General features: G+C 41.0%; 2 protein-coding genes across 3 annotated transcripts; one reads left to right on the top strand and one right to left on the bottom strand.

Annotated features, from left to right (window-relative positions):
• Positions 1-2,988: 2,988 nt before the first annotated feature.
• LOC100358539 (guanylate-binding protein 1) lies at positions 2,989-16,933 on the bottom strand. Of its 2 annotated transcripts, XM_002715873.5 has the most exons (11): positions 16,748-16,933; positions 14,143-14,350; positions 11,375-11,502; positions 10,431-10,540; positions 9,031-9,227; positions 8,210-8,452; positions 7,194-7,474; positions 6,343-6,555; positions 5,449-5,551; positions 5,054-5,247; positions 2,989-3,994 (listed from the first exon to the last, which is right to left on the bottom strand). In XM_002715873.5, exons 2-11 carry the CDS (start codon positions 14,330-14,332, stop codon positions 3,878-3,880), a joined length of 1,776 nt encoding a protein of 591 aa, XP_002715919.1. In that variant the 5' UTR covers positions 14,333-14,350; positions 16,748-16,933; the 3' UTR covers positions 2,989-3,877. The 2 variants fall into 2 exon arrangements, with proteins under 2 accessions (XP_002715919.1, XP_069934227.1); XM_070078126.1 differs by lacking the exon at positions 11,375-11,502 and having other exon boundaries at positions 16,748-16,924.
• Positions 16,934-30,063: 13,130 nt separating this feature from the next.
• LOC100349257 (guanylate-binding protein 5) lies at positions 30,064-51,350 on the top strand. The gene is made up of 11 exons (XM_002715513.5): positions 30,064-30,326; positions 31,373-31,581; positions 32,091-32,218; positions 35,412-35,521; positions 35,745-35,941; positions 36,288-36,530; positions 37,566-37,846; positions 39,440-39,652; positions 46,232-46,334; positions 46,622-46,803; positions 50,122-51,350. Exons 2-11 carry the CDS (start codon positions 31,392-31,394, stop codon positions 50,236-50,238), a joined length of 1,764 nt encoding a protein of 587 aa, XP_002715559.3. The 5' UTR covers positions 30,064-30,326; positions 31,373-31,391; the 3' UTR covers positions 50,239-51,350.
• The last annotated feature ends 9,598 nt before the right edge of the window (positions 51,351-60,948 follow it).

Here is a 60,948-nt window from a genome sequence, read left to right as displayed (position 1 = left end):
CAATGGCTTCCCCCCCCATAACTTCCCTCCCACCCGCAACCATCCCCTTTCCCACTCCCTCTCCCCTTCCATTCACATCAAGATTCATTTTCAATTCTCTTTATATAAAGAAGATCAGTTTAGCATACATTAAGTAAAGATTTCAACAGTTTGCTTCCACACAAAAACATAAAGTGTAAAATACTGTTTGAGTACTAGTTATAGCATTAAATCTCAATGTACAGCACACTAAGGACAAAGATCCTACATGAGGAGTAAGTGCACAGTGGGCTTAGTCGGTTCTTGAGCCTGGACATTTGAAAGGCAGATTTCTCTGGAGGACTTATGGGCTTCGGTCACGATTTCACTGTTTGGTGAGTTTCCTTTCCCTAAATAAGGGGAAACTGTATTTCCTGTTGCTAAACCCATAGGTTAAAGCATAAGTAGTTATCACTTACCAACAGAAGACTAGTGTTCTAAACTCATGACTTCTTTTAAAAAAAGATTTATTTATTTATTTGAAAGGCAGAGTAAGAGAGAGAGAGGGAGAGACAAAAGAGAGATCTTCCATCTATTGGTTCACTCCCAAAATAAACACAACAGCCAGGGTTGGGCCAGGCTGAAGTCAGGAGCCTGAGATTCAACAAGCTCTTGAGGCCCACTCTGCTGCTTTCCCAGGCACATTAGCAGGGAGCTGGATTGGAAGTGAAGCAGCTGGGACTGAAACTGGTGTCCATATGGGATGCCAGCGCTGCAGGCCATGGCTTTAACCTGTTGAGCCACAATACCAGAATCTCAAATGATTTTTGAAAAAGGAACACCATCAGGGTCATGAAACATAGGTCTCAACCTGTGGTAGCATTGGCATATTGAGTATGTGTCATCCTTCTCTTTTTATTGTTGCAACCAATGAAGTACACCAACTCATAGTCAGAGGCAGGGAGGGGTCAGGGAGTCTTTCTATTTAATGAGTTGCTTTTAACATGCAGCAGGACTGAGGAGCACTGGTGACAGCAATAGGCATCTATGGAGAGTGAGCTTATTGTTGCTGTTCCTGGAAATACTGTTTAAAAAAAAATCATGAAACCAATAGTCACATGACTTGGAATCTGTACTGGACTTTGATGTTACCAAGCTAGAGAAGAAGTAGCAGTTTCGCTGAGTCTCAATTTTCTTATTTGTATGTGGTTAATAAAGAAACCATTATACAGTTTTTTTTAAATTTTTTAAATTTATTTATTTTTGACAGGCAGAGTGGATAGTGAGAGAGAGAGAGACAGAGAGAAAGGTCTTCCTTTTTGCCATTGGTTCACCCTCTAATGGCCGCCACGGCTGGTGCACTGCAGCCGGCACATCATGCTGATCCGAAGGCAGGAGCCAGGTGCTTCTCCTGGTCTCCCTTGAAGGTGCAGGGCCCAAGCACTTGGGGGTCCTCAACTGCACTCCTGGGCCATAGCAGAGAGCTGGCCTGGAAGAGGGGCAACCGGGACAGAATCCGGCGCCCCGACTGGGACTAGAACCCGGTGTGCCAGTGCTGCAGGCGGAGGATTAGCCTATTGAGCCATGGCATTGGCCTATACAGTTTATTTTTTAAAAAATTCATTTTATTTGAAAGGGGGTCACACACAGAGAAATTTATATTCCATCTGCTTGTTCATTCCTCAAATGCCCCACAAACCAGGGTAGGTAGGGCCAAGCTGAAAACAAGAACCTGGAACTCCATCCAGGTCCTCCACGTGGGTGGTAGAGACCCAAGTACTATAGCCATCACTTGCTGTTTATTAGCATATTAGCTGGAAACTGGACTGGAAGCAGCTTAGTGAAGACTCAACCAGGCTTTCTGATATGGGACATGGGTGTTGTAAATGGCCACTAATGACACTGCACCAAACATCTGCTCCCCATTATTTTTAGTTTGAAGACAGTTTATTTTTATTCTATCCCTGAGTTTCTTCAACTAATAAAATATATTTCCTATATTTCTCTGTAGCATCTAGCTTAAAAAAGAAAACAAAGTATATCTACATAAACATTCCATCTAATATGCTGTCTTATCGGGTCTCTTGTGAAATTTCAGTTCAAGGGAGCAAATACTGTTTGCCAGTCTCAGACCCAACTGTGCAAGGAGGAATTTGCCATCTGATGGGCACAGGAGAGGTTCAAAGTGATAAAATGAGAAAAAGGAGGGTTGTTCATGTGGAGTTAACGGCAGTTGCTGCTTCCCTGACCTTTTCTGAGCAGGTAACATTTTCAAGATGCTAACATATACAATCTAATCCATGTGATTCTTTTAAGTAACACAGGCAGGGGTATAAAACTTTAATCAGTGCTTCTAGAAAGCAGAATTCTGCAAACGGTGGCTTGTGAGTGCTTCCTGTTTTTGATAAAAAGGTTTTACTGGAATGTAGCCAGGCTCATTCATTTCTATATTGTCTCTACAGCTGCATTTTCTCTATGTGCATGGTTGGGTAGTTGAGACAGGGGCTAAATGATCTGCAAAGCCATAAATTGTTGCTATCTAGTATTTTGCAGAAAAGTTGGCCAATCATTGCTAGGAAGACTAAAACCTTATTGTTTTGTAAGAAACTGTAAAGAACACTCAATTAGGGATAAGGCTAGTGAAATATGTTTTATTTTCAGCTTGAAAATAATTACTAATAACTTTAAGAAAAGACAATTGTTCACCTAAACTTTTTTTTTTTTTTCATTTTTCTCTCTTCTTGAGAGGGAGAGTTACATACAGAAAGAGGGATAGACAGAGAGAGAAGCTGGGATCCAAGAGTCTCCTCCAAGTCACCCATGTGGGTGCAGGGGCCCAAGCACCCAGGCCATCTTCCATTGCTTTCCCAATCCATTAGCAGAGAGCTGAATTGGAAGAGGGGTAGCTGGGACACAAACCGGCACCCATATGGGATGCTGGAGCCACAGGCAGAGGCTTAACCCACCACACCACAGTGCCAGCCCACCTAGACTTTTGGCAATTGGATATAGTCTACAAATACCAGGTAATAACAAGAGCAACACTTTATTGGTGAAAAATATAGAAAACATTTCAAATACATGCTCTTTGAAGAAAATCACAAGGATGTCAATTGTTAAGATGAACCACTAGGAAAACACTAGGCTAAACTTTAGTATTGTAAGTCATCAAGTCATTAATACTTTTGTTTTCTCACATGCTACCCATAATCATTTAAATTCAGCCTTTGAAAATTATGCATTCCTAAATACTTCATGTATAAGTGCCATCATGTTACTGAGCTTAATCCAGTGTCATTTATCCTAAATTCTAAAGGGTTCCATTAAAGTTATAATCTGGGTGAACCGAGAAAGAAAGGGAAGCTTCTTGCCTTAGCTCATGTGACCCAACTCTCCATGTTGATGATTTCTTCCATCTTCCTGTGGAAATTATTCAGACATTCTAGAGCTTATATAAAGTAGTTTACTTTGGCTTGGAATCCATTAGTGAAGATTATCCACTGCCCCTACCCTATATTATTGCTCATAGACTATAGCTTTAACATAACGCAGAACTTCATATTATCTTCAGAAAAAATTAAGATGGCTATCCCTGCTTCTGTGACCATGGTAGAGTTTTCTAAACTGATGTCCAACTACGTCCCAAGTCTTTTATCCATGACTTAGCTCAGAATATATTTGTCAACCGGAAGAATAGACATCTCCTGAATGATTCCTCTGTGGTATCTCCTGTATTGGTAGTGAGGCAAAATCATTCTTTGCTACAGAATTTACAATCTTTTTTGGAAGAACATGATTTCAACTGTTATACTTCTATGTCTTTGGTGTTGTGATGCAAGGCCTAAGGATTTGCAAGTGAGGTAACACATGACACTATGCCTTGGGTTAGGGAGACAGGAAAGACCCATCCCTAAGGTCCTTAGCTTATAACACATCTTCTCCTTGGTGGTCTCATCTGCCTGCGGAGACTCTCTATCTCATTAGTAAGTCGTTTGCTCTCATTTGCAAATCCCTCATTCATTAGTCGAGCTTGTTCCTAAAAAGTGAAAATGAAACAGAATACAGTTAGTTTTAAGCAAACCCCTCTGTGTAATTTCTGCACTCATTGAGTTTTTAGTTCTTAATTTCTCTTTGAAACTTTCCCTACCCTACCCCTAGTAATCAGTGCACTTTTTCTTGGGCATCTGAACTCTGTGATTATTTCTCCTGGGTCCATTGACTAAGAGAGAGTTTCAGCTACCACACCTCCTGACCCACTCATGAACCTCATTACCAGTTTTGCTTTCCCTCCTATTCATCGTACATGATGTTAGTTGGAAACCTCAGTCATGCATTTGGCTTCAAATCTCATCTCTGCATTACTGAACTCTGTTACTCATCCTCCTACATACATGTTTATATCTCTACACCTAACCCTGAAATAAAGTATTCTCAAAATCTGATGAAGCACCTGATGTGTATCAGGATGTTAGCCCTCTAAAATGTGGTGGCAGGGTTGGCAGGAGATAGGCAAGAAACTCAGAGTCCTAGAGTGGCCACATTGAATTTCTGCATGTGATTTTCTGCACAACATAGACTCAGAGCAAGAGGGCATTGCAGACTCACCCAGGTGCGAGAACTAAGGAGTCTTGCTCAGAAAATTCTCATGGAGTGACAGTCACATCAGATGCAACATAAAAAAAAATTACTGTGGACTCCACTAAGTGGTGGATGTTTTACTAACTCTATGATATTAGGAAAGTTATTTAGTCTTTTCTGAACCTCTGTGTGCTTTCCTGAATATAGGGATCTAGTCATTGCTTGCATACGATTCAGTAAGAGACACAGATTAAGACAATTTTGTGATACATCACAGATAAGGGCAACTGTTAACTGAAGGACTCACCAGTAAAGCATGGATATGGCACAAACACTGATGTGTTAGTTATCAGATAGGGGCACAGACAGGCCAGTAGGCAGGCAGGGATTGAAGAGTGCAAATGAGCAAGCAAGGTCTGTCTTTGGGCTTTGTGTTCCCCTTCTGCACAGTTTTTGTGGTCAAGAAGAAGGAGAGAAAGCAGAAAAGCAGAAACCTGAAGGTGATGCCATGGAATACCTGAAGTTTAAGGGCCAGAGTCCTCTCCTGCTCTTGTAGCATCTGGACCCGGTCTCTCTCCATCTTGTCAGTCAACTGTTTCACATGCTCCTGATAACTCTTCTCTTTCTGCTCCATCATCTGCTGATTCTTTTTCTGTAATTCCTCCAACATTTTTACGTTAGCCTCTGCAGCCTCAGCCTTCACACGTTCCACTGCAAAGGAAAAGGAAGAAAGAAAATGTTCATGGGGTTATCATTGCTGCTGGCTAGATAGCCCCTCCTCAGATGTGACTTCCACTTGTAAGACACATCTCTGCTCTTCTTTCTCCAGTTTAAAGACATCAGGTTCATGCAGTCAAATTATATAAATTGTAAGAGATTATGTGAGTATCTACACTCTTTTGAGTCACTCACCTTCAATATCCTTTTCTTTCTCTGTGAGGGTCTGGTCTGTCTGCAGAATTGCATCAATGGCCGATTCCTTGGATTTCAAGTATTTCTGCAGAGTCTCTTCAGCCTTAGAACCCAGAGGATAGAGTTGGCATAGGAAATGACTGGAAGCATTTCTCCCCGTCTCTCAGCTCTTTTTCTATAAGAATTGCTGCTCTTGGCCCCAGTGAACCCAGTGTTCAAGATTCCATTTCACGATGCAGACTCAAACTCTAGGTTGGCTAATCAATCACAACCCCACCTCCCTAATCAGTTCCTAAAAGGGAGCCGATACAGATACTGGGGAAAAGTGACTCTGTGGTTTTAGATTGCGGGCTTTAAGTATGGAGCTGTTGGTGCTGTGGTCCCATAGGAGTGAGTTTGCTGGAGAATGAAGCTATCCAGGAGAAGGCAGATCAGAGTAGGAGGTGGAGGATGTGGGGAGGGAGGGAGGCACATGTGGAGGTGTGGGAAAGCAATGGGCAGAAAGACAGATGATGACATAGTTGAAAATCTTGGATCCAGTTGGCCTTCATTGCCAGTTTGAACCTCAGACTGATGAATGGTCATTTTTGTTTAAGGAATTGTTTTTGAGTTTCTCTCCCTTGCAAACCACAATCCAGCTGTAATAATGGACGATAACAGCAGTTTCATTGTTAATCTCATGAGTCAGTTTATAAATCTATTGCTAATTGCATGTACTTTAATGAGTACCAGGTACATATCTGGTGTAACTGAACTCTTGTATATGTCATTGAATAAAAAGATGAATGCTAGGCAGACAGTAATGTATGTCTCTTTGCAATTATACTTGGTCATATTGATGTTTCAAGGAGGCATATTAACAGTTTCCCATAATCAAAGAAAACTCATGGTTACCTGTATCCCTTTCCCAGGTGCCTGATAGTATTGTTCTTTCAGTTCTTGCATCCTCTGAATCAAGAGGCGATAGCCCTTCGGTTTAGAAAAGACCCCTTGCTTCATACTTTCTTCTAGAGGTTGGAAAATGTCCTGAAGTAAAGCTGAGCAACGCTCTGATGATGCTTCCATATTCTGATTTACAAAGTCATTCTGCTTTTTTTCTAGCTGGGCCTTTCATGGAAAAATAGGAAGCAAAAAGAAGAGCATGGAAGAGAGGTTAGCCTGAGCTCAGAATTTTGAAAATACTTCTTTGAAAAAGGTCTATTTCCCCTAGAAAATTATAGGTACTGTCTCAAGACTCGATTCTTCCTCCTGATCCCAATTCTGTACTAAAGTGTCTTTCTCGTGGGAGGTGAAGTTCACAGTAGAGATTGCTAGCTTCATGCCACATCTTAGGAAGTAAAGGTCAACTTTTTTTCAGATTGGACAAATGACTGCATGTAGAATAAATGTAGTGCAACATAAGCCTTCTCAAGAAACTAACAATAAAATTTTCTTTGGCCTTGGCTAGACTTTCAAATCAGTCTGATACCAGTGGGTATGTAATCTGATTATAGGTTTTGATTATTACTTATATGCACTGAATCCAACTAAGGGGAGGAGTATTAGCTTATTCGTGAAAGACACATGTTTCAAAGCCTTATGTCTGTATAAATAAAATTCTCATCTGATTATTATTATTATCAAAAGATAGCTCTCACCATTTTAAAATCTATTGATAATCACCTCTTTCAATATAAGAACCCATTTCACTTCCTAGTAGTACTTTGCTTTCATCTATATCTACATGAACTTAGGAGAAAAGTTACCGCTAATTCCTTTTGAAATGAATGGTCAACATCTTTGAAGGAATTCTTGATGAAGACTTCAATGGCTTCTCTCTCACTGGTCCTATGCAGATCCAGCAGCTCCTGGAGGGTTTCTGTGGGCAGCTGCACCTTCTGGCTCATCTGCTGGTCATAGTGAGCAATGGCTTTTCGCACTGCAGCTGAGTTCTCTATCTCGGCCAAGGCCAGCACTGCGTTCTCCATGCAGGGCAGATCCCCACTGCTGATGGCACTGACATAGGTCAACACCAGGTTCTCCAGACCTACAAATGAAGCACAAATGGTGATGTTTGTTGCAGGTTGAGTGAAGACAATGCTGCCATTCTGTGTAATTCTGAGCATTTCATTTCCCATCCATTTGCCTCACTGCATCAGTGTCCACAGGGTCACCTGGAAACTCGCTAGAAATGCAGAATCTTTGCTTCTGCTCAGATTTCCTTAATCAGACCCTTCTGTTTAGCAAGATCCCCAGATGATAGGTATTGTAAGCACAGCAAGCATAGGGAATCTGGTTTCTAGATTACATAGGCCTGTGGTTATTGCATATTTGCATCCATTTTAACCTCAAGCATGGTTGTGTTGGGAGGCATACCACTTTCATTTCACCATCAGCCTTGTCCATAGTAAGCCTGTTTTGATCACTATTCATGGAATAATTGATGCTATGCTGTATAACAGAGTAGTCACAAGCCACATCTAGCTAAGAAATGTAACCATGTGACCTGAATTTTTACTTTGCTTTCATTTTAATTTATCTACATTTAAATTTAAATAGGCACACTAGTCTAATGACTCTCAGATTGGATAGTGCATGTCCAGGTTACTTGGAAAGTTTTGAGCAATACAGCTTTTCATTGGTCCTTTCTGCCTTTCTCACCAGGGAATTCTACCAACAAAATCCATTAGAAATGCAGGTGACATCTGAAATTTAACACAAGAATGGTGGTAGATTTGCATTTTTTAAAGCTGAAGCTGGAGGGACCAGAAAGGGGACTTACGAGGGCCATCAATCCTGATGCCTCCTGAAAGAGTTTTAGTCTTGGAATTGCTGAAGATGTAGGAACAGAATTCGGCCACTTGTCGCACAAATTCTGGATCTAGTTCATCATCGTGCATTGTCTCGAGCTGGCCAAGCTTCTTCCGGTGCGTAGGTCTATCGAAGATAAAGCATTTCTTCTTTGGGAAGAACATCCGGATACAGAGTCTTGGCAGATTAAAATTTTTAATTTTTTCACCGGTGCCTAGGGAACATAAAAGGATTTGCCTAAAATAAGTGTTTACAAACTTTCTGTGAAGAGCCAAATATACATAGTTTAGGTTTTTCTGGTCAGATGGGCTTTCTTTATGTACTCCATTCGAGTATTATAACATGAAAGCAGCCATAGACACTACATAAATGAATGGGCATAGCATTTTGCAATGAACCTTATTTAAGAAAAAATGGCATCACTGTATTGATAATATTACTTGTGTGGTGTCATTGATCAGTACTTGGACAAATATTCTCTTCATGCTTTAGTTGATTTTCTTCAAATATATGGATTCATTTTACTCTGTATTCTTTAGATAAATACAGAATCACAGACCCTAAGCAAGGAGACAACATTTACCAAGTCATAACAAAGTGAGATGTGAGATAAAAAGAAAGTTGCTTTTAGAACAAGGGAGAAAATAATTTAAAATCAAATTGATATTAAACAAGCATTATTTTCTTGGAATTACTAGCTGGAAGAAATAAAAAGCTGTAAATATAAGAAAACTCAAAAATTGTAATGTCTGGTGTTCTGTCATCCCCATTTACTGGCCACACATCCATTACCATGCTTTAGCTTGAGTGAATTCTCCAGATACTGGTCTGCTGAGATGGCTTGTCCATCTACTTCCAAGTCCAGGGAAAAATCTCTCAGTGTCCACACAAAGTCTGGGAAGAAGCTCACAAAGTCAGATGAATCCTCCACCTCATTTGCATCAGGTGAGGATTTTGCTCTTATGCGATCTGTCAGTTCAGTCACATAGCTGAGTGTTAACTAAGGAAAACTGGTGAAAATAACCATATCCCAATTCTGTATTAGTTCCACATCTTCCCAAACATTCATTGTGCCTTTGTTCTCACCTAGGTATCAATTCTTCACTAAATACTTGGCTTCTTTCCCTTGATTTGAATTGTTTTCTTAAATGATTTATTTATTTAGGTAAAAGAGTGACAAAAAGAGATGCAGGGTAGGAGGGAGGGAAGGAGAGAAAAAGAGAGAGGGAGATATATCTTCTATCCACTGGTTCAATCCCCAAATGGCTGAAACAGCCAGCACCAGTCCAGGCTAAAGCCAGGGACCAGGGATTCCTTTCAGATCTCCTATACAGATGGCAGGGACTCAAGTACTTGAGACAAAACTTGCTGTTTCTGACATGGGATAGACAGGTAGTTAGATCTGCAAGGCTGGAAGCCATAAGCCTTCCCCAACTCCCAACCCCTTGACAATCAAACCACCCCCTTCCTGGGATGAATCTCCTTCACCTGGGACCTGGGAGGTAGACACCATGTAAATAGTCACTCTGCCCTACAGCCTCATAAAAGAGGTTCACATCTGGACATCTCTTTCTCTCTCTCTCTCTCACCTCCCCCTCTTTTACCCCCTTTCTCTTCTGGTCCCACTTCCAATTCATGATGGGTATCTCTAGGTGTGGGGCATTCCATGTTCACATGTGTTTATGTTCACTTTCTCATCTTCTGATTAAAATTTATCTTATATATGCCAGCATTAAGAATCCCATTATGCTTGGCAAGAGCCTGTAATAAAAATTAAACCCTATTTTGTCTAAAACATAATGGTGTCTGTCTGCCAGGTCCCAGGTGAAGGAGATACATCTTGGGACAGGGTGCTTGATTGACAAGAAGGAGGGGACATGGGCAGGAGGGTGAGCAGGCTATAGTGGCTTCTGGCTTCCAGCTTCACAGACCTAACTAGCTGCCTCTCCAATATCATTTCCAAGGTGCATTAGGAGGAAGTCGGGTCAGAAGCAGAGTGGCCAGACTCAAAACCAGGCCCTCAAATATGGGATGTGGACATCACAAGCTGGGGCTTAACCTGCTGTACCTTGAATTACTTTTTATGTTTTTTGTTTTGTTTTGTTTTGCACTTGCTTTAAAATCTCACAGCTGGATTATTAGTGCAGATCTCCTCTCGGAATCTGTGCTAATTTGGACCACAGAAAGGATACTGCAGTTGGTCCATGGCCTGCTGGTTGATGGTTCCCATGCTATTGTAAACAAAGGTGCTGCTCAGGAGGATTGCCAGGGCAAAGATCCAGGAGTCATTCTGATTGTCCCCCTGAAAGTCAGAACACATTCCATCAATTCATTCTCGTGGCACTTTCCAGATCAGCAGTAAAAATATACTCACCTAATTGGAGTGTTTTTTTAAAGACTACCTATAAAAGGAACCTAAATCCAAAGAAAAATGGTTCTCTGTTGAACTTTGACTTTTGATATCTTTTGTTAGAATTTTTGGTTTACACTAATTCTCATGAGGCCTTCTTATGATTATTGGCGGACAATTATAAAACAGACATTCCAAGACTTGAAACATAATTAAAATTTATAATTTTATATTTGTATAATAAAAATGATTTAAGTAAGATTTATAATATTTGTAGCTATTTAAGTGTGAAGTCATTAGGCATTTTAACACATTAGTAATCTTATATAATACCCAAAACAATACTGCAAAGCAAATATAGATCTTTTATATCCATTTTACAAATCAGAAAGCTGAGGCTAAAGAAGTCAACTTGCTAAAGCCAATGAACTAGTGAGACTGTTTCAATTTAAACACAGAGTTATGGGGCTTTACAAGCCAAATCCTTAACTGAAGGTCTCTGTCAAGTAAGACAGCTTATTTGTGGTACCTTTTGGCACCTGGGTAAACTTGCTTAGTTTATAGCCTGTTAATAGTTAGAACACTCTCAACTGACCACCAGGCTCTTCTACTAGGATTTTGCCTATGAATATTTTCCTCACCTCTGGTTGCTGAACTAATTCTCATGCAGGTAAAAAGAAACAGATTTATGATGGTTGAATGCAAGCTCTTATTTAAGGAAAACCACGTATTTTAGAGGATGTTCAGGAATGAGGAGTTAATCCAAAATTGATGCCCATTCTTTACCTTCTCTACATCTCCCAAACCCTCAGTGTCAAGCAGAACTAGGGCATGGTCTGGCTTCTTGGGGTGGGGCACACACCACATCCAGATGCCCTTGGTGTGAGACTGTACCGTGGATCCCAGAGAGAAGCCTGCAGAGAGGAGAGGCATCAGAAAGGACACATGCATGGTTAGGAGCCAGGAGTTAGGGAAATTGAGATAAATGTTAGTATAATAGAAGTTATGAGAGATATACATATCCACAATCAGTATTTATGTCACATATAATAATCAGAGCAAAAGGAAAATTAAGGTACCCAACATATGAAAAAAATGCAGCACACATTCATGATAAAAAACAATCAATGAATTAGAAATAGAAGGAAGTAAACATAACATAGTAAATGCCATATATGAGAAATTTGCATCACATTCAATGATAAAAACAAGAAAGCTTTTTCTCTGAGATCATACATAAGAAGAGAATGATGTCTTTTGCCATGTTGTTCAACATAATACTGGAAGCAAAAAGGAAACTCTGTAAGAAAATTTAATAGAGGGCATAACAATTACAAAGGGAAAAATGAAACTTTCTGTTAGCAGATGACCTGCTCTTATATGTAGAAAACGTTAAGTAGACCACAAAACCCTGTTGGAACTAATAAGTGTACTCAGCAAAGTTGTAGCGTACAAAATCAGTGTATAGAAATGAGTTGCTCTGTGAACAATCAGATCAGTCTTACCAGATGTCATGACAGTGTCTTCAGCATGAAACCACAGGATTAAAAACAAATTACAGGCTCCTGGCTCCAAACATTTTTTAACCTATTAAACCTTGACTCAGTTTTGGACCCTCAGCCACATGGTGGTGGTCGAAGCACCATATGACCTCAGCAGCACATCTGCCATGTTGAACCAATCAGAAAATAATCTTTTTTCGTATAACATCAGAAGAATAAACTACTGGATCTGGTGTTATGACATAGCAGGTAAAGATGCTATCTACAACAATGGCATTCCAATTGGGTGTTGGTTCATGTCCTGACTGCTCCACTTCCAGTCCAGCTCCCTGCTGATGGCCTGAGGAAGCATCAGAGGGTGGCCAAGTGCTTGATCCCTTCATGGAGACTCAGTTGAAACTCCTGGCTTCAGTCTGGCCCAACTCTAGCTATTGTGACTATTTGGGGAGTAAACCAGCGGACGGAAGATTTCTGTGTCTCTCCCTCTCTGTCACTCTGACTTCCAAATAAATAAAGAAACCTTTTAAAAATTTATTTTTATTATATATTTATTTTTAGGCAAAATCCTTTATCCATGGCATGGTCATCATGAATTGGTTCAAGCAAGGCCTGCTTTGAGTTATTTGTTGATTTTTTTTAAAAAATAACACTCCTGGTGGACAAACCAGCTTCAACAAAAGCCAAGCCCTAGATAATAGCCTACATATATCCATGCAGCCTATCCCACTCCTTCTCCTTGACTCCCTATCATGCAGAATAAATAGGCACATATAGATTTGAGGCATTGTTGACATAGGTAATGAGATTTCTGGAATTTTGCTTTACTGAGCTAAAGATTATTTCTCCAAAATCACTACTGGCCAATCTCATGATTTTCATGAAATTTATTTAATCAAATTTCAGAAGTGAAATTGGAGAAGCAGTAGGGCTGTTTGATTTAAAGCCTCATATTCTAGAGTCAAGTTGACTTTGGTTTTAATTCAAGAGCTACCATTTATTATTACTACTTAAACTTTTACTCAAGCAAGTTTCATAACTTCTGAAAACAATAATTTCATCCTAATAAAGGACAACAATAGCTTGTATTTTATGTGATGATATAATTATGAAAACTAGCCTAGTGCCTATGGCAGAGAAAATGCTTGATATATAATAAACCTTTTTTTTTTAAAAAGATAAACTACTTAGGCATAACCTTAACTAAGGATATGAAAGACTCATATAGATAAAACTTAAAGACCTTCTTGAAAGAACTCAAGACATAAATAGCTGGAAAGATATCATTAATGGGTTGGCAGCTTTTGTATTCTTAAAATGTAACTACTACCCAAAGTAATTTACAGATTCAATACAATGCCCATCAAAATTCCATAGATTATTTTTTTAGAAGTAGGAAAATCTGTATAATTTCAAGGATTCTCAAGAGGGATCCCTAAATAGATGGGTCTCGATCTGGTACCCATATAGAATACTGGTGTAGTAGGCAGTGGTTTTACCCACTACACCAAAGTGGGGCCCCTGAGTACAGATTTTCTGTCTCAGAAGATGAGATGAAAAAGTTGTGTAGATTGATGGAGGTGATGGCTGTACACCAATGACCATTTATTAATGCCATAGAATTGTACCTTAAATACAATAAGAAGGCTAAATCTTATGGCACATATATTTTACATAATAATAAAAATTTCAGTACAGATTGAACAATGTTTAACCTTAGACATCTAATCAAACTTGTCACTTCAAGAACATTTTGAATGTTCTGTAGTTTATTATGCATGATTATTGTGTACATTAATTATTTTATTACTGTCTAACTCTAAAATATGAACAATTTTTGCTTGTAGAAGGAAAAACTAAGGCATCCTGGGAAGAGGCAAGGAGCCGACTCTCATCTCCTGGTTCACAGTCCAGATAAAAAGACCAGCTGTGGTCCAACCATTGACTTTCAGTGTTCACCCCCGTCCTCATCCTGCTTGCCTCACTTCCCCAGACTGGGTGGTGACAGTGTGAGTGGAGAGAGAGGAGAAAAAGAGTTTAGCTGCTGCCACTCACCCTTTTTCTTCCCAGCCAGCTTGTTCATCAGGTAGGACTTGCCCGTGCGGTAGAGGCCCACAATAGCCACCACCACCACAGGCTGCTTGATGGCAGACAGGATCTTCAGAGCTTCCTGATTGACCAACAGTTGTCCATTAATGTTTTCAATGAGGCACATGGGGCCTGGCATGTGGATCTCTGAGGTCATTTTGGAGTATCACTTTGTCTGCAAGGGAAGAGGTGAAATGAGTTAGAGTTTCCAGTCTTTTGTCTTCACAAAGTGGAGTCATAAAATTCCATGGCATGGCCAAAGGTTTTGTGTGAGCCAACAACATAGACAGGGGAAAAATATGTACTATTTTAGAAAATCATGTAACTGTTATCAAAGCAGTTCATTTTAAAAATGTAGTATGACAATGGATGATCAACATTTAATCAGTCCATAACTCAAAGCTTCTATTTGACTTACTGTGTAAAACTTTTGGATTCTTATTTCAAAATTTAGGGATGGGTATTTTGCCTATCAGTTAAGTTGTTGGTTAAGATATTCATTCCTCACTGGAATGCCTGTGTTCAATTTCTGGCTGCGGCTGAAACCAGACCCTGGAAGCTATTGGTGGTAACCATAGTCATTGGATCCTTGCAACCCATGAAGGGTACTGAGATTGAGTTCTTGGATCCTGGATTTGGACTGCCTTAACCCTGGCTATTGCAGGAATGTAGGGAGTGAACCAATTAAGTGAGCTCCGTTTCTCTCTGTCTCTCTTTTCCTAATCTCTCTGCCTCTCTCTAGTAAGTATATTGTTAAAAAAATATTTATTTATTTGAAAGGCAGAGTTACAGACAGGCAGAGGTAGAGGGGGGGAGAGAGAGAGAGAGAGAGAGAGAGAGAGGTCTTTCATCTGCTGATTCACTCCCCAAATGGCTGCAATGGCCATAACTGGGCCAACCTGAAGCCAGGAGCTAGGAGTTTTTTCCAGGTCTTCTGCGCGGGTGCAGGGGCCCAAGCACTTGGGCCATCGTCTACTGCTTTCCCAGGTCATAGCAGAGAGCTGGATTGGAAATGGAGACCCCAGGTTGAACCAGCGCCCATATGGGATATCAACACTGCAGGCACTGTGACCTGGTGAATATATGAGTAGGCCCCCATCCACAGCCTTGGAAGGAGCTTATGACAGAGCAGTGCCCTGAAATTTGAGGTTCATATGCTTCATAATAAATTAACTTCTAACTCAGTGGAAGTATGAATGTACAACTGCATATATTGAATTGCTGCTTTTAAAAAAGACTTTTCAATAAGGATCAAAAGATCAATCTGCAGATCAAGAAAAGTAGACATAGGAGTAGACATTTAATTTACCAGTCAGGATGCCTGAGTTTCACATTGGAATACCTGGCTTTGAGTCCTGGCTTCAGCTCCTGACTCCAGCTTCCTGCTAATGCATACCCTGGGAGGTGGCAGGTGATTGCTACAGTAGCTGGTTCCCTGCCATCCACCTAGGAGACCTGGGTTGAGTTCCCAGTTCCTGGTTTTCACCCCAGTCTATCTCTAGCCATTGCAAACTTTTGGGGATTGAACCAGTGGATGGGAATACTTGTTGTCTCTGCTTCTCAAATAAATTAAAAAATTCAAGAAAAAAATCTAGATAGGAAGTTATTCAAAGAAAATATCTGTATTTCCTGTCATTGCTTATTTTATTATTTTTAAAACATTTTATTAATTTAAAGAGAATACATTTCATGTATTTTACCGGTACAATTCTAAGAAGATAATCATATTTCCTTCGCTTCCTCCCTCCCTTCTCTCCCCCTCTCAAATCCCTAGTCAACACTTAAAGTCTCAATTTTTCCATTTGGTAGAGAAGGAGGAGAGATAGGAAGAGAAGGAGTATATCTGTGTGTGGGGGTGGGTGGGTGGATGGGGTGGATAGGGAAAGGAGAAAGCGGACCTGTGAGAAGAGGTGAGAATAAAGCATGTCCCTGCCAATGTACTGGAGGAGGGGGCAGTGGGCAGCAGTGCCTGGGTCAAAATTGTCTGGGGTGATGTGTGGTCAAGGTAAACAGAGATCTTGCCTCCAGGGATGCTCTTTAAATAGAAGCACTCTGGTAAAGCAGTAAAAAGGCATAAGGAGTGGATGGGCCTTTCTGAGGGAAAAAATCCGCTTTGAAAACAAAGGTCAGCAGTGTGATTAGAGAGAGGGCTGGGCACCTGAATCTTCTCAAACCCTGGGTTTCAGGGGTTTTTGCATCTCAGTGACTGTTCTTTGTCATGTAAATAACCCAGGGGCAGCTTTTTCAACTATAGGAGTACTGAGCAAGCTCCCTGTAGCTTAATGGGTTTAATCCTGCAATGATAATAAAGAGAAAGTCAGTCCTCCTGCATTCAAATTCCAGTTTAGCTTGTGTCTCTGCCACCTGGTTCCACAGAACAGTAGTGGCCCTCAGGCAAGCATTGCCCTGGATGACAGATACCCTGTGCCACCTCGGGTTCAGCTGCAGCTTCTCTAGGTTTCATTCACTTTCCAGGAAACAAACTGATTCTATTCTACCCCTTCCCATGCCTGCCCTGCTTGCTTTATAGCTGGGAGGAGGCTGCTCTGAGAGAAGTCAGAAGAGCTCTTACCTGTTCTTTGCGCAGCGTAGACGGAGTGGCTTCTTCCACTGCTCTATCTCAGTGGATTGCTGGATTTATATTTCACCCCTCTAACTGTGACACTCTCTGAGTTTTTTCAGTGAGCAAATAATGAGGAAAAAGCAACATCTGTCATAGGTTTAGAGTAATGTGAAACTGAAAGTACTCAGTGTAGGCAGTGACTCAACAACCATCAGGAATTTCCAGGGTTGTGCAAGGGACAGGATTGGTGATTTTCTCAACCATGATCCTTACCTTATGTCGTAAGAGATCGCAGAGACATTTTGCTGTTTTCACAATGCCCATCAGATATTGAATATCATGGAGCATGTTTCCTGATTAGGGGTCACTTCAGAAATCCCAGTACGAGGAGCACCTTATTATGTTTTGAGGTCTGATCTAAAATCATTGATCCACAGTAGGTGAGGCTGGTTTTCCCTTAGAGAGGCTGTGTGAGGGGCAGGACATGCCTAGCATATTGATGGACTCCCAGCTCTTGCACTTAACACCAAGCATGCAGTTAAGAGAGGGTGCTGTGTATCCTGTGGGGGTTCCAGGCCCCATGCTGGCTGCTTCACATGGATTATGGTAGCTTTGGGATCAGCGAGGAGGGAAATCCTATACTTCTGGGAATGGAGAGGCCTACTTCTGGGGAAGAAAGTCCTTGTAAAGGTCAACCAATGAGGATCAGACCCACCTCAACCTTTAACCCCCATGCCCTGAATCTATAAAAGGAGCTCTCCCAATCTCTGACATGCGACTTCTCCAGCCCCTACTCTGTTGCTCTGTTGGGACCGGGGAACCTCACCCGGGAGCAGAACCCCAATAAAAGCCTGTGAATTAATTGATTCGTCTGCCTGGGAAGATTTGTTATGTGCCGGACACCTTACAGATTACACACCTTAAATCTTAAAAGAAATATTTCCCTATGGCTTTAGAGAAACCAATGCACACACAGATTTTATCCTTTATCTGAAATCATAGCATCACAAATAATTTGAACCCAGGCAGTCTTGATCCCATATCCTATTCTTGAACCACCTCACTAAGCTGCCTCTCTCTGTAGCTAAGTGACTAATGTGAAAACAACAGCTTTTATGATTGAATTGTTTCCTGCATAAATAAGTCAATGTGTCTAATTCAGTCCTGACTATAATAATACAGAGTAAGTGAAATTGTCTCTGTTTTATAATGAAAATAAGACTATCAATATGGCTGCAAATTTTAAACTCTGTATACTCTTAGACTCTATGCTGTTCTTTAGCTTCCTGATTGCATTTCTAAGGGAAGAAGAAAGGAAGAAGAGACACAAGGTTCTCTGCTGATCCCACAGTACCCTGGTATTGCTCAACATGCAGAGGCTGGAGGCTGCAGGGCCAGATTACTGGCATGTCTAGCCTTCTCCTCTCTGGAAGCATAGGGACTAAATTCCTGGTCAGTGGGATCAGAGGTTAAGTTCTCCCATCCTCCACCCACAGAGTCAAAGCCATGGTCCGTGCAGAGCAGGCTCGGAACACCTGTCCTGATTACCCTTCCTCTGGTTCACTTTTATGCTAAGAGAGGCAAGAGAAGATCAGAGATTACCACCACTGTCCAGTGGAAGGAGCGTGACTCAGACTCACAGAGGGAGGTTGCCCATAAAATTGGAGCTCTGAAGTGCTCTTCAAAGGAACTGACTGTATTTGAAACTGTGTTCAACTCTAGAGGCTTGAAAACATGTATTGCTTTCAGATGTAGTTGATAAAAAAATACTAACAGAAGGTTTACAGGCAGAATGCAAGTGATCTTAGATGTAAATACCAATCCATATAGAAACATGAGGAGCATCATTAAGGAAATGATATAATTATAAAAAACAGTGTAATGCTTTTTTTCTTCTCTCTCTTCTTGATTTTACAGAAATCTATTGCATAAAAGGCTTTATCATCTTTATTGCAGAGCCCATAACATATAGAAATATATTTGATGATAATAGCACAGAGAAGGCACATAGGAGCATAACTGTATTGGAGTGAAAACTGACACCAGATACTAACTCAAATACAGGTGAATTAATGGACCACAAATTGTAAGTTAAACAGCTTTATAAATTTATTTTATCTTCTCCAATTTCTTTTTTATTTAAGATTCATTTAGTTCTTTGAAAGGCAGAGTTACAGAAAGGGAGAGAGGGAGAGACAAAGAGAGATTTTCCATCTGCTGATTCACTACTGAAATGGCTGCAATGGCCAGAACTGGGCTGGGCTGAAGCTAGGAGTGAGGAGCTTCACCCACATCTTCCATGTGGGTGCAGGAGCCCAAATATTTAGGCCATCTTATGCCTAAATGGCTTTCCCAGGCCATTAGCAGGAAGCTGGATGGAAATGGAGCAGCTGGGACTCAAACTGGCATCATACGGATGCCAGCACTGCAGGCGATAGCAACTGTGTGCCAACAAATGAAGTTATATGAGATGGACAAATTGGTAGAAAGACACAATCTTCTGAAATGGCCTCAAGAATACATTGATGATCTGAATAAACCAATAATAAGTAAGGAGATTGTGTTATTAATTAAAGAGTATCAAAAATTTCAGGCCTAAGTCTATGAAGTATCTAATGAAGAATTAATACAAATTCCTCACAAATTTGACAAAAACATGGAAGTGGATGGAATAATTTATAAGTCAGCATGAGACAAATACTACAGTGCTACCCCATGTAGGGATATCATAATTAAAGTGATGTAATAAGCCAATAATTAATATCTTTATTATCTACATTTACTTTGTTATGAAATGAAAGACATTTCATTCAGGACTTGTGGGATGTTCTGTTGTCATTCTTGAAGTTCTTTAATGTGAAGCACTGATATTACTTTAGTTGGGCCTACTTATGTCTGCATTTGGCTTGAGATAATACACAGTATTCAAATTTTAAAATAATTGAAACATTTGAGATCCTGGACAGCCTATTCAAGAACCAAAAGTCAGCATATAGTGTTCGCTTAGTAAGTTGTTTTCATCAGAACAAATTGATTTACAGCATATATTTTTCAAAATGAATAATCATATCACAAACTTTCAAAACATGTTGAAGACTCCACAGAGCTTAAGAATGCTTGAGTTTATTTGGATTCATCTAAATCAAATATAAAGGCAATTACCAGTGTCTTGAGGAACATTTGCCATTATTTTGGATGAGTAGTGGTAATTATTACATGTTAAATGAGGCTTGCTCAATAGGAGGTCATGATTAAAAGTTACATTCTTCAAATAATGGAAATGTCATGAGAATCATAAAACTACTTGGTGAATTTGATCTATGTTTGGATGAACACTTGGAAAATGCAGAAGTTAAAGAAAAACACAACCAAATGTGGCATTTGATCAAAATAGATTAAGACAAAGTAACCAAAAAAGTAGAAAACATGAAAACATGTATTAACTGTTAAACCATTAAACCAGATTTTAAATACTATTCCATTATTGTAGATCTTTTTTTTTTTTTTTTTTTTTTTTTTTTTACAGGCAGAGTGGACAGTGAGAGAGAGAGACAGAGAGAAAGGTCTTCCTTTGCGGTTGGTTCACCCTCCAATGGCCACCACGGCCGGCGCACTGCACTGATCTGAAGGCAGGAGCCAGGTGCTTCTCCTGGTCTTCCATGGGGTGCAGGGCCCAAGCACTTGGGCCATCCTCCACTGCACTCCCGGGCCACAGCAGAGAGGTGGCCTGGAAGAGGGGCAACCGGGACAGAATTCGGTGCCCCGACCGGGACTAGAACTCAGTGTGCCGGCACCGCAAGGAGGAGGATTAGCCTATTGAGCCACAGCGCCGGCCTATTGTAGATCTTTTATAAGTTTGAACAAATTTAGATCAATTAATAACCATTGTGAGCTGAATTTCTGATAGCAAACTGTGAAGATTTGCATTTTTTTCATCTGAATTACCTGAGATGTAATACAACTAAATACAACAATTTCTATGTGACTGCAATATGCTGGTTTTTTTTTTTTTTTTTTGACAGACAGAGTTAGACAGTGAGAGAGAGAGAGAGAGAGAAAGACAGAGAGAAAGGTCTTCCTTCCGTTGGTTCACCCCCAAAATGGTTGCTATGGCTGGTGCGCTGCGCTGATCTGAAGCCAGGAGCCAGGTGCTTCCTCCTGGTCTCCCATGTGGGTGCAGGGCCCAAGCACTTGGGCCATCCTCCACTGCCTTCCCGGGCTACAGCAGAGAGCTAGACTGGAAGAGGAGCAACTGGGACAGAATCAGGTGCCCCGACCGGGACTAGAACCCGGGGTGCTGGCGCCACAGGTGGAGGATTAGCCTAATGAGCTGCGGCACGGGCCTGCAATATGCTGTTTAACTGTACTTGTGGGCAGCGGAATGACTGTCATGTGAAGATACAGCTGAAATGAAAATTGAAGACAATGTGATACTTGCACTTTTTATAAAATGTAAGTAAGTAAGCAGAATGTGCTGTATGGTGCTCATTTGTTTTTTACCAGAAGCTAAGCTGAGCTTCTGGAGCTACCTGGAGCCATTGAATAGTTTTTTCCAAGCCATGATTCTTTTTGGTAACACTTGTAGAAGGAGTGCTTCCAGCACACAGCTCAATCTTTTCTTCTTTTTCCAATAACTTACATGGAACATCTGCTTCTAGTTATGAGGAAGGTAGAGATATCTAGATTGGAAAGTGGAAGAGGGAGATGCTGAATATATTATGGTCTTGGGATAAGTTGCAGCAGCAAAGTCTGTGAGTATGCTAATAACCCTTATGTGTTAAATCTTGTATAGATATGGCCACCAACCTGCAGACATGGCAATGAATTGAGTTTAAATGTAGGGTACGGTGAACAGAGTAGCGAAGGGGTGGACTCAGTCGGGTGCCCCGGATGTACTGACTTATCCTTTCAGTCTCACCTTTGATGTTATCTGGGGCTTGGTGGGCAGTTTACAAGAGGCTGGGACTCATCTCATACTGATACCTGATTGCAGCTTGCTCCAGGCCTTGCGATACTCGTGTCTTTACAAGAGAATATTTAGGTTATAGGATGGGGATTGGTGTTACCCAACGTGTAACTGTTCCCTTCTGTTCTCTCTGAGACACGTTAAGCATCTATTAACTTTGTCTAATAAAAACTAATCCTTGCTGGTGCCGTGGCTCAATAGGCTAATCCTCCACCTGCGGCGCCGGCACCCCAGATTCTAGTCCTGGTCGGGGCGCCGGATTCTGTCCTGGTTGCCCCTCTTCCAGGCCAGCTCTCTGTTGTGGCCTGGGAATGCAGTGGAGGATGGCCCAAGTGCTTGGGCCCTGCACCCCACAGGAGACCAGGATAACTACCTGGCTCCTGCCTTCACGTCAGTGCGGTGCGCCGGCTGCAGCGTGCTGGCTGCGGCGGCCGTTGGAGGGTGAACCAACGGCAAAGGAAGACCTTTCTCTCTCTCTCTCTCACTGTCCACTCTGCCTGTCAAAAAAAAAAAAAGAAAAAAAAAAAAAAAGAAAACTAAACTAATCCAACCAAGCTAAGTATATAACAATGGATGAATGGATGAATGGATAAAGAAAATGGGTGTGGGTGTTTGGTGAAGCAGTTGAAGCAGTTAAGAAGCTTTTTAGGATGCTGCATCTCATGCCTGAGTTCAAGTCACAGCTCTGCTTCTGATTCCAACTTCCTGGTAACACAAACTCTGGGATGCAGCAGATGATGGCTCATGTACTTGGGTTCTTGTCACCCAAACGGGAGATCTGTATTGAATTCATGGCTCCTGGCTTTGGTCTTACCCAGTCTTGGCTGTTATAGGCTTTTAGGGAATGAAGGAGAGAATGGAAGATCTCTGCTTGTCTGTCGTCTGCATTTCAAACAAATAAAAAGTAAGTAAGTAAAATAAATTAAAAACAAGGGATATATGCTGAATGGAATATTATTAAGCAAATAAATCAATACAAGAAATTTAATTTGTGTCATATACGTATATATATATACACACACACACCCAATGAAATATTATTAAGCTTCATTGTGATACAGTGGGCTAAGCTGTTGCTAGGGATGCATCTCATATTGCAGTACTGATTGAGTCTTAGCTACTCCACTTCCTATCTGTCTTCCTGCTAATGTGCCTGGGAAGTAGCAGATGATGGTTCAAATACTTGAGTTCCTGCCACACACATGGAAGACCCAGATGGAGTTCTTGGCTTCTGGCTTTGGCCTGACTAAGCCCCAGCTGTTCCAGCCATTTGGAGAGTGAACCAGCAGATGAAAGATCTCTCTCTCTTTTGCCTTTGTCTCTCCTTTTCAAATAAATAAATAATATTTTAAAATAAGGAAATTCTTATATTTGCAAGAACTTGGGTGAGAATGGAAAACATTATGGTAAGTGAAAATAAGCCAGGAATGAGAGGAAATATTGCATAATTTCACTTACATTTGGGATATAAAAATGTTGAAATTATAGAAGCAGGGTTGATTACAAGATGTGGAGGAAATTAGGTGATGTTGATTAAAGAACACAAAGTTTCAGGTAGACAACAGAATTAATGTTGCATTTTCTTGCATAGCATAGTGATGATATTTAATGATGTGATGTGTGTATCAAAATTACCTCAAAGGATTGTATCGTACAAAAAAAAACCTCTGGAGGGTAACATCATAATCAGTTCAATTTAATCATTCCATAACATCTACCTTTGTCAAACTACATTTTTTTCTCATAAATATATACAATAATTACTTGTCAAGCCAAAACAAAATAGTTTAAAACTCCACTATCTAGATCAGAGACAAATGTAATAAGGAGAAGCTCTGACTTTAGGAATCTACAAGTTTATCAAGTTCAAATATAAAATATGAAAAGTGTTTGTTCAAAGGGTCAGGAGAGGTAAGCAATGCTCTATAAGAACTGTTAGGGGATTTGGCAAGTAGTGGAAAATAACTAGCAGAGCTTGATAGGAGAAGTATTTCATTGTTGTGAGGCATTCTTAGCAAAAACTGATCAGGGAATATGTTTAGTTTTGTTGTTTGCTGTCAAATGAACAAAAAAAAAAGAAAAAAGAAAACAAGTTTTGCAGTTAATTCTCATAGTACAGCTCATTAAGGACAGAGGTTCTATATGGGGAGTTGCACAGTGGCTCCTGTTGTTGATTTAACAATTGACACTCTTATTTATTTATTTATTTATTTTTTTATCTTTTTAAAAATTTTTTGACAGGCAGAGTGGACAGTGAGAGATAGAGAGAGAGACAGAGAGAAAGGTCTTCCTTTGCCGTTGGTTCACCCTCCAATGGCCGCCGTGGCTGCAACGCTGCAGCCGGCGCACCGCGCTGATCCGAAGGCGGGAGCCAGGTGCTTCTCCTGGTCTCCCATGGGGTGCAGGGCCCAAGCACTTGGGCCATCCTCCACTGTACTCCCTGGCCACAGCAGAGAGCTGGCCTGAAAGAGTGGCAACCAGGACAGAATCTGGCGCCCCGACTGGGACTAGAACCCGGTGTGCCGGCACCGCAAGGTGGAGGATTAGCCTAGTGAGCCGCGGCGCTGGCTCGACACTCTTATTTATGATAGCTACAGCTATCAAAAGGAAATTGGGCTGAGAATTTCGTGTGACACAGTTTAGAAAATAGCACAAATAGCAAAAAAAAAAAAAAAAAAAAAGTGGTAAGAGACAAAAGTCAGTGTAAAATCACTGCTAAGAGATAATCCAAAATTTTGGTTAAGACAAAGCAGGGAGTAAGAAATGAGCAATTGTGGACCCTTGGTTCCTTTCTCACTTACTAAGGGAGGAAATTGGTACTTCTGCACATGCCTTACCTTCTTTTCATTGATGCCCAAATCTGGCTTTGCAATCAAAGAATATTTCACTATGGAAATGAAGGATTTGACCTAAGAAGGGAAGAGCAAAGGTTTTTAATGACCCCTTTGATGACCCCTTTGCAAGTCCTGGTTATATTTTGAAAGAACAGAAGTTGGATCTCCTACTCCTTCTCTGGAAGGTGAATGTGAGGAGTTTTCCCAGGCACTCATAGTCCACCCTGACTTCTCATGATGTCCTCAGCATGTTTTACTCTTTCAGTAAAAGTGTTTACTGCCTTGATCATGCATTTTTGTATTAACTGCAGGCAGGGTTCTCAATATATTCTACCCAACTGAGGTGTACTCTAACTGCAAAACTTGTTTTCTTTTCTTCTTTTTTTTCATTTGACAGGTAGAGTTATAGACAGTGAGAGAGAGACAGAGAAAGGTCTTCTTTCCATTGGTTCACTCCCAAAATGGCCGCTTTGGCTGGCGCTGCACTGATCTGAAGCCAGGAGCCAGGTGCTTCCTCCTGGCCTCCCATGCGGGTGCAGGGCCCAAGCACCTGGGCCATCCTCCACTGCCCTCCCAGGCCACAGCAGAGAGCTGGACTGGAAGAGGAACAACCGGGACTAGTACCTGGCACCCCAACCGGGACTAGAACCTGGGGTGCTGGTGCCACAGGCGGAGGATTAGCCAAGTGAGCCATGGCACTGGCCGAATTAACTGTAAAACTTGTTTTCAAACAGTACTTCTTGATTGGTGTGCCTGTGTGCGTGCAAATTATGGAAATCTTTATTTAGTATAGAGTTGATCTTCTGTATATAAAGTTAATTAAAAATGAATCGTAATGAAGAATGGGATGGGAGAGGGAGTAGGAGGTGTGATGGGAGTAGGGGTGGGAGGGTGAGTATGGGGGCAAGTACTACTATATTCCTAAAGCTGTACCTATGAAACTTGTATTCATTAAATAAAAGCTTTCTTTAAAAAAACAGACCTTATCTTCAAAAAAATAAATAAAATAAAATAAAATTTATGCAGAGGAGGGAATGCGAAAGGCACAATTTTGATAGGCTTAGGCTGGCCTTTGAGTACTTTCCTACCTATTTATTTATAAGGTCTTTTCAGGAAGTTCAGGCAGGAGTTTGTTGGGAGGTTTTGTTTTGCAATTTTCTTCACCAATTGAATTATGACACCTGACTTAGTTAAGCATATACTAGTTCTCTTGGGAATTCAACTTCATCACCAGGTCTTCTGTTGTTAGCTTTTACACACCCAAGGAAGAAATGGAGAACTCAACAGATGCAAAATATACAAGCTAACTTTAGTTAAAAATCACCTCTAATTCTCAAACTTTACTTCTTACATTTCTCTCCCAGTGGTCTTTCTGCAGATAAATATACCCTTCACAGAGCTGTTTCCAATGTCTATTTACAGATAAGTTTATTTTTGCTACAACACTCTTACTTATGACGTCAGTGATCACCCGAGGCTCTTGACATGACCTGCCAAGGTTATGGAAGTCTTTTTTATCTACACTCTGTCAGTATTTAGACAGGACCATAAGCAAAATAGAAGCTCTTTCCTCCCTTCAGAGAAAAGTACAGCCTTCTTTGATGGGCCCTTCTTTCCACTGGGGTCTCACTCAAGAGATCCTTCATGTAGACAATTTTTTGCCACAGTGTCTTGGTTGTCCATGCCTGAAATGCTCTCATGGGCTTTTCAGCCAGATCTGAATGCCTTAAGGGCTGATTCTCAGGTCAGAGTGTATTTCAGAGTGTTTCTCATTCTATGAGTCTGCTGTTTGGATTGCTTCTTGGGTTTGGCCTGGCCCAGCCCCTGCCAATGTGGCTGTTTGGAGAGTGAATCAGTGTATGGAAGATCTCTCTCTCTCTCTCTGTAATTCTGCCTTTCAATTAAATAAAAAATAAATCTTAAAAGAAGTCATCTTAGTTTCTCATCATAATCAGGGTAACTTAAAATCACAATAGGCAGGCTGGTGCCTAGGCTCACTTGGCTAATCCTCCACCTGCAGTGCCGGCACCCGGTGTTCTAATCCCAGTTGGGGCACCGGATTCTGTCCCGGTTGCTCCTCTTCCAGTCCAGCTCTCTGCTGTGGCCCGGGAAGGCAGTGGAGGATGGCCCAAGTGCTTGGGCTCTGCACTCATATGGGAGACCAGGAGGAAGCACCTGGCTCCTGGCTTCGGATTGGTACAGCACGCCTGCCACAGCGTGCCAGCTGTAGTGGCCATTTGGGGGTGAACCAACGGAAGGAAGACCTGTCTCTGTCTCTCTCTCTCTCTCACTGTCTACCTCTGCCTGTCAAAAAAAAAAAAAAAATCACAATAGGCAGTCAGGTTGGTCCCAGAGGAAAATGAGGAACTGGGAGAGTCCCCCTAAGAAGGTGCTATATCCTACTCCATGTTTCTCCCCAAAAGTAGCCTTCAGCAAGAGAAAAGTGCCCATTCAACCCTTCTGAGTTTCTAGTTGTATCATGAGAATAGAAAGACATTATCTCTCCCACCCTTCTGAGGACTCCTTTGTTTTATCATGAGCAAATCAGATTAAAAATCAAGACTTTTGATGGATTTTGTTACTGATTGTTAACTGATTGAAAGTTTTTTCTGCCAAATTGTGCTTAAAATCCATACTACAATCCTATGGGTTTTGCCTCTCTTGAAGCCCCCTTCTGGCCATTTTGCCAGGAAGTCTCTGACTTATATAAATTTTGCTTTTCTCTCTTCTGCCTCATCTGCACGGAAATTCTTCTTCCACATGAGACAAAGAACTACGGTAATCTTTTCCCTGCTGCCATTTCACCATTAACATAAGCATTTGCAGCATGATAAAATAGATGCCTTGGAACTATCTTTTCCCTTCCAGGAATCTATTTTAAAAGTAATTAAAGAGGAGTGGCAGCATATTGACAGGCAACTGCTGTCACTGGCATGCAAGTGTCTGATTTCTTCTAGTGAGGCAATATGTATATTATCAGTTCCAAAAGTAGGTGATGAAATCCTAGGGTTTGTTTGAAACTGTTGTGGGGTAACCTTAAGCCAAATTTTAATATTTTGGGTTCTTGTCTTAAGCTTAGAGAAGCATTCTAAGCTCAGGCACAAAAGAGACAAGCAACATGGTACACTTCAGGATTTGTTTGGGGAAGTGGGAGAAATACACAGGAATGTGATAGCTTTATGAAGGGAGAGAGGAGTCAGAAAGATTATATGGGAAGTTCCATACTGATAGGATAGATAGGATTAAATTGATCAGATTTGTGAGCTGGAGACCATGCCTTCACCCTGCCCCCTTTTGTGATCTCATGCCCTTACCTGACCTCACCTGTATGCTTACCTGCCAATCAGATGACATAACCACTCCCCTTTGGAAGTAAATAAAAGGCCTGGAGTGCTGGGGCCCCTGTCTTGTTGTTCAGGCCTCCAGATGCTCAGCCTTGTGGCTGCCCCTTTCTCTGTTTTCCCGCCCATGCTACATTACCTGTGGCTGCTCCTAACTGCACACTGTGATCCACGTGGCTCCTGGCCTGCCCTCTGCCTGATATACCCAGCCTGTGTTTCTAGACTTCTTTCTCTCCTAAATAAAGCCCTCACTTTCCTGTGTATTTCTCTCCCTAAATAGATGCTAAAACCTTACCATAGTGTCTGATTTATTTGAGTTGATATTCAGAAGAATAGACAGTAAGGACCCTCAAAATATTAATCTTAAAATAATTAATAAAATTTTGAGTAAAGGTCCCCAATTTCAATACTAAACTCTCAGGAGGCAGGCCAGGGGCCATGTATGAGAGTCTGTAGGCCAGAGGCACGCAAAGGAGCCCTTCAGGCAGGAGAAGGGCCAGGAGTGGCTGCAAAAATGGGCAGTACAAAAGAGGCATGCAGGAGAACAGGGGTGGGCCCAGTGTGCTCCCCAGAGGCTTATCCACTTCCTAAAGGGGAGTGGTTACACAGCCTGATTGACAGGTGAGATTATTAGGTAGGAAGTCAGAAATGAGCCTATGTGTGTGTGTGTGACAAGGGCCTAAGGAATTGACATCTACAGCAATCCAGCATCCACATCTCAAAGTCATCCTGATAGCCTTCCAGTATCTGTACTTCAAAGTCCCACCCGGATCCTGATGACCTTCCAGGGAGTCCTGCCCCTTCTACCTGGCCTGATAAACATCCCTCCTCTAAGACATGACACCAGCCAGGCTTCCCCTGACTGATAACTTCGGTGGGAAAAACTCAGAGAGGAATTTTTCATATTTACACCCAACAAGTCCTTTGTTCCAGAGGAGAAGAAGGAGAGGGGGAGAGAAGAGGCTAGAAGGCAAGACCCATCCCCCTAAAAACCCCAGCCTAAATGTGAACTATGCACTTCCTCTCAGGTCCTGTCTTACAGATGTCTCTACCCTAATAAACCTTGCTATTTTGCTTTCTACTGCTATCTCACACCTGAATTCTTTCTTGTGGGAAGACAAGGACCCTCTGCTTCTCCAGTAACAAGATCAGGTAGGGGCAAGGGGGCGTGGTTTCCAGCTCATGAATCTAATCAATCTAATCCTATCTCCCTGATTGGGCCCCTTATCAAAACCACCCCAAAAGTAGGTATTCAGACATCCTCCACTGAACTTTGTGATAAACACTTTGACTTAGTGCTCAGTAGAGCATACAAAGCTGCAGCAAATGATTCATGGGTTATATCCCAGTCCACGGACAATACTTTGAGAAACACTGCTCTAGATGATAAATATTCTGGGATGGTGCATTTTGTCAGGTGAACTGAAAAGATGGAGCTTTCTTTGATTTTTAAAATACTTTTAAGGTATTGTGTTTCATGGATGATTAGGCTTAATCTATACTCTAAAAGCAAATTTAAATGACTTTTTTTAAAAAGCAATAAGAAATAAACTACTGTATAAAGTAGGATTTTATTCCTGTTTTCATTTCTGTGATTGTAAGATAAGGCACTCTAATTGTAGAGGCATTGTGGAAAATAGTAGTCCTAAGCATATCAAAATATGGTCCTTTGGGTATCCCTTTAGCCATTATCATATTCTTAGACTACACATGTCCATTTTTGAAGCTTTCTGGGAGTGATTTTGTTTGTTATTTGTCTTCTGAGCTGTACATGTATACAAGTACCTACTAAGTACTATGTGATTCTTTTAAAGTGTGTTACTGTAGAGTGCTTCTGAAAATTCAATAAAGTTGTTAAATCAGAAAAAAAAGCAAGAAACTTGACCCTATGTAAGTGTATCAAACATTTCAAAAAATTAGACCCCAAAAATTTTATGAGGTTTCTTCCTGCCCTGCTTCTAAGCTGAAGATAAATATCAGATTTCAAGCTAGGTAAAATACCATACACTTAGAAACATTATCAAGAACCTCAAAGTTTTCTTTTCAGTAGCAACATAGAATTTCTGAGAAATCCGACCAAACCCTCCAGCCCAGCAATTGTCAATATTCAGAAAATATTGTTTGTAACTGCCTTTGCTTTGCAGTTTCAGTTTCCTACAAGCAAGTTTCCCAACGTCATTTCCCACTTTCGGTTTCCCTGTGCTGCACAGTTAACTGTTGGTGGGGAGTTGGTGTGATGTGGGGAGGAGAGGGGATGGGGAATCCCAGGAGGTGGGTAAGGATGAAGTACATTAGAAATCATTTCAGCTACACTCACACTGGGCACAGCAGTTAGAACTCTCATTAGTTCTCGTCAAAGCAGTTTCTTATCAAGTCCTCGTCTAAGCTGATTCCTTGTCTGCTCTGAAAGATCTCTGCTCCCCGCTGATTTTATTGCTCCAGTTAAGGTAAGACTGGGCAAAGGTGGGAAGAACTGTACAAGGTTCCCTTTAGTTTTAAAATTGGTCTGTCTGGGATAGAAGGAAGTCTAACTGGGTGTGGTGTATTGGGACTCAGAAAATATTAAGTCATGGTGTTATCAGAGCAGAATCCATCAAGTGCCAATTACATTCGCTTCTTGCTAAATTAAATATACATATATGGGGAGACCAACCTGTGAGTTTAAAATATCCTGAAACCGCTTTTCTCCCTTTGCCATCTCATGACTTCTAAGCGATTATAATTGCTACTTAGGCTACTTTTCTCTTTATTAAAACCTGGTTAAGCTGGTTCAAACTTTAGTCTGCAAGTCTGATGAGCTATGATTGTTATTTTCGTGAGAAAGAGTAATGAATGAGATACAAAGTAAATAGCTTGCTAAACTGCTAATATGAAGATTCTTCATCTCCCCCCAAAAAAGAAAGAACAGGAAAAGTGAAACCCAGTCTGAACAGTGAAGAGGTTTCCAGACAGTAATGTATTTTGAGCCTTGATCTTGCTCTTCCAAAGTGGGTTTTTCCTATAGCTCTGAGTTTTTTGTTTCTTAGTACTTGTTAACCCTTTATTGTGCTGAATTCTGTCTCTACTCTGCTATTGCCTCTAATATCATGATTTTTAAAGCAAATTTTATTTATTTTTACTTATTTACTTGCTTAAAAGGCAGAGAGAGGCAGACATTGTAGGGCAGTGGATAAGTCACTAGTCCACTCCCAAATGCTTGCAATGGCCAGGGCTGTGCTAGTCTGAAGCCAGGAGCCTGGAACTCTACCTGGGTCTCCCACAAGGGTGGGATTTCCCTTTGTCCACCAAATAGCTAGGAGCCAGTAAGGTGGTCAAGAGTATGAAGGATGTAGTGTTCTACTGCAACCCACATTTGCTAAGCTATTTTCAGCTTTTAGAAAATTCTTCAGCAACAGGCCATGCTGGGGGAGCATATGCCCAGGTTCAGTAGACAAAATGATTTTCTCGGTTTAAACACTAGATATTCTGGCCCAGCTCATCTCTTCCCTTGCAGACAAAGTAACGTCCTGGACATGGCCTTGGAGATCCTCATGGCAGAACCCGTGTGCCTCATTGAGAACACCAGTGAGCAGTTCATGGTCAATGAGGAGGCCGTGCAGATCCTGTCGGCTGTTACGCAGCCCGTGGTGGTGGTAGCTATCGTGGGCCTCTACCGCACGGGCAAGTCCTACCTCATGAACAAGCTGGCTGGGAAGAAGACGGGTGAGCGGCAACAGCTATGCTCTGAGGGTCTCCTCTGTCCACCCACACTGTCACCACTCAGCCTGGGGAGGAGAAGGGAGAAAGGCGGGGAGGGGGAGGGGCACTGAAAGCCAATGTGTGGAAGGCACTGGTCTTTTTATCTCCTGGGAGACAAAGGGCAGCTGTCTGTCCTGATGCCTCACACTGTGTTTTTCATTTGCCCTTAACAAGTCTCTGGGAAAGAGCATAATGTGCACCCCTCATAAAGAGTGAGCTATCAGGGAAGTAATTTCCATAAGTATAATTATAAACTATTGACATTTTAGTAGTATGGTGTTCTTTAAAAAATAAAATTTCCAGTCTATGATGTTTGATGTTATTTTTCTATTCCTTTATTGTAATTCAGAACCAGATTAGTTGTGCCTTCCGTTGTTTTTCCATCTTGCTTCCCCTAAATCCTTTTTCAGTGATCAAGACAATCCTTATTTCCAGAGCCCCTCCCCTATTACAACATCTCCACTTCTCTGCAGGCTTCTCAGTTGGGTCCACCGTGCAGTCTCACACCAAGGGCATCTGGATGTGGTGTGTGCCTCATCCAGAGAAGCCTGACCACACCCTAGTTCTGCTTGACACAGAAGGTCTGGGTGACGTAGAGAAGGTATGGCTACGGGATTCCTTTTTGAATTACCTTTCAGCATTCTTTATCCAGGGAAGTTTCGGTTTTCCTAAATTTATATTCCCACTTGACCAGACAATGGCCTTTAAAACAATTATTTACTTGAAATTAGATAGGCAAGGATCTCTTACCTGCTAGTGCACTCCCTAAATGCCAACAACCAGGGATGGGCCAGGTTGAAGCCAGGAGCTGGGAACTCAATCCAAGTTTCCCAGATAGGTGAAAAGGATCCAACTATTGGATCTTCAGCTACTGCCATCCAGGTTACAGAGTTGGAACTGGAGGCGGAGCTGTAAGTGGAACCCATGCACTCTGATATGGAGTGTGGACATCCTAAGTGGTGGTTTAAATGCTACACCAAAACACCCACCCCAGAATATACATTTTCCTTTCCTTTTTTTTTTAAGATTTTTATTTATTTATTTGAGAGGTAGAGTTACAGGCAGTGAGAGGGAGAGAGAGAGAAAAAAAGGTCTTCCTTCCGTTGGTTTACTCCCCAGATGGCTGCAACAGCTGGAGCTGTGCTGATCTGCAGCGCAGATGCTTCTTCCCCATCTCCCATGTGGGTGCAGGGTCCCAAGCACTTGGGCCATCTTCTATTGCTTTACCAGGCCATAGCAGAGAGCTGGATTAGAAGAGGGGCAGCTGGGACTAGAACCGGTACCCATGTGGTATGCCGGTGCCACAGGTGGAGGAAGCATTGTTTTCAGATGCATTGTTGGCAATTGTTTCACAATCTTTAACTGAAAAAGCAACCTTAATTTTTTTTAACTTTTATTTAATGAATATAAATTTCCAAAGTACGATTTATGGATTACAATGGCTTCCTCCCCATACCGTCCCTCCCACCCACAACCCTCCCCTTTCCCACTCCCTCTCCCCTTCCATTCACATCAAGATTCATTTTCGATTATCTTAATATACAGAAGATCAGCTTAGTATACATTAAGTAAGGATTTCAACAGTTTGCTCCCACACAGAAACATAAAGTGAAAAATAATAGATGATTTTTTTAAATGATGATGAAATCAGATCAGACTTATTGTCATGTTTAATCCCAGTGAGAGTTGATAATTTCTTTCTTTTTTTTTTTTTACAGAGGATCAGTTTAGTATGCATTAAGCAAAGATTTCAACAGTTTGCACCCCCATAGAAACACAAAGTGAAATATATTGTTTGAGTACTCGTTATAGCATTAAATCTCAATGCACAGCACATTAAGGACAGAGATCCTACATGAGGAGTAAGTGCACAGTGACTCCTGTTGTTGACTTTACCAATTGACACTCCTGTTTATGGCATCAGTAATCTCCCTATGTTCCAGTCATGAGTTTCCAAGGCTATGGAAGCCCTCTGAGTTCTCCGATTCTTATCTTGTTTAGACAAGGTCATATTCAAAGTGGAGGTTCTCTCCTCCCTTCAGAGAAAGGTACCTCCTTCTTTGAAGACCTGTTCTTTCCACTGGGATCTCACTCACAGAGATCTTTTGCCAGAGTGTCTTGGCTTTCCATGCCTGAAATACTCTCATGGGCTTTTCAGCCAGATTGGAATGCCTTTAGGGCTGATTCTGAGGCCAGAGTGCTATTTAGGACATCTGCCATTCTATGAGTCTGCTGAGTATCTCACTTCCAATGTTGGATCACTCTCCCCTTTATTTATTCTATCGGTTAGTGTTAGCAGGTACTAGACTTGTTTATGTGCTCCCTTTGACTCTTAGTCCTTTCATTATGATCAATTGTGAACTGAAATTGATCACTTGGAATAGTGAGATGGCATTGGTACATGCCACCTTGATGGGATTAAATTGGAGTCCCCTGGTATGTTTCTAATTCTATCATTTGGGGCAAGTCAGCTTGAGCATGTCCCAAATTGTACATCTCTTCCCTCTCTTATTCCCACTCTTATGTTTAACAGGGATCACATTTCAGTTAATTTTCAACACTTAAGAATAACTGTGTATTAATTACAAAATTAAACCAGTCATATTAAGTAGAACAGACAAAAAAAAATACTAAGAGGCATAATGTATTAAGTTGTTCATTAACAGTCAGGGCTATGCTGATCAAGTCACCGTTTCCCATAGTGTCCATTTCACTTCAACAGGTTTCCTTTTTGGTGTTCAGTCAGTTGTCACTGATCAGGGAGAACATATGATATTTGTCCCTTTGGGACTGGCTTATTTCACTCAGCATGATGTGTTCCAGATTCCTCCATTTTGTTGCAAATGACTGGATTTCGTTGTTTCTTACTGCGGTATAGTATTCTAAAGAGTACATATCCCATAATTTCTTTATCCAGTCTACCGTTGATGGGCATTTAGGTTGGTTCCAGGTCTTAGCTATTGTGAATTGAGCTGCAATAAACATTAGGGTGCAGACAGCTTTTTTTGTTTGCCAATTTAAATTCCTTTGGGTAAATTCCAAGGAGTGGGATGGCTGGGTCGAACGGTAGGGTTATCTTCAGGTTTCTGAGGAATCTCCAGACTGACTTCCATAGTGGCTTGACCAGTTTGCATTCCCACCAACAGTGGGTTAGTGTCCCTTTTTCCCCACATCCTCGCCAGCATCTGTTGTTGGCAACCTTAATTTTTACAAAAAGTCAACAACATATGGGTCAGTATAAAATTATTCAGGCAAACAAAGAGTTTTCAAAGTTCACATATCAGTCATTATTATTCATCTGGTTTAACATTTGCAGGTAAGGAATCTGTTTTTGATGACTGGTATTCTGTGAATGTTATAAAACATGATTTGGGGCCTGCACAGTGGTGTAGTGGGTAAAGCCGCTGCCTGCAGTGCTGGTATCCCATATGGGTGCTGGTTTGAGGCCCTGCTGCTCCATTTCAGATAAAGCTTTCTGCTATGGCCTGGGAAAGCAGAAGGAGATGGCCCAGGTCCTTGGGCCCCTGTACCTGCCTGGGAGACCTGGTGGAAGCTCCTGTCTCCTGGTTTTGGATCGACACAGCTCTGGCCATTGTAACCACCTAGGGAGTGAGCCAGTGGATGGAAGACCTCTCTCTTTCTCTCTCTCTCTCTCTCTCTCTGCCTCTCTGTAACTCCGCCTTTCAAATAAATAAATAAATCTTTAAAAAAAAAGAAAAGAAGTGATTGGTTACCACCAGGTGACTCTGGGTTGCTTTAAGAAAGAAATGATTTAAATTTGTTCTCACTTCTAGGCTGATGACAGCAATGATATCAAGATCTTTACACTGGCGATCCTATTGAGTAGTACCTTTGTGTACAATACCATGAGCAAAATTGATCAGGGATCTATGGACCTACTGAAGTATCCTTTTGTAGAGAAGTTTTAGTTTCAAAGTCTATCTGTGTGACCTCATGAATCCTCAAAATGAAATATAACAAAAACACTGAAAGTACCAAGACAAAAGCCCATATATGAGGGCCCCATGTTTATTGATTAAAGCAAAATCAAAGTCTGGGGATACAGTCAACTGAAAGGGGCTCAGCTGCAGTCCTGTCACCACCACTTTTCCTTAGCTGCGTGTCAGCAATGTGACAGAACTGACAGATCTGCTGAGGGTGAGAACCTCACCTGACCCAGATGTGGGTGAAGACGCTGCTGGCCATGTGAGCTTCTTTCCAGACCTGGTGTGGACTCTGAGAGATTTCTTCCTAGACCTTCAAATAGACGGGCAGCTCATCACAGCAGATGAATACCTGGAGAACTCACTGAAGCTGAAAGAAGGTGACAGGGACTTCAGGGTTGGGAATGGGGAGTTTAACCCAGGAAGTGATCCGTTTAGGACAGGTGGTTAAATGTAAACTTTCTCATATTGACTCACCTATCTCTTTCACAAAAGAAGTTTAAAATACCATCAATTTAGAATGAATTAATATTAATAATAAATTGCATTAGTCCCATACACTTGGAACAAATTTCTTTTTTTCCTTTTCCTAATTATTCACTTTTTTTCTTAAGATTTCTATCTCTCAGTAACATCAGATGGAAAGGCATTAACTTGATGTATTTAGATCATTGTTCAACACGATGTAAATCCTATGCTAAATAAATACCATTTTTCCATATTTAGGTGATGATCAAAGAACTCAGTCCTACAATTTGCCCCGTAAGTGTATAAAGAAGTTCTTTCCAACAAGAAAATGCTTTATCTTTGACTCACCCACTGACTTGAAGAAGCTTTCCCAACTTGAGACACTGAGTGATGATGACCTGGAACCTCTATTTGTGCAACAAGTGGCAGAATTCTGTTCCTACATCTTTAATCATTCTATGACCAAGACTCTTCCGGGAGGCATCAAGGTCAATGGACCTCGTGAGTACCTTTTGTAGGATTTTCCTTCAATTCACTCTCTTGAGTAAGGGACACATTTAAGACAAATGTGTAAGCAATTACAGTCATGGAAATCATATGTATCACATGTCCCAATGGTTGTCAAAGTCCCAATAGATATTTCTATTATTGTTTTTAGAAAGGCCTCAAACATAAAATAGGTATATCATTTGATGATAGAACAAGTGAAATACATTTTTCCCATAAGTGATCCACTATTGAAATAGACTAATCCACACAAGTTGGCAGTATTTATTCAACAAATATATTGGTTCCTTATTATGCATCATGTCCTTTGATAGGTATTGTATGAGCAAGAGATCCATATTCTCTGTAGAAATAGTTGGTTGATGCAAAATTAAACAAAGGCCCAAAAGTCTAAAGCCCACGAAGAGGTTTAAACAGATTTCTTGTTCTAGTATTTTCTAAGAATTCTGTCTTAGAGCTCTGTAAATAATTGCTAGATCATAGAGGGAAACAAAAAAGTGCAAACAAAAAAGTGTAAATGATAAGGAAGTTAAACAGGAAAGACTCAACAAGAATATGGAAAACCAGTTCCAAATTACTCGCTTCACACTTTATTGGTGAAGGTTAATCCTGCATAGCAGTGAGCCCATGTTAAAGTGAAAAAGAAAATTGAGTTCTGAAGAGAATAGAAAATTGAAGAAAAGGAAAAGAGAGGGCAGATTAAAAAGAATAAGGCATTGAGTATTCTAATAAAATGAGTATGCACGACTTTTATAAAATTATTTTCTTCATGGGAGAAGAATGAAATATGGATGAATCGTCTCATACATCTTGAGATTTTCTTCTTTACACATTATTTCTTTTCCCAAAGAAGGAAACACTTGCCTTGTTGATCACACTATTTCTTACAGGAACCTATTTTGTCCACTTGATCAAAATACTGAACAATTTCATAAATAGAATGTTAAATTAACATTTTCAGAATTATTCAGTATAGTTCATGGCCTCTTTTTCTGCAAATTAATGAAAGCCTGGTTTCACTCTGTGAAGGTCTAGAGAGCCTGTTGCTGACCTACGTCAATGCCATTAGCTGTGGGGATCTGCCTTGCATGGAAAACGCAGTTCTGACCTTAACCCAGAAGGAGAACACGGCTGCTGTGCAAAAGGCCATTGCCCACTATGACCAGCAGATGAGCCAGAAGGTGCAGCTGCCCACAGAAACCCTCCAGGAGCTGCTGGACCTGCACACTGCTTCTCGGAGAGAGGCCATCGGAGTCTTCATGAAGGACTCCTTCAAGGATGTGGATCAAAAGTTTCAGAAGGAATTAGAGGTAGTTATTTTTTGGTTTTAGTTCACAAATATTAAGTTCCAGATCAAGGCAAAGTATTGCTATAAATAGTAAAACATGACTTCATTAAGAAAAGGAATTTCTACTACACTGGGAAATAATGATAGTCAACCACATGTTTATGATGCCACTTTTACTGTAAAAACAAACAAGCAAACAAGTAATACTCTGTGCTCTACATATTCTGAGCTTTTTGATACCAGCTCAAGGTTTTGACTACTTGTAATAGAAATTAGCAAGGAGCCATTGTTGAACCCAGACAAGGCCTATTGGTGCTTATACCTGAGCACAACAAGAATATGCCACTGATGGACTCTCCAGAGGGAAGATGAATGGGAGATGTATCAGGCTGGGGAGATGTAGTCATGTGCTCTTGAACTCTGACTTAGCCACCTTGGTACTGGGCACTTCATTGTTCTCCACAGGCTCACTTGCCTCTTTTGTACACGCCATATTCAAAATGTCAGTGCTGCTCACTACCACCTCCACACGAAGGTCATGTATCCACAGTACTGGTCACATATCCACTATTCACAGCATGCATAGATTGAAGAAGTCACTAACAGGGCAGTAGGGGGTCTTTTGCAATGAGAGTCTGGATGCTCCCTGCTCCTGATTGGTTTGGAGTTGGGTCGAGTAACCTTTGGTGGGAGATGGATACACATATGGCTTGGGAGATGGATATGTGTTCAAGACGGGAGGGGCTTGATTTAGTGAGCCCTATTTCTGTTGTCTCTCATTTTCCCATATGCAAACTACTTTATCATGTTATAGCCATGGACTTATTTGAACTAATTTTAAACCTATAAATGATTGTATTTACAAAGTATTAAATTGGCTTTTAAAAAAATCTAACATAAAGAATTGTAAATTCAATACATTAAAATGGTACAAATGATGTATCTGAGTTTTATAAAATAAACTACTATAAGTCCAATTAGTTTAAAGCACTTTAAAATTTATTTTTTTGGTTTGAAAGGTGGGGGGGGGGAGAGATTGAGAGAGAGAGAGGGAGAGAGAGCAATATCATCCATCTAATATTTCACTCTCCAAAGAGCTTCAGTAGCCAGTAGCCAGGACAAGGGTCATGGCCAAAGCCAGGAGCCAGGAACTTCATCCTGGTCTTCCACAGAGGTGGCAGGGGCCCAAGCAGTTGAGCCATCTTTCACTGCCTTCCCAGGCACATCAGCAAGAAACTGAATTGGAAGTGGAGCAGCAAGGACTTGTAGCTTTACTATGATGTGGGATCCCAGGTTCAGTAAAACATTAAAACGAGAAAAATTGTGAAACAGTAGGCTAAGTTTAGAAACAGAGCAGAAGACTACATGTCTGTGGTCTGAAGATCACCCATAAAGGAAAAATAACAAGAAAATGGGATTTCAGGAAATTTGAAACTGAAAAGTAAATGCTAGTTTTCTAAAGTATCATCATTGGAACTTTTCCAGGTTTCATGGGATGGTTATAGTTTTGTTTGTATTCCTCTGTGCTTCTAGAAAAAAATATAGATTCTTTTTGAAAACCCATCCAGAAACACTGAAATGATGCTAACATCTTCTGGGTTTTGTCTCTTTGTAGGCACTACTGGATGCAAAGCGTGATGACTTTTGTAAACGGAACTTGGAAGCCTCATCGGATCTTTGCTCAGCTCTGCTTCAGGATATTTTTGGTCCCCTAGAAGAAGCAGTGAAGCAGGGGACTTATTCGAAACCAGGAGGTCACAATCTCTACCTTCAGAAGACAGAAGAGCTGAAGGCAGAGTACTATCAGAAGCCCAGGAAAGGGATACAGGTATCCCTGATTCGATTTATTAATTATGGAAAATGCATGGGGCAGCTGTTTATAAAAATTGAGGACAGGAGGAAAGACACCACTGTAAGTTCAGATGAGGTTTTTGCCTCTGCCAGAGGTTACTCTTTCATTAAATGAACATGCATAGAAAAATATGTGCCTGGTACTGGTGTTCCTAAAGCCAAAGTTATGCTTGAATGATATCCCTGGAATTGCATGGAACCATTACCATAGTCATCAGACCTCTGCTCAGCCATCAGCATTGATTGCCACAAAGGGATCTTTTTGGTTACCCAGGACAGAATGCCAATAATTGAAACTAATTCTAGAAAAAAAAAAAAACCCAGTAATTGATTAGCTTATAAAAGCCCAAAGCAAAGTTTTAATTTTGTTTCAAATGTAGATACAATTCAGAATGTAAAGTGTCATCAATTTCCCTTTGTTTTGGTTTCCAATCCCCCACTTCTTATTTCTGTTCCCTTTCCATGACTAATGGCTTCACTGTCAGGCAGACTTAGCCCCATGACAACAGCATTGACAGTGCTAGGTCCAACTTATTATTCCTTTTTTAACCTTTATTTAGTAAATATAAATTTTCAAAGTACAGTTTATGCATTACAGTGGCTTCCCCCCCCCTATAATTTCCCTCCGACTCGCACCCCTCCCATCTCCCGCTCCCTCTCTCATTCCATTCACATCAAGATTCATTTTCAATTATCTTTATATAAGAAGATCAATTTAGTATATATTAAGTAAAGATTCATCAGTTTGCACCCACACAGAAACACAAAGTGTAAAATACTGTTTCAGTACTAGTTATAGCATTACTTCACATTGGACAACACAATAAGGACAGATCCCACATGAGAAGTAAGTACACAGTGACTCCTGTAGTTGACTTAACACTTTGACACTCTTGTTTATGGTGTCAATAATCTCCCTAGGCTCTAGTCATGAGTTTCCAAGGCTATGGAAGCCTTTTGAGTTTGCCGACTTCGATCTTATTCTGACAGGGTCATAGTCAAAGTGGAAATTCTCTCCTCCCTTCAGAGAAAGGTACCTCCTTCTTTGATGGCCCCATTCTTTCCACTGGGATCTCACTCGCAGAGATCTTTAATTAAGGTCTTCTTTTTTTTTTTTTTTTTTTTTTTTTCCAGAGTGTCTTGGCTTTCCATGCCTAAAATACTCTCATGGGCTCTTCAGCCATATCTGAATGCTTTAAGGGCTGATTCTGAGGCCAGAGTGCTATTTAGGACATCTGCCATTCTATGAGTCTGCTGTGTATCCTGCTTTGCATTTTGGATCGTTCTCTCCCTTTTTGATTCTTCTATAAGTTAGTATTAGCAGACACTAGTCTTGTTTGTGTGATCCCTTTGACTCTTAGACCTATCAGTGTGATCAATTGTGAACTGAAATTGATCACTTGGACTAGTGAGATGGCATTGGTACATGCTACCTTGATGGCATTCCATTGGAATCCCCTGGCATGTTTCTAACTCTACCATTTGAGGCAAGTCCGATTAAGCATGTCCCAAATTGTACATCTCCTCCCTCTCTTATTCCCACTCATATTTAACAGGGATCACTTTTCAGTTAAAATTTAAACCCCTAAGAATAATTGTGTGTTAATTACAGAGTTCAACCAATAGTACCAGAACAAAAAAAAATACTAAAAGGGGTAAAGTATTACATTGTACATCAACAGTCAGGACAAGGGCTGATCAAGTCACTGTTTCTCATAGTGTCCATTTCACTTCAACAGGTTTCCCCTTTGGTGCTCAGTCAGTTGTCGCCAATCAGGGAGAATATATGATATTTGTCCCTTTGGGACTGGCTTAATTCACTCAGCATGATGTTTTCCTTAGAAGTTCTTCCTCAGCCATGGTATTGCCTGTGTATACAAAAGCTGTTGATTTTTGTGCATTGATTTTATATCCTGCTACTTTGCCAAACTCTTCTATGAGTTCCAATAGTCTCTTAGTAGAGTTCTTTGGGTCCCCTAAGTAAAGAATCATATCGTCTGCAAAGAGGGATAGTTTGAGTTCTTCCTTCCCAATTTGCAACCCTTTAATTTCTTTCTCTTGCCTAATAGCTTTAGCTAAACCTTCCAGAGCTATATTGAATAGCAGTGGTGAGAGTGGGCATCCCTGTTTGGTACCAGATCTCAGTGGAAATGCTTCCAACTTTTCCCCATTCAATAGGATGTTGGCCGTGGGTTTTTCATAAATTGCTTTGATTGTATTGAGGAATGTTCCTTCCATACCCAGTTTGCTTAGAGTTTTCATCATGAACGGGTGTTGTATTTTATCAAATACTTTCTCGGCATCTATTGAGATAATCATATGGTTTTTCTTGTGCAGTCTGTTAATGTGGTGTATCACATTGATTGATTTGCGCACATTAAACCATCCCTGCATACCAGGGATAAATCCCACTTGGTCTGGGTGGATGATCTTTCTGATGTGTTGTTGTATTCTATTGGTGAGAATTTTTGAGGATTTTTGCATCTATGTTCATCAGGGATCTTGCTCTGTAATTCTCTTTCAATGCTGCATCTTTTTCTGGCTTAGGAATTAAGGTGATGCTGGCTTCATAGAAAGAGTTTGGGAGGATTCCCTCTTTTTTGATTGTTCTGAATAGTTTGAGAAGAATTGGAGTTAGTTCTTTTTTAAATGTCTGGTAGAATTCAGCAGTGAATCCATCTGGTCCTGGGCTTTTCTTTGTTGGGAGGGCCTTTATTACTGTTTCAATTTCTGTCTCAGTTTTGGGTCTGTTTAGGTTTTCTATATCTTCCTGGTTCATTTAAGTAGGTTGCATGTGTCCAGGAATCTATCCATTTCTGATAGATTTTCCTGTTTGCTGGCATACAAGTCCTTGTAGTAATTTCTGATGATTCTTTTTATTTCTGTGGTGTCTGTTGTTATGTTTCCTTTTTCACCACTGATTTTATTGATTTGGGTTTTTTTTCTTTTTTTTTGTTAGTTGGACCAATGGGGTGTCAATTTTGTTTATTTTTCAAAAACCCAGCTCCTCGTTTGGCTGATTTTTTTGTAATTTTTTTTTTGATTCAATCCTGTTGATTTCTTCTCTGATTTTAATTATTTCTCTTCTCCTACTAGATTTGGGTCTGGTTTGCTGTGGTTTTTCTAGATCCTTGAGATGAATTGAGAGTTCATCTATTTGGTGCCTTTCCAATTTCTTGATGTAGGCACCTATTGATATAAACTTTCCTCTTAACACTGCTTTTGCTGTATCCCATAAGTTTTGATGTGTTGTGTTGTTATCCTCATTTACTTCCAGAAAGTTTTTGATTTCTCTTTTGATTTCTTCAGTGACCCAGTGTTCATTCAGGAACATGTTGTTCAATCTCCATGTGTTTGCATATGCTCTAGGGATTCCTGAGTTGCTAATTTCCAACTTCATTCTGCTGTGGTCTGAGAAGCTGCATCGTATGATTCTAATTCTTTTGAATTTGCTGAGACTTGCTTTATGGCCTAGTATGTGGTCAATCCTAGAGAAGGTTCTATGTACTGCTGAGAAGAATGTAAATGGTTTCTGTGTAGGATGAAAAGTTCTGTAGATATCTGTTAGATTCATTTGGGCAATAGTGTCAATTAAATCTGCTGTTTCCTTGTTAATCTTCTGTCTGGTTGATCTGCCTATTTCTGAGAGTGGATTATTGAAGTCCCCCAGTACTATTGTATTGGAGTCTAAGTCTCCCTTTAAGTGCCTTAACAAATCTTTTAAATAAACTGGTGCCCTGTAATTAGGTGCATATAAATTGATAATCGTTATATCTTCCTGCTGAATTGATCCCTTAATCATTGTATAGTGCCCCTCTTTGTCTCTCGTAACAGTTTTTGTGGTAAAGTTTATGTTGTCTGATATTAAGATGGCTATGCCCGCTCTTTTTTCATTTCTGTTGGCATGGTATATCTTTTTCCAGCCTTTCACTTTCAGTCTGTATGCATCATTGTTGGAAAGATGTGTTTCTTGTAAGCAGCAAATAGATGGGTTTTGTTCCTTAACCCAATCAGCCAATCTGTGTCTTTTAACTGGACATTCAGGCCATTAACGTTCAATGTGACTATTGATAAGTAGTAACTTTGCCCTGCCATTTGCCAAAGATATTTTCTAATATATGCTTTGAACTTCCTGTGATCTCTTGCTGTGAGGTTTCCTTCCTTTACCTTCTTTCATATTGATGACCGTATTTCTGTGTTTCTGTGTGTTACACATCTTTAAGCATCTTTTGCAGGGCTGGACGAGTGGTGACAAATTCTTTCAATTTCTGTTTGCTATGAAAAGTCTTTATTTCACCTTCATTCACAAATGATAGCTTTGCAGGATATAATATTCTGGGCTGGCAGTTTTTCTCTCTTAGTACCTGGGCTATATCTCGCCATTCCCTTCTAGCTTGTAGGGTTTCTGTTGAGAAGTCAGCTGTGAGTCTGATTGGAGATCCTCTGAGAGTAATCTGACATTTCTCTCTTGCACATTTTAGAATCTTTTCTTTATGTTTCACTGTGGTGAGTTTGATTATAACGTGTCGTGGTGAGGATCTCTTTTGTTCATGTTTACTAGGGGTTCTATGAGCTTCCTGTACCAGGATGTCTCTGTCCTTCTCCAAACCCAGGAAGTTCTCTGCAAGTATCTCACTAAAAAGGCCTTCTAATTCTTTCTCTCTCCATGCTTTCCGGAACTCCTAGAACCCTAATGTTGGGTTTTTTAATAGTATCCTTTAGATTCCCAACATTATTTTTTAGATTTCTGATTTCCTCTTCTTTTCTTTGGTATGACTGTATACTTTCCTGTGCTCTGTCTTCTAAGTCCGATATTCTCTCTTCTGTTTCACTGACTCTGTTTTTAAGGCTCTCTAATGTGTTTGTCATTTGATCTATTGAATTCTTCATTTCATTTTGATTTCTCTTCACTATCACACTTTCCTGTTCTACTAGCTTCTGCGTTTCATTTTGATTCCTCCTTAATATTTCATTTTCGAAGGAGATTTTCTATCCTGTCCAGTAAGGATTTCCGTAGCTCAAGCATTGATTTTGAAAACTTCTAATTGTTCTTATCATAAATTTTTTGAAATCGGTATCTTGCATTTCTTCTTTCTCATCATCTTCATAATCTTGGCTTGGGGTGTCTGTTTCATTTGGGGGTGTCATAGTGCCTTCCTTGTTCTTGTTTCCTCGGTTTCTGCGTTTGTTGCTTGGCATCGTGGAGATATTCTTTGGATTCTTCTTCCCTTGCTGTGGTGTTTTTTCTTGTTATACTATGACTGTATTAAGTGGACTGTCTGCTTTTCATGGAGGCTTAGAGGCTTGAGATGGGTGTGGCCTGAGAGCTCCGTTTGGTTCCTCAGGGTTAAGGGTGTGCCAAAGGTGTCACTCCCAGGTTAGGCATGGTAAATCTCTCTCTCTCTCTCTTTCTTTCTTTGATTCAAAAGGGAAGTAATTCCGCACAGCTGAGCGGAATTGGAGGTAGTTAGCAGGTGAATGATATACCCACAGGAGCCAGAGATCGGAAGCTCTTTCCCAAGGACCATACAGGGAAGCTGTACTGCCCTTAGTGTGGACTCAAATTCTCCTGCAGTCTCCCACTGGATTGCCAAGGTTACTGAATTGTAGCATCTCTGGAGAGTACTCACATGAATTCCATGAGTTCTCTCACCCACTGTGTCTTTTTTCACAGTCTCAGTTCATTAGCACCACACATTCACTAGGTCCTAATCTCCTGTTATTTTACCCGCCCCAGAGTCAGGTTTTTCTGCTTGGATGTGGGCAGGCGCAGCCCTGAGGTCGCCCCGCTTATGATGTATGTCCAAAATGGCGCCTGCTCTTTGTCTTGCTTGCCTTTGAGAGGTGAGCAGAGAGAGAGAAACTCGTGTCCATATTGGTCACTTTTTTTTCTCTCTCTCTTCTAGTTAGCCTCTTGAACTTTTCCCCAAGGGGTTTAAAGCCTCGTTCCCTCTAGTCTCCTCTTTCTGCTTGCCCGCTGGTGTCTCAGGCTATTGAGGTTCGGCTCACCTCGCATTCCAGTGCTGGTGTGTTGATTCTGCCACTGATGTCCGGAACCATGGGCTCCCACGCTCTCCACGCAGGTCCACTGTGAATCACTAGTTCCGGAAGAGTTTCCTCTGCTGTTTTTTCCCCTACTCTTCCTTGAACCTGCAGTATCTCCAATTTTATTAAACTGTCTCTTCCTGGACTATCAGTGTGCTCCCTTCCTATTCCACCATCTTGACGCTCTCTCACTTAGTTATTCCTTAGTGCCCTCAGTCTCAGGAGGGAGTAAGAGCATCTTTCCCCAGAATCCATAACAGTTTTCCAAACACCTAGTAACTGTATTTTTCTATCTGTGAATAAATCCTTTGCATATGGTGGCCTTGAGTGCTCAAAGGGGCCTGTTGGGGGTTTATGTCCACCTTGTGGCAGGAGCAGCTTGGTGGATAGTTCCAGCAAGCACAGGTTGAGCACCTCCTAGGAGGAAGAGAGTTGAGAAGATGAAGAAATAGACAGCATTGATAATTTATCACCATTCCCTATGCCTGACTGCATGTTTTTGGCCTCCTAGGCTGAGGAAGCTCTGCAGGAGTATTTAAAGTCCAAGGAGTCTGTGAGTGCTACAATTCTGCAGACAGACCAGGCTCTCAGAGCCAGAGAGGAGGAGATGAAAGGTGAGAAGGGATGGAAGCAATGTAAGATGAACAGAAATGTCTACATTTGAACTTGGCCTGGCTCGCCTGGGATAATTACACTGCGGTGGGAATGGCAAAGATGCATCTTAGCCCCTCAGGCCACATCTGAGTGTGGCATGAGGAGTGCATTCTGGTTACCTGGGATGGAGAAACAGGCCCTGGGGACTTTCCCAAAGAAGTCGGACAATGAACAGGGAGATGTGGGAGGCAGAGGGAAGGGGCACGTTCATCCTGGAGGGGTCTGACCTTCTCCACTCTCTCCTCAGAGGCACGCAGGCAAGCGGAGGCTGCAAGGGCTGAAGCAGAAAGGTTGGAGGCCATTCAACGGGAGAACCAGCGGCTGATGGAGGAGCAGGAGAGGCGCCACCAGGAAGAGGTGCGACAAATGGAGATGAACAGAGCACGGATGTTGCAAGAGCAGCAGAGGGCCAAGGAGCGCCGGCTCCAGGTACTCATCAGTTATTTCATCTCGGGTTTTTTGCCATCTCTCCCCATACTGTGATGATGGGTGAACCACTGGGCGGGGTGAGAGGGTCCAATGTGGTAGCTGAGAGCCAGGATTCTGGAGCCATCCTGCTGCATGTGCATCTGAGCCCCACCTCCTGTTCAATAACAGCGACTTCTAAAAGTTTATGGGGAAATGGAATGAAAATACAAGTTCATTTTGATGCAAAATATTTTTTACAAGCCATGTTTAGTTTTTTTTTTTTTTTTTCTTAGATTTATTTATTTAAGGCCGGCACCACCACTCACTTGGCTAATCCTCTGCCTGCGGTGCCAGCACCCTGGGTTTTAGTCCCGGTTGGGGTGCCGATTCTGTCCCGGTTGCTCCTCTTCCAGTCCAGCTCTCTGCTGTGGCCTGGGAGTACAGTGGAGGATGGCCCAAGTGCTTGGGGCCCTGCACCCACATGGGAGACCAGGAGGAAGCACTTGGCTCCTGGCTTCGGATCAGTGCAGTGTGCCGGCTGTAGTGGCCATTTTGGGGGTGAAGCAGTGGAAGGAAGACCTTTCGCTCTGTCTCTCTCTCTCTCCCGCTGTCTAACTCTGCCTGTCAAAAAAAAAAAAAAAAGATTTAGTTATTTACCTGAAAGTCAGAGCTACACAGAGATAGGAGAGAAGCATGGAGAGAGAGAGAGAGAGAGAGAGAGAGAGAGAGAGAGAGGTGTTCTATCTGCTGGTTCACTCCCCAGCTGGCCGCAATGGCTGGAGCTATGGCAATCCGAGCCAGGAGCCAGGAGCTTCTTCCAGGTCTCCCACATGGGTGCAGGGACCCAAGGACTTGGGCCATCTTCCCCTGCTTTCCCAGGCCATAGCAGAGAGCTGGATCGGAAGTGGAGCAGCCAGGACTAGAACCAGCGCCCATATGGGATGCTGGCACTGCAGGCGGCAGCTTTACCCACTACGCCACAGTGCTGGTCCCTCCATGTGTAGTTTTTTTAAATTTTTTTTGACAGATAGAGTTAGACAATGAGAGACAGAGACAGAGAGAAAGGTCTTCCTTCCATTGGTTCACTCCCCAAATGGCTGCTACGGCCGTGCTGCACTGATCTGAAGCCAGGAGCCAGGTGCTTCCTCCTGGTCTCCCATGCAGGTGCAGGGCCCAAGGACCTGGGCCATCCTCCACTGCACTGCTGGGCCACAGCAGAGAGCTGGCCTGGAAGAGGAGCAACCGGGACAGAACCGGTGCCCCAACCAGGACTAGAACCCAGGGTGCCGGCACCACAGGCAGAGGATTAGCCTAATGAGCCAGGGCGCTGGCCATGTAGTTTTTCATAATACACATTTTCCATGGAATTTTTGAAGACTGTGTACACATATATTTTAAAATTTCTGGCAGCCAGATAAGCTTATCTTTTAATTCGCTTTCCAGAAACTTGATGTACCATCATACTGTGTTAAGCACGTTGTCTGTCTCCTGTCTTCCTAGCTTAACAGAGTCAGTGGTGATACTCAGTTATAGGGTTACTTTTGTAATCAAGTGAGTTATATTTATGTTTAAAATAGGACTATGCGCAGAGTAAATAGCGTAAACTATTGAACAAAGACATTTCTAGAGCACAATAATAGTTATTTTGATCAACTTGCTAATTCCTATTTTTTTAAAAAAGGTTTTACTTATTTGAGAGGCATAATTACAAAAAAAAAAAAAAAAAAAGAGCAGGAGAGACAGAGAGGGAAAGGTAGAGAGAAAAGTCTTCCATCCACTGGTTCACACTCAAAATGGCCACAATGTCTGGAACTCGGCTGATCTGAAGCCAGGAGCCAGGAATTTAGTAATCAAAACCACATTATGATTTAAGATGCTGGTGTTCCAAGTAGGGTTTAATCCACTGTGCCAAAATGCTTTGATCATAGATATCTTATTAAATTAACTTTGTATTACTATGTCTATACCCAATCCTTGCCTTGACAATCTCTAGTTCTGAAGGTCTGAAGGCCTTTAACTTGCAGAAGTTGTTCTTATCCAGTCCTGTAGTTTTTTCATCGCTCAATACACAGTGGCTTTTATTAACCAAGCATTGTACCAAGCACACTGAATGCATTCTTTCCTGTAACCTATTCACTGTGGAACAGAATCCTGACTTTCCCCCTATTATTCAGGATCTACTCCAATATACTTTTTAAAATATTTATTTGAAATGCAGAGTTTTAGAGAGGCAGAGAGAGAGAGAGAGAGAGAGAGAGAAAGTCTTCCATACACTGGGTTCACTCCTGAAATGGCTGCAATGGCCAGAGCTGTGCTGATCCAAAGCCAGGAGCCAGGAACTTCTTCTGGGTCTCCCACGCAGGTACAGAGGCCCAAGACTTAGGCCATCTTCTACTGCTTTCCCAGGCCATAGCAGAGAGCTGGATCAGAAGTGGAGCAGCCGAGATTCAAACCAGTGCCTATATGGGATGCAGGCACTGCAAGCGGTGGCTTAGGCCCCCTATGCCACTGTGCCGGCCTCCAAGATATTTTTTAGATTTCAGCACTTTCCTGAATGACAAGATGGGCAATGTAGGGCTTTTGATCTCCAGAATCTTTTCTTCTACTTCTGCTTCCAAAACTGTGCTGACCTAGCAGAAATTCCCTCATCTGAGGCTCAGACCTCAGTGGATCCCAGATGTCACTTAGAGTTGCTAGTTTTCCATCAGCGCTGCTGTTGTAATGCAGCACGTCAAGCCGCCAGTTGCAGCTCTGGCATCCCATACTGAAGCACAGGTTTAAATCCCAGCTGCTCCGTTTCCAATCCAGCTCTCTGCTAATGCACCTGGGAAAGGTGGAAGTTGGCCTAAGTACTTGAGTCCCTGCCACCCATGAGGAGGCCCAGGTGGAGTTCCAGGCTCCTGGCTTTGGCCTGACCCTTTCCCAGCTGTTGTGACCATTTAGGGATCTCTCTTTCTGTCTCTGTTACTTTGCCTTTCTCTCTATGTATAGATTACATTCTCTCATGTGTAAATGAGAACTAAAGTCACACTGTGACTGATTCTTCAGGAAATCGTACAGTGTAAAGAGAAAGATAATGTTGGGATGGAATACTAAGGACAGTAAGGACAGCAACATTTTGCAGATTGAAAGATGTTTCTGGAGGTAGAGAAAGAGAAGCAGATTGGATAATTACAGGAGTGGGTTGGAAGTACACACATGGAAGAGAGAGATTTGGGGCCTGTCTACTGTTACTGTGAGTTAAAATAAAGAAGGACAAGTGAATGATGTAGGCCACCAGAAAGAAGATTGATTTCACTTTTGTGCTAAGTTTAATATTTTCTCATCATCTCTCTTTAGGAAGAGGCTCAGAGGCTGAATGCAATACACCAAGCTGAACAAGCACGACTTCAGGAGGAGCTCCGTAGACTCCAGCAAGTTTCTCGACCTCCAAATGATGATTGCATCTTACTCTAACACGGTGAACACCAGACTTTCTTTTCCACCAAAGAGACAAAGGAACAAAAACACTGTAGACACTTAGAAATCTACACTTAAACAAGCTAGTAATTACTACACTGATGTTTTCTATCGAGTTATAATGTTGTGGTGCTGATTATACAACAAGGGTGATTTTATCACTGCCTTCATTTACGGATGATACTAGGCTACATGAGAGGCAGCTTTCTCCTGCATCCCAGTGCCACCTGTCTAGTCTTCCCTATTTCTCTCAAGGACATTTTCAGTTATGGAGAGGGTCAGTCATGTATAGTCAGGTCAGTCACATAGAAGGTCAGTCACATAGGCTCAGTCAAGTAGAGCTTAACCAATCAAACCTGGGATTAGCTGGACATCACTCCTGTTGGTGGGCATGTGTTGGATACATGTACAGTTCTCCTGGGTGGAGGCCTGTTCAAGGGGGCTGACGTGGCTCTTCAGCTGAGCCATAGCCCATCTGCACAGAGACACAGCGAGCTGAACGCCGATGACGATCTTGTGAGATGAGTGTTTTAGAAGGTGAAAGCAACTACCAACATGGAGATCGTGTTGTGAGCTTTAAAGCTAAATAAAGCTTTTCTTTTTGTTCACCCTGAAAAAGGGCATGGCATTAGCAGACTCTTTGAAAATCTGAGATAATGTATATTGTGGTTAATCAGGTTGCATTCCATGTTTTTAGTTTTTGAGAGCTGATACAGTGGTGGTATAAGGAGTGCAGAATGAGGTGCCAACAGATCTGATGGGGTTAATTCAATTGGATTTTTGGTCATAGTGCTACAGTTAAATGATCTTAAATCTTTGCAATCATTTGTAAAAGTCACTGGTTTTTCTCTTAAAAGTATAAATTATATGTCTGTATATATTTGCAGCCACAAAAACATTTAAAAATTATAACCCAGTATTATCTTGTTTTTATTTTCCTCAGTAGTAAAATTCCAGAAGGAAGTCTGAATTTCCATGAGGAAATGAACAATTACTTTAACACTTGAATTAAAACACGTTTTCCTGTATCTTTTTATTGTGCTGTTGCTGTTATTATTGGTGCCTTTTTTATTTATCTCCAGTAAAATATGTTTTAGAAGTTACAGAAACATGACATTGTGCTGTCATTTGTCCTCCTTCTAACTACTTACTCATGTAAGGAATTTTCCAGTTATGCTATAGGAGCTTGAATTTTTCTTAATTGCCTAAAGCATGTTATTTATTCACAGGAGAAAAGGAGATGAATTTTCATATCTGTCCTTTTTTCTTTGCCATGAAATTTATCACATTGAACATCCTACATCAGGTAGAGTCTATGCTGCTCAGTTGTATTTCTAGATTTGAATTTCAGAACAAACTAATACATTCCTCTGAGCATTTGTCTAGCTGTAATTAACCTTGCAAGCTAATACAACCAAGAGGAAGTAACACCCATTTTCACACTGGAGAAATGTCATGGTTGAAAAGAACAACCACATCTCCAAGTTAAATATTGGTGTCACTGCTACTCATCTTAAACAGATTATTACAACCCTGAGGCCTAGCAAAATTAAGTCACTTAACTACTTGTTGATGTTGCTAGCCTAGACCATATTGCAAAGAACCTAGTTTCTAGGCCAATACTTCTGTTATATTTGTGACTTCGCCAAAAATCAAGGTTTTCCTTTCTTTAGTAACCCCCAGAGGAGTATGTTGCCTCCATCATGACCTATCACCATGATCATGAACGTTCTTTCCCATTGGCTCCCTTAGCTTCCTTTCTTCCTCAGATGCCCTGATATCTCAGGACAGGGGACTGACATTAGGTGCAAAAGGATAAGAAAATGTACTTCTAGGTAAACATTAGCCATTCCTTGAAATTTCCAAGAAGTAGATGAAGTCTTCTGATTTTCTTGGTCTCACAGCTGTGAAATTACCTGATTGTATTGTAAATGTACTGAAAAACAAAGAGATTCTCCCCAAAGTCTCCATGCAGAGCACAACACCCCTAACACTTGTATTTTATCTCACAGAATTGGGATTTCCCCAACTGGAAAGCATAAGCTTCTGCTGTTTGAAGCTACTAAGTTCATGGTGCTTTCTTATGGCAGCAATGGGAAGCCAATATACTGTGTTTAATAATTAACACTCTGTGGGAATAAGAGAGGGAGGAGATGTACAGTTTGGCACATGCTCACTAGGACTTACCCCTAATGGTAGAGCTAGAAATGTGCCAGGGGATTCCAATTCAGTCCCATCAAGGTGGCATGTACCAGTGCCATCTTACTTGTTAAAGTGATCAGTTTAAGTTCATAATTGATAAAAAAGATAGGATTAAGTGTCAAAGGGATTAAATAAATAAGACAAGTGTCTGCTAATAATAACTGATATAATTAAAAAGGAGAGAACTATCCAACATGGGAAGTGGGATACACAGCAGACTCATAGAATGGCAGATGTCCTAAACAGCACTCTGGCCTCAGAATCAGCCCTTAAGGCATTCAGTTATGGCTAAAAAGCCCATGAGAGTATTTCAGGCATGGAAAGCCAAGACACTGTGGCAAAAAAAAAGACCTAAATGAAAGATCTCTGTAAGTGAGATCCCAGTGGAAAGAACAGGCCATCAAAGAAGGAGGTACCTTTCTCTGAAGGGAGGAGAGAACTTCTACTTTGACTATGGCCTTGTCTAAATAAGATCAGAGTTTGTGAACTCAAGAGGCTTCCATAGCCTTGGCAGCTCATGACAAGAGCCTCAGGTGATTACTGACGCCATAAACAAGAGTGTCAATTGTTAAGTCCACAACGTGAGTCACTGTGCACTTACTCCCCATGTAGGATCTCTGTCCTTAATGTGTTGTACTATGTTCTACTCTAAGTTATACATTAAGTTACATTAAATACTACTCAAACAGTACTCTATACTTGTGTGTCTATGTGGGTGCAGTCTATTGAAATCTTTACTTGGTATATACTAAGTTGATCTGTTTATAAAGATAATTGAAAATGAGTCTTGATGAAGAATGGGATGGGAGAGGGAGTGGGAGATTGGATGGTTGAGGATAGGAGGGAGGTTAAGGGGGGAAAAGCCGCAATAATTCAAAAGTTGTACTTTGAAAATTTATATTTATCAAACAAAATTTGAAAAAAATAATTAACAACCTGAAGAGACATTAAAACCATCTGGTATTTATTCAGGATTCATTCTGTACCAGTTGTGGTAGCTATAATAACTCATCTATGGCTCACAAATCCCCAGTGAGCATTTACTATTGTCTTATAATTGTTAGCACAATCATTAACAAAGATAATTAAAATTACCTTTTCTGAGACATTGAAATGAAATAAATTGTCTAAGGACAATATCTCAGAGGCCTTTTGAGTCTAGACCTCACCTTAGTAACTACCTTCTGATTCTTTCCTTGCGTAGGAAAACAAAAATATTTAATAATGTAAAACTTAGGGGCATTTGTTAAAATAACTGAAATCAGAAATAACACTTAAAAATTCAACACTTTTTATGGTATTTTCATGAAAAGAACATCTCATTTATTTTTCATTTATTCTTTAATTTTTATTACTATAAAGAGAACAGAGTTCATGTATTTCATAGGTACAGTTCTTAGAGAAGAACCAGACTTCCTCTCCTTTCCTCCCTCCCTCCCTCCATCTTCTTCCTTCCTTCCTTTTCCTTTTTATGTTAATTTTTTTGCAAAGACATAATTTCAATCTACTCTATAATCAATCACAGGCTTAATTCTCCACTAACCATAATATTCAACAAGTAAGAGGTAGAAAGACCACAAGTCCACAGGTGTCCAACAAAGGGCTAAGAAAAGCAATCATATCACAAGATGTTCATTTCATTACTATACATTTTTTGTATTCTATATTGACTGCCACATGTCAGAGAAAAACATTATCATTTTAATGTATTCAATATTTTACTTTATGATTAGTGCTGTGTGTCTTTGAGTGTGTGTGTGTGTGTATGTGTGTGTTGTATAAGGATTCTTTATCTCAAAATAAATTTCCAAAAAATAGTGAAATGGTAGTAATGGGGGCCGGCCCTGTGGCACAGTGGGTTAATGCCCTTGCCTGAAGCATCCCATATGGGCACTGGGTTCGAGACCCGGCTGCTCCACTTCTGATCCAGCTCTCTGCTATGGACTGGGAAAGCAGTAGAAGATAGCCCAAGCCCTTGGGCCCCTGCACCCATGTGGGAAACCTGGAAGAAGCTCTTGTCTCCTGTCTTTGGATCTGCTCAGCTCTGGCCATTGCAGCCAATTGGGATAGTAAATCATCGGATGGAAGACATTTCTCTCTCTCTCTCTCTCTCTGCTTCTCCTCTTTCTGTGTAACTCTGACTCAAATAAATAAATAAATATTTTTTTTTTAAAAAAAGAAATGGTAGTAATGACTTGTGAATGTGCAGATCACTGAAAGAACAGAACAGAAATTCCGCAAATAGACTGCATAGGGGTTATAGGGTTATGCAGGGTGAAGATGAACTTCTTCTTCTTCTTTTTTTTTTTTTTTAAGATTTATTTATTTATTTGAAAGGTAGGGTTAGATAGAGAGAAAGAGAGAGAGAGGGAGAGAGATCTTCTATCTGCTGATTCACTCCCCAAATGGCTGCAATGGCGAGGCTAGGCCAGACTGAAGCTAGGATCCAGGAGCTTCATCTGGGTTTTCTTTTTAAAGATGTATCAAAAAATTTATTTGAATGACAGAGTTATAGAGTGAGGTAGTGCCAGAGAGAGAGAGAAAGAGAGAGAGAGAGAAAGGTCTTTTATCCACTGGTTCACTCCCCAAATGACCTCAACGGCCAGAACTGAGCTGATCTGAAGACATGAGCCAGGAGCTTCTTCCGGGTCTCCCACGTGGGTGCAGGGGCCCAAGGGCTTGGGCTATCTTCCATAGCAGAGAGCTGGATCGGAAGTGGAGCAGCCAGGACTCGAACTGGCGCCCAAATGGGATGCTGGCACTGCAGGTCGCAGCTTTATCCTGCTATGGCCCCCATTTGGGTTTTCCATATGAGTGTAGGGGCCCAAACACTTGGACTATCTTCAGTTGCTTTCCCAGGTGCATTAGCAAGGCGATTGATTGGAAGTGGAGTGGCTACAACTTGAACCAGCACCTGTTTGGGATGCTGGCATTGCAGGCACTGGCTTTACGTGCTGATCCTCAACACCAGCCCTCCAGATGGACTTCTTAATAGGTTGAGACAACTGAATGGTCATTTATACAAAGATCAAGTTGGAGCTAGATCTCACAAATACAAATACAAAAAATTCAAATTGGTAAAAGGTTAAAACGTAAAAATATATTTAAGGATAAGAAAACCCTGTGAAATGTCTATTGATCCCATACCTTGATCAATTAAAATATAATCATTTGGTCCCTGTAAAAGCAATAGTTTAACAAATTATATCCATTTCTTTCTGTTTTCAAAATGCGGAAATATAACACATGCAGAAGTCTATATATAAAACCATAAAATGTCAATGTTATGTATCATATTATATGTAGGTAATTATATATGTGTAATTCTAAAATGAACTTATAAATCACAATCCTGGCACATAAACTCAGCATTCCTAAAACCCTAAAAGTGCTTTTTATAACCTCTGACAACACTGCTAGACCCAATCAATTTTATAACTGCTCCAAATTTCTTCTACAACTTCATCATATACATGTAGGGTCCTAAGTAATCTAATCTAGTTTTACCTGCATCAATGTTTATACAAATGGAATTACATTGTGCATGTTCTGTTGTGCCTTGCTTCATTTGTCACTGAGATATTTGTAAGATTTGTATAGTCCATTGCATGGAGCTGTGAGTTGTGCATATTGCATTATATGAAGTCAAAGACAATTGACTCATTCTGTTGTAGATAAATATTTGGATTTTCAAGATTATCTTTTAAGAAATGTTACTGAGTTATTAAATGTTATTAATGTTTTGAACTTGTACACTTGTATATGTATATAGATTTCCTGTGTAACACTAGGGAGACTCTAGGGCATGCAGGATGTGGGGCCTCAGACTTCCCAGATCAGATTTATCATCAAATCAAAGACTGCTTAGCAATTTACATATTCACCAGCAGATTGGCCTCAGCCTCAACAATTTTCACTGCTGTTGTGTGATGGCTGAGTGGTGGTGTCTCTTTTGGGGAGTTATTTGTATCTTCCCCATATAAACCAAATGAAACACTTTTTCATAAATTTCCTTATTAGTTCTTTTTCATTTTTTTGTGAGAAGACTGTTGATATCTTTTGCTCTTATATTATCTTTTTCTTAATTTTTAAGAGTTTTTAAACATATTCTGGATGAGTATTGTTGGTTAGATGATTCGACAATGTCATTTCCATTCTGTGACTTTTAAAAACACTTTTTATAGTATTGTTATGAAAAGAAGTTCTTAATTTTAATGTAAATAATAATTAATGTAAATAATGTAAAATGATATTTTACTTTATGATTAGTGGTTGTGTGTGTGTGTGTGTGTTCTTCTATAAAAATTCTCTGTCACCCAAGATCGTGATACTACTTACCCATTTATGTTTTAAAGTGGGTGTCATTTTAGCAGTCACATTTAGGACTATATAAGAATTGAATTTCCGTATTTTGTGAAGTATGGGTGCAAAGTCTAGTATATTTCTGGAGAAGAATAACTCATTTTCACAAGATAAATAAATCAGAAGATAATCTTTTTGCCAAACTTATTAAGAAACCATGCTTGCAGTAAGTCAAACACCCATGTATGAGCATATCAGTTTTGGGGTTCTCTCCATGGGTCTCTTGATCTATTTGCCCTTCCAGGTACAAATATTACAATGTGTTACTCAATTTCTAATAAACTTGTATTTCTGCTACAATCAGTTCTTGGATAATGTTCTTCAAAAGTATTTTAATTTCAAGTGAACATTTGCATTTACATTGACATAAATTTTAGAATCTTTTTATATCCTACAAGGTTTGAATTTTCATTGGTATTACACTGAAGCCATTCAAATATTTTTCTATCAGATTTATTTAGACAAATTTTATATTTATATTCATTTTGAAACTTCTTCATTTGGTAGGGAATTTGAGGTTGACTCTTTTTACTGCCTTAGAAATATTTGTCTATTTTTTCTAACTTGCATGGTTTCAAAGAAATCTCTCACATTCTTACTTTGCTCCTCTGCATGGAATATTTGTTTTTCTCTAGCTGCCTTCAAAAGGCTTTCTTTATATTTAGGCTTCTCACTTCTCCTATAGTGTGCAGAGGTGTGTTTTTCTGCTTGATGTTCTCTAAATATCTCGACCTATTGTTTGTTGCATTTCAGTAATTTTGGAGATTTCTCATCTCTGTTCTCGTTCTCTCCCATTTCTTCCACTGATATTCCAGTCACATGCATAGTGAACCTTTCTATGGCATTTTATTGTTTTGTGGGATGTCTGTGCTTACTTTTATTTGTTTCACTCTGGAATGTCTTCAAATCTCAGCTTGGTTAATTTCCATAGGTCTATCTCAAGGCCTCTGATTCTTTCCTTGGCTGTGTACACATTCAGTCTTTTGTTAAACATATTAAAAGAATTCCTCTTCTCCAATATGATCCTTTGCATTTACAACATTTCCAACTATACAAATAGTTTCCATTTTTTGGCAGAAAACCCACCTCACATATACTGATCAGCTTTCTACTAGATCATTTAACGTAAGAATTGAAGTGATCTTAGAGGTCCTCCATGGTTGTTCCAACACTTGATCTATCTCTGTTTCTGTTGCTTGCTTGTTTCTGTTGCTTTATTCTTTCAAAATCAATAGTTTTTACATGAGTTTTTCATAATTTTTTAACAGTATTTCATAATTTTTAACTGGATGTTGGGTATTGCTGAAAAAACAAGTTGGGTTTGAGATCATAATATTTCTGTTTGGAAGCAGGCACCCCTCTTTGATGTTCTGAGGTTTGGGGCGAGTGTCGCTTCAGTGTAGTCATGGTTCAGCTGAGTTTAGGCTTTGTTTGTTCTCCAATGGTCTTCCATGCATCACAAGCCTAAAATCTCACCAGTTCTTTTCTCCAACAGTAGTGTGTTTAGGTACGGCCAGTAGTGGCATTTCACTCCCGGTTTCACAGGCTGCATGGCCCCTTTCTTTTTTGTGATTTTGTTCTTTCCTCACAGTGGGCTACTGTTTACTTGTTGCTCAGTTCAAGGCTCCTAGTGAAGGCATGGGTCATCTCTGTTCTCCCAACACTGCTGTGTAATCTCGACGCTTTTTTTTTCTAAGAGTTATTTATTTATTTGAAAGTCAGTTACACATAGGGAAAGAGAGGCAGGGAGAGAGAGAGAGAGAAATAGAGAGAGAGAGAGAGAGATCTTCCATCTGCTGGTTCATTCTCCAATTGGCAGCCACAGTGGGAGCTGTGCTGATCCGAAGCCGGGAGCCAGGGGCCAGGAGCCAGGAGATTCCTCAGGGTCTCCCACATGGGTGCAAGGGCCCAAGCACTTGGGCCATCTTCCACTGCTTTCCCAGGCCATAGCAGAGAGCTGGATCAGAAGTGGAGCAGCCGGGGACAAACCGGTGCCCACATGGGATGCTGGCACTGCAGGTGGCAGCTTTACCCACTACGCCACAGTGCCGGCCCCTAATTTCAACCCTTGAGATGCTCAGCCGAGGGTCTCACTCTTGTCTCCTGCTCTGTACCTGTACTTTCCTGTAAGCACCCGATGGAGGCCAGTGTCATGATCTTTCACCAAATATTATATAGCAGGATGTCAAAAAATAGCACTCTGCCTGTTTGAGTATTAACAACAGGTGCCAGAGCTGAGTATGCTAAGTGTCAAAAAACCAAGAACGAAAAAACCAACCACAGTTTCTAACAGAATATGCCAGGTTGTTTCCGGTGTTCAACAAACAGGATGTGAATGAACCTCATTTCAGTTAAATAAAGCCTCACTGACCTCCATCACTTTGGTGAACCGTTTCAATGAATCTTCCTCTAGCAGCATTAAACTCTTGTAGTAGAGATTTCCTGAATCTACTTTACAAAGATATTCTTCCCTGCAGCAGTTACAAACCGTGGGGACTGGAGGAAAGACTCCAACTTCATTTCTTCCATTATCAAATAATTAAAAAAAAAAAAAAAAACAACCATCTTGCTTGTGGTCCAAAAGGAGGAAGCAGCCTAGATTCTTCTTTAGAGTTGTATCTTAATAACTGCATTAACAAGATGAAGCACAGAGGCCAATGCTGCGGCATAGCAGGCTTGGCTTCCACCTGTGGTGCCGGCATCCCATATGAACACCGGTTTGTGTCTTGGCTGCTTCTCTTTCCATCCAGTTCTCTGCTGTGGCATGGGAAGGCAGTAGAAGATGGCCCAAGTGCTTGGGCCCTGCACCCATGTGGGAGACCCAGAGGAAGCTCCTGGCTCCTGGCTTTGGATAGGCCCAGCTCCAGCTGTTGTGGTCACTTGGGGAGTGAACCAGTGGATGGAAGGCCTCTCTCTCTCTGTCTCTCCCTCTCTGTCTATAAAACTGTGCCTCAAATAAATAAATAAAAAATCTATGGAATGGCACTGTGGCTCAGTAGGTTAATCTTCTGCCTGCGGCACCAGCATCCCATTTGGGCGCTGGTTCTTTATCTGGCTGCTCCTCTTTCCATTCAGCTCTCTGCTGTGGCCTGGGAAAGCAGTGGAAGATGGCCCAGTTGCTTGGGCCCCTGCACCCGTGTGGGAGACCCGGAGGAAGCTCCTGGCTCCTGGCTTTGGATTGGTGGAGCTCCAGCCATTGCAGCCATTTGGGGAGTGAACCAGCAGATGGAAGACCTTTCTCTCTGTCTCTCCCTCTCATATAAATCCATAATATCTTTAAAAAAATAAAAAAAAATAAACCAAACAAAAACAAAATGATGCACAAAGACATGAGAGAAACAGGGGCTTCTTGAATTGAATCTAGAGAAAAGACTATTGTCACTTAGATTTGGGTCTTGAGCCCATCCACTACTGGGTCAGAAGTTGAGTAACTCGAACTAGAACGAGTCATTCCAACGCAGGTGCCTGACCAACCCCCCAGAGATATATCAGTTCTTTGAAACAAGAACAAAAAGAAAAGCAAAGAAACATATTTTAAAGAACATGCACTATTTTGTAAGCTCATACATATTCCTTCTCCAAAATCTCTTGAAATATTAAAGAATATAAAAAATTCTCCTTCTTATCTCACACAAGAAAAGAGTCAAGTTTTACTTTGTTAAAATGTTGGCTCAGAGCTGCCTCTGAATGTAGTGAATGCAGCCTGATTTAAGTGTGCTTATGAATACACTCCTGTTCTTCTAACAGCTGCATCTCAGCCCATCATAGCTACAACTGATCCGATCACATCCGTTTAAGGTAGTTGTCTCTTCCAACCATGCTCAAATAAGGCAAATACCAAGCTGTGGGCGATCAAGCTGTTTCTGTAGGTCACCTCCTCTTCCATAGGCAAATACTGCCTGCCTGTGTTGCTAGGAGTAGCTCTCTGAACCTCTACTGGTTTGGGATACTGACCAATGGATGAGCCATCCAATAAACTCCGCTATGTTTAATCTGCCCAAGTTCTGTTTTTCTTCCAACAACTTTTTGCTGCTCTCCAACAGTTACAGAGAAAGAATAGAAACAGTATAGAGGAAGTCTGCTAAAAATAATTTCATTTTTTTCTGACAGAAAGATTTTCAGCTAACCTAGACTTCTTGATGA

This window comes from Oryctolagus cuniculus, chromosome 7 (genome assembly GCF_964237555.1).
Source record: "Oryctolagus cuniculus chromosome 7, mOryCun1.1, whole genome shotgun sequence".
NCBI lineage: Eukaryota > Metazoa > Chordata > Mammalia > Lagomorpha > Leporidae > Oryctolagus > Oryctolagus cuniculus.
Note: the sequence above shows the minus strand (reverse complement) of the source record. Positions and strands in the feature narration are given on the sequence as shown.

What these genes read in the sequence shown, in the direction of transcription:
- LOC100358539 (XM_002715873.5), bottom strand. Translation starts at nt 14,332, where the DNA reads ATGACCTCAGAGATCCACATGCCAGGCCCCATGTGCCTCATTGAAAAC. An exon ending in GCTGGCTGGGAAGAAAAAGG is followed by an intron (nt 11,503 to 14,142) that starts GTGAGTGGCAGC and finishes TCCTCTCTGCAG; the next exon opens with GCTTCTCTCTGGGATCCACG. An exon ending in CAGGCCATGGACCAACTGCA is followed by an intron (nt 9,228 to 10,430) that starts GTATCCTTTCTG and finishes GTTAACACTCAG; the next exon opens with CTATGTGACTGAACTGACAG.
- LOC100349257 (XM_002715513.5), top strand. Translation starts at nt 31,392, where the DNA reads ATGGCCTTGGAGATCCTCATGGCAGAACCCGTGTGCCTCATTGAGAAC. An exon ending in GCTGGCTGGGAAGAAGACGG is followed by an intron (nt 31,582 to 32,090) that starts GTGAGCGGCAAC and finishes ACTTCTCTGCAG; the next exon opens with GCTTCTCAGTTGGGTCCACC. An exon ending in CATCAAGGTCAATGGACCTC is followed by an intron (nt 36,531 to 37,565) that starts GTGAGTACCTTT and finishes CACTCTGTGAAG; the next exon opens with GTCTAGAGAGCCTGTTGCTG.